A 72,089-nucleotide genomic window follows, 5' to 3' on the forward strand; every position below is an offset into this window, starting at 1 on the left:
TTTCTCCACATCCTCTCTAGCACCTGTTGTTTCCTGACTTTTTTATGATTGCCATTCTAACTGGTGTGAGATGGTATCTCAATGTGGTTTTGATTTGCATTTTTATGACGACTAGTGATGATGAGCATTTTTTCATGTGTCTGTTGGCCGCATAGATGTCTTATTTTGAGAAGTGTCTGTTCATATCCTTTGCCCACTTTTTGATGGGGTTGTTCGTTTTTTTCTTGTAAGTTTGTGTTCTTTGTAGGTTCTAGATCTTAGCCCTGTTTCAGATGAGTAGATTGCAAAAATTTTCTCCCATTCTATAGGTTGCCTGTTCACTCTGATGGTAGTTTCTTTTGCTGTGCAGAAGCTCTTTAGTTTAATTAGATCCCATTTGTCCATTTTGGCTTTTGTTGCCATTGCTTTTGGTGTTTTAGACATGAAGTCCTCACACATGCCTATGTCCTGAATGGTATTGCCTATGTTTTCTTCTAGGGTTTTTATGGCTTTAGGTGTAACATTTAAGTTTCTAATCCATCTTGAATTAATTTTTGTCTAAGGTGTAAGAAAAGGATCCAGTTTCAGCTTTCTACTTATGGCTAGCCAATTTTCCCAGCAATATTTATTAAATAGGGAATCCTTTCCCCATTTCTTGTTTTTGTCAGGTTTGTCAAACTTCAGATGGCTGTAGATGTGTGGTATTCTTTCTGAGGGCTCTGTTCTGTTCCATTGGTCTATATATCTGTTTTGGTACGAGTACCATGCTGTTTTGGTTACTGTAGCCTTGTAGTATAGTTTGAAGTCAGTTAGCATGATGCCTCCAGCTTTGTTCTTTCGGCTTAGGACTGTCGTGGCAATGCGGGCTCTTTTTTGGTTCCATATGAACTTTAAAGTAGTTTTTTCCAATTCTGTGAAGAAGGTCATTGGTAGCTTAATGGGGATGGCATTGAACCTATTTCACAATATTGATTCTTCCTATCCATGAGCATGGAATGTTCTTCCATTTGTTTGTGTCCTCTTTTATTTCATTGATCAGTGGTTTGTAGTTCTCCTTGAAGAGGTCCTTCACATCCCTTGTAAGTTGGATTCCTGGATATTTTACTCTCTTTGAAGCAATTGTGAATGGGAGTTCACTCATGATTTGGCTCTCTGTCTGTTATTGGTGTATAATAATGCTAGTGACTTTTGCACATTGATTTTGTGTCCTGAGACTTTGCTGAAGTTGCTTATCAGCTTAAGGAAATTTTGGGCTGAGACAATGGGGTTTTCTAAATATACAATCATGTCATCTGCAAACAGGGACAATTTGACTTCCTCTTTTCCTGATTGAATACCCTTTATTACTTTCTCCTGCCTGATTGCCCTGGCCAGTACTTCCAACACTATGTTGAATAGGAGTGGTGAGAGAGGGCATCCCTGTCTTGTGCCAGTTTTCAAAGGTAATTTTTCCAGTTTTTGCCCATTCAGTATGATATTGGTTGTAGGTTTGTCGTAAATAACTCTTATTATTTTGAGATGTGTTCCATTAATACCAAATTTATTGAGAGTTTTTATCATGAAGGGCTGTTGAATTTTGTCAAAGGCCTTTTCTGTGTCTGTTGAGATAATCATGTGGTTTTTGTCTTTGGTTCTGTTTATATGCTGGATTACATTTATTGATTTGCATATGTTGAACCAGCCTTGTATCCCAGGGATGAAGCCCACTTGATCATGGTGGATAAGCTTTTTGATGTGCTGCTGGATTCGGTTTGCCAGTATTTTATTGAGGATTTTTGCATCAATGTTCATCAGGGATATTGGTCTAAAATTCTCTGTTGTTGTTGTGTCTCTGCCAGGTTTTGGTATCAGGATGATGTTGGCCTCATAAAATGAGTTAGGGAGGATTCCCTCTTTTTCTATTGATTGGAATAATTTCAGAAGTAATGGTACCAGCTCGTCCTTGTACCTCTGGTAGAATTCGACTGTGAATCCGTCTGGTCCTGGACTTTTTTTGGTTGGTAGGCTGTTAATTATTGCCTCAATTTCAGAGCCTGTTAATGGTCTATTCAGATATTCAACTTCTTCCTGGTTTAGTCTTGGGAGAGTGTATGTGTCCAGGAATTTATCCATTTCTTCTAGGTTTTCTAGTTTATTTGCGTAGAGGTGTTTATAGTATTCTCTGATGGTAGTTTGCATTTCTGTGGGATGGATGGTGATATCCCTTTTATCATTTTTTATTGTGTCTATTTGATTCTTCTCTCTTTTCTTCTTCATTAGTCTTGCTAGCGGTCTATCAATTTTGTTGATCTTTTCAAAAACACAGCTCCTGGATTCATTGATTTTTTGAAGGGCTTTTTGTGTCTCTATCTCCTTCAGTTCTGCTCTAATCTTAGTTATTTCTTGCCTTCGGCTAGCTTTTGAATGTGTTTGCTCTTGCTTCTCTAGTTGTTTTAATTGTGATGTTAGGGTGTCAGTTTTAGATCTTTCCTGCTTTCTCTTGTGGGCATTTAGTGCTATAAATTTCCCTCTACATACTGCTTTAAATGTGTCCCAGAGATTCTGGAATGTTGTATCTTTGTTCTCATTGGTTTCAAAGAACATCTTTATTTCTGCTTGCATTTCGTTATGTACCCAGTAGTCATTCAGGAGCAGGTTGTTCAGTTTCCATGTAGTTGAGCAGTTTTGATTGAGTTTCTTAATCCTGAGTTTTAGTTTGATTGCACTGTGGCCTGAGAGATGGTTTGTTATAATTTCTGTTCTTTCACATTTGCTGAGGTGTGCTTTACTTCCAACTATGTGGTCAATTTTTGAATAAGTGTGATGTGGTGCTGAGAAGAATGTATATTCTGTTGATTTGGGGTGGAGAGTTCTGTAGATGTCTATTAGATCCGCTTGGTGTAGAGCTGAGTTCAATTCCTGGATATCCTTGTTAACTTTCTGTCTCATTGATCTGTCTAATGTTGACAGTGGGTTGTTAAAATCTCCCGTTATTATTGTGTGGGAGTCTAAGTCTCTTTGTAAGTCTCTAAGGACTTGCTTTATGAATCTAGGTGCTCTCCTGTATTGGGTGCATATATATTAAGGATAGTTAGCTCTTCTTGTTGAATTTATCCCCTTACCATTGTGAAATGTCCTTCTTTGTCTCTTTTGATCTTTGTTGGTTTAAAGTCTGTTTTATGACACGAGAGCTACATGACAAATGCACGAGTTTCAGTAACCGACTCGATCATCTGGAAGAAGCGGTATCAGAGATTGAAGATCAAATGAATGAAATGAAGTGAGAAGAGAAGTTTAGAGAAAAAAATAAAAAGAAATGAACATAGCCTCCAAGAAATATGGGACTATGTGAAAAGATCAAATCTATGTCTTATTGGTGTACCTGAAAGTGATGGGGAGAATGGAACCAAGTTGGAAAACACTCTGCAGGATGTTATCCAGGAGAACTTTCCCAACCTAACAAGGCAGGCCAACATTCAAATTCAGGAAATACGGAGAACGCCACAAGGATACTCCTCGAGAAGAGCAACTCCAAGACACATAATTGCCAGATTCACCAAAGTTGAAATGAAGGAAAAAATGTTAAGGGCAGCCAGAGAGAAAAGTCAGGTTACACACAAAGGGAAGCCCATCAGACTAACAGCAGATCTCTCAGCAGAAACTCTCCAAGCCAGAAGAGAGTAGGGGCCAATATTCAACATTGTTAAAGAAAAGAATTTTCAACCCAGAATTTCATATCCAGCCAAACTAAGTTTCATAAGTGAAGGAGAAATAAAATCCTTTATAGACAAGCAAATGTTGAGAGATTTTGTCACCACCAGGCCTGCCCTACAAGAGCTCCCGAAGGAAGCACTAAACATGGAAAGGAACAACTGGTACCAGCTATTGCAAAAACATGCCAAAATGTAAAGTCCATCGATGCTAGGAAGAAACTGCATCAACTAATGAGCAAAATAACCAGCTAACATCATAATGACAGGATCAAGTTCACACACAACAATATTAACTGGTTGCCTTTTTCTTCCCTCTAGTATTACTGATACTTAATAAATAATTTATAATATTATATGTGTATATACACACTCATACATATAAATCCAAGCCTGAAATTTATATATAGACACACACACATGCACATATGTGTGCTATATGTGTATACATATATATGTATATGTGATATACATGTATACCATATATCATGCTTATGTGTTATATATGTATACATGTAACATATAGTATATATGATACATGTATCTATACATGTATAACATATAATATAGTATGTATGTTATATGTGTTATGTTCATATATACACACATATACAAGTATATATATACTATATATAGTAGTACTATATATACTACTGTATATACTGCTACTATATATACTACTATATATACTATATATAGTATATATGGTGTATATACTATATATGGTGTGTATATACACTATATGGTATATATACTATATATGGTGTATGTATATACACACTATATATGTGTGTATATATACTATACACACACACACCAGGTGTCTATACAGAGATTCTTTGATTATAGAAATGAGAAAGGACCAAATGGCTAAATGACTACTACAAAGGTTCAGTGGGGAATGTTTTGTCATTTTGTTTTCAGTTGAGTTATTCTGAACCTTTGGCCTCTGATGGCAGTTCAGTAAGTTAGCCTTATGCTTGGTTTTGTTTCAGTTTTGAATTTTCTTAGTATCACTTAACTCACCTCCTTTTAAAAGCTATTTTGCAATAATATGTCACTTATATGTAAACTTATGTTTCAAAAACTATAGTACACCTGTTGTTAGATTCTAGTCTTGTCTAATGTTTTTTTATTTTTATTATTTCCTACAGTTTGGACCAAACTCTAATTTTTCTTGGCTATGAGTCTTCAAAATAATGTTTTCAATTTTTTTCTTTCTTTTTTTCCTCCATTTTTCCTAATTTGGAGTAACTGGAAACTAAGCTGTGCATTCTTAAAGCCCTGTGAACTGAAGCCAGACAACTTTAGTAGAAAATAACAGCAACCCATTTACATACACAAGCCACTTTCATACCGGCCTACTGATGTATGGACTTTGGAAGAGTGTGGCCTATATTGACTTTCCAGTATTGTTCTTTGGTTTGCTGTTGTTTTTCTCACTTCTTCCACCTGTTTCCTCTTCATAGGACATGAGACTTCATAACCTTCTAAAAATGAGTGTTACTAATAACTCAGGACCTATCTGTCTTGGCTGGAGAGGAGACCCAAGGGGAAGGGTGAAAGGGTACCTGCAGGAGCTAGGATACAGAGAAGAAATTTATAGAGTGAACAAACTACTGCAGTTTGGCCCAAAAAGCATTAGTCTAGGCCCTGTTCTGCCACCAACTTACTGTGTGATTGAGCTCAGGCCAACATTTTTCCCTGTTATGCATTGAGAATCCCTCTCAGTTTTTACCATCCATGGTTTAAGAATTCTTGCCCAAATCAAAGCAGTAACATCTGGCAAGGTTCAAGGCAAGCAAAGAGCAGACAGCCAAGAAGAGAAATAGAGAGCTCAGAGGCATAATAATCAAACATGCTAGGGCAGGTGTAGCTGCAGATTAGGTTTGTTTCCTTTTCAACATCTGTTTTAATAATGAAAACAATAGCAATAGGTGACATTTATTGTACATTAAGAGTTAGGCTATATTCTAAGTTCTTTACAGATATTATCTCATTTGATCTTTACAAACCCATGAGGAAGGGTGCTATTATGATTCCCATTTTAGAGATGAAAAAAAAAAAAACAAAACTGAGGCTCAGAAAGGTTAGTTCAAAGTCACCCTGCTAAGAGACAGTAAGGACCCCTGGAGGTCTAGCTCCAGAAAACATTAATCTTAACCAGACACTTGAGGTTAGGACTATGATGAAAAATTGTTAGAATAAACAGCATGAATGTGCAATCCAAGTGTAGAATAGGTATATCAGGTGACCAAAAAGTGAAACTTTTTAATGTGCTTATAATCCCACAATCAATAACAGGAAGATGTGGAGAAGTTTGGAACTTCTTAGAGATTTGTTGAGTGGCTTTGACCAAAATGCTGACAGTGATATGGACAATAAAGTCTCGGCTGAGGTGGTCCCACATGGAGATGAGGTACTTGTTCAGAACTGGAGCCAGGTGACTTTTGCTATGTTTTAGCAAGACAACATGAAACATAGCAAGGTGACCCTTGCTATGTTTTAGCAAAGAAACTGGTGACATTTTGCCCCTGCCCTAGAGATTTGTGGAACTTTGAACTTGAGAGAGATGATTTAGGATATCTGGTAAAATAAATTTCTAAGCACTAAAGCATTCAAGAGGAAGCAGAGCATAGAACTTTGGAAAATTCGCAGCCTGGCAATGCAATATAAAAGAAAAATCCATTTTCTGGAGAGAAATAAAAAATTTTTGCAGAAATTTCCATAAGTAACAAGGAGTCAAATGTTAATTGCCAAGGCAATAAAGAAAATGTCTCCAGGGCATGTCAGAGACCTTCCCTGCAGCTGCTTTCATCACAGGACTGTAGGCCTAGGAGGAAAAAATGGTTTCCTGGGCCGGGCCTGGGAGCCCCCTCCTGTGTGTGGCCTAGGGACCTGGTGCTCTGCATCTCAGCCACTCCAGCTGAAGCTAAAAGTGGCTAAGGCACATCTTGGGCAGTGGCTTTGAAGGGTACTAGCTCCAAGCTTTGGCAGCTTCCAAGTGGTGTTAAGCCTGTGGGCACACAGAAGTCAAGAATCGAGGTTTGGGAACCTCTGCCTAGATTTCAGAAGATATATGGAAACACCTGGATGTCCAGGCAGAAGTTTGCTACAGGGATGGAGCCCTCATGGAAAACCTCTGCTAGGGCACTGCAGAAGGAAAATGTGGGGTTGGATTCCCCAAAAAAAGTCCCCACTGGGACACTGCCTAGTGGAGCTGTGAGAAGAGGGCCACCGTCCTCCAGACCCTAGAATGGTAGATCTACATACAGCTTGCACCGTGTACCTGGTACCTGGAAAAGCTGCAGACACTCAATGCCAGCCTGTGAAAGCAGCCAGGAGGGAGGCTGCACCTTGTAAAGTCACAGGGACAGAGCTGCTGGAGTTTGTGGGAGCCCACCTCTTGCATCAGCATGACCTGGGTGTGAGACAAGGAGTTAGAGATCATTTTGGAGCTTTAAGATTTGACTGTCCCACTGGATTTTGGACTTGTGTGGGTCCTGTAGCCCCATTGTTTTCATCAATTTCTCCCATTTGGAACAGGTTTATTTACCCAATGACTGTACCCCCATTGTATCTAGGAAGTAACTAACTTGCTTTTGATTTTATAGGGTCATAGGTGGAAGGGAATTGCCTTATCTCAGATGAGACTTTGGACTGTGGACTTTTGAGTTAATGCTGAAATGAGTTAAGACTTTGGGGGACTGTTGCAAAGGCATAATTGGTTTCAAAATGTAAAAAGATGAGATTTGGGAGGGGCTATGGGTGGAATTATATGGTTTGGCTGTGTCCCCACCCAAATCTCATCTTGAATTGTAGCTCCCAGAATTCCCATGTGTCATGGGAGGGACCTGGTGGGAGGTAATTGAATAATGAGGCATTGGTCCTTCCCATGCTATTCTCGTGATAGTGAATAAGTAAGTCCCATTAAATCTGATGGTTTTATAAAGAGGAGTTCCCCTAAACAAGCTCTCTCTTACCTACCACCGTGTAAGACGTGACTTTGTTCCTCATTTGCCTTTCACCGTGATTGTGAGACCTCCCCAGCCACGTGGAACTGTGAGTCCATTAAACCTATTTACTTTATAAATTACCCAGTCTTCAGTTTGTCTTTATTAGCAGCATGAGAACAGGCTAATACAATCAGCGAGCAAGATTTGTGAGATGGGAAAGGATTTCTGTAGATACCTCAGACTCTCACCTCAGTCTACTTTCAGATGGGATCAACAAGGGAAAGTTCATGCACTCTATTCCTGTATTTTTTTGTCTTCTGGTATTCTGAAAAGAGCATCCTGGGGTCAAAGGGTAATAGTCAATTAGACAGTAGCAAAATCCAAAACCAGAAAAAATATCTACATCAGTTAGGGAGAAGTGAAGGGCTCCTGCTGGCTTTTGGCATAAAATAGAATGTGCCAGGCAGTGGGATCAAGATAAAAAGGAACTTGCCTGAATTTTCAAAACTCTGCTGAGTGAAGATTTTCATTTAACAGAGATAAGCAGCAACCACTCGCTGTAGGTAGCACTCTTCGCATCATTGTGTTTCCAAGGCAACTGGATTACCAGGGAGACCTGGGGAGTGTGTATTGCTCAGAAACTGTGTTACCAGGAGTGGCTCTGGCCCTTGCATGGCCTTTGAAACCATAAAGAATATGGAATGGGTTTGTATTTTCCTGAAGGCCTTCAACCAAGGTCTGTATTCTTCAGTGCTGTGACTCAAATGGTTGGTCAGAACTAAATCAGCCTGGATAATGTTGTCCCCTTACTTAGAGCTACAACTTGCATTGGCACAATAAGTTACTATTTTGGCTCAGGTTAATCTCCAGCACTGACACTGGATAGATAAATAAAGACTAGATGAGAAGAGATCAAATGCTCCTGGATGGACCAGGATGTCATCATTTATTGTCAGACCATCTTTTTCTTCCCCTTCTCTCCTCACCCAACTTCAGGTCAAGAATTTCTGCTGTTGGATGCTAGACTGACTGCAGTGGGGATAGAGGTTGAGAAATTCTGCCTATCTCATGCTTTGGACCTGTCTCTTCCAAAACTAGTATTCCCTCCTGAGCAGGAGAGGAAGTAGGGAGACACAGCAGGACATTAGACAGAGTGAACCAAGTATGTGAAAACACAGATTTCAGAAAAATATTCTGAAATAACAGTGTGGCAGGAGAATACAGTAGAAGCAAAGAGACAGGTGTGAAATGAAGCTGGAAAGGTAGGCATTGGAGCTAGCCATTGGAGGGCTTTATATATGGGAAGGAAATGATCTAATTTCTTTAAAAAGATGTCTTTGCTAGATGCAGAATGGATTGCATTAAGTAGAAGAGTGGAAGCTGAGAGACCAATTAGAAGTCATTTGCAGAAGTCTAGGCAGCAGATAACAGTGGCCTGGAAAGGGGTGGTGTCAGCTGGCATGGTAAGAAGTGGGTGGATCAGAGAGATGTTTAAGGGGTACAATTGATAGGACTTGGTGATATATTAGACGTAGTAAGCAAAAGAGGGGGAATAGTCTAGAATAACTGCTATCTTTCTGGTCTAAGGAACTTGGTAGAAGACAGTGCAGCTTACTGAGATGGCCAAAACTTGGTAAGGGGTTTGCTGAGTTGTTTGGTATATCAGGAATGAACTTACAACTAACCCAAATCTTTCATGTTTGTATTATCATCAACAAGAAATATGTGGTCAATGTCCATGTGAAATGACTTTCTAAAAATCCCTTTGAAACATTTCTTCTGAGTCAATTATTACTAAAAAAAGCAAACTGACCACATGCAGTGGCTCATACCCGTAATCCCAGCACTTTGGGAGGCCAAGGCGGGTGGATCATGAGGTCAGAAGATCGAGACCATCCTGGCAAACACGGTGAAACCCCATCTCTACTAAAAAATACAAAAAATTAGCCGGGCATGGTGGTGGGTGCCTGTAGTCCCAGCTACTTGGGAGGCTGAGGCAGGAGAATGGTGTGAACCCAGGAGGCGGAGCTTGCAGTGAGTGGAGATTGAGCCACTGAACTTCAGCCTGGGCGACAGAGTGAGACTCCGTAAAAAAAAAAAAAAAAAAAAAAAAAGCAAACCTATTTTCTTCAAGTGAGGCCCACCTTGCCTACATGTTCTTCCCATGTCCTTGTTCTGCAATTTTCTCTAACCCAAAGTTTATAATTCTTTCACCACTAAAACAACAAGACTCAGTACTTCTCATTCTGGAGATAAACTGACTTTGATTTATCAGCACAGTCCTTCATCCATTCAGTCAATATTTGAAAACCTGCTTTGTGTCAGGATCTCTCCTGGGCATTAGGGATATATAATGATGATATGGGCCATCATAACCATCCATCTAGCTATCCATCAGTCCATCCATTTCTTCCTTCAGTAACTCTTACTCCTCCATTCTATCATGTTCTATTTCCCAGACCCACCAAAGCAGAGAAGCTGTGGCTCAAAGGCAGAAGTGGTTAATGAATGTGGTGAGGGAAAAATTGGCGAACGGGGCAGGAGAATGGAAGATTATCAAAACAACATTAATTGCTTAGTAAAAAGCCGTAACCTAAGGGATTCATTCAACTTCAGTGAACTAATAACATCTTGTGTTTAGACCATTGTGACAGCCACCCTATGTGTACTCTCAGCCCTTCCAATCCGTTATCCCCACAGCAGCCAGAAGGATCTTTTAAATAGCTAAACCAACTTACGTTTCTCTCATGCTTAAAAGCTTCCAGTGATTTCCCATCACAGCGCAAATAAAATCCACATACCTTTTCATGGTCTTGCCAGGTCCTTATTACCTCTATGGTTCCATCTATCACCAAAATTCCCCTGGGTCACTCTGCTGAAGCCATTAGGCCTTTTTTCTACTGTAAGAAGCCAAGCTTTGCCATAGTGATGATTGTGCTGTTTTTTTTTTTTTTTTTTTTTTTTTTCTGCTTCAAATCTGTTCCTCCTGATTTTTGCAGGTCTGTCTCTTTCTCATCACTTAGGTTTCAACTCAGATGCCACCTCCCTAGGGAGACCTTCTGTGATGACATTATGCATTTGTTCATTGTCTCCTCTAACAGAAAGTCCAGCATGATATCTGTTCTTTTCACTACTGTAGTCCACATTTCTCCACAGGACCTGACCCAGAGTAGGTACTCAATACATATTTGTTAAATGAATGAAGACATGAATGAATGGATGCCACCCATCCCCACCCCTCCATAGTTCCATCTAAGAGGTAGTTGTTAGTACTACACCTCCACTTCACTGATGTAAAGCCTAAAGAAGTGAAACAACTTGCCCATAATTGGAACCTAGGTATAAAGGTAATGGCAGGCAGAAGGTCTGCTTCCCCAGTCCTTCATGTCTGAGAGAAAGGTTTTTAGTCAGGCTCCACCAAGCTCCCTTCTTTTCCCTTTCTCCAGCCAGTTCTGCCATTCCCCATGAGGCACAGAGGTTAGTAGCCAAATTCCATAGGACACTATGGACAAATTACCCAGACCCAGTAATGAATCCAGAGGGTGTTAGCCAGCATCCTCACTGTCATTTAGAATGAGAGGTTGGAATAAGCAGCTCATCACTTGCCTGCTCACTTCTGGTTTTGTAGGATGGCTGCATTATGCCCAGAGAAATTGGACAATCATGGAAAACTTAATCAAGTGAGTTATTTAGCCTCATGCAGCCAGTGGAAAAAAGGGTATTTGACTAAACGCAACTAAATTCAATAAAGTTAGTTTGTAAGTAAGGTTGAAATCTCTCATCCTGGTGGATAATTTTATTGTTGGGGTGAAACTGAATGGGAGTGACCAAATATTCAGTGCTGATGGCTGGACCATTCAGGCCAGCTCAGTCTCTCACCCATACCTCATACACTCATGATCCAGATGGTTAAATTCCCCAGAACAGGGCCTGATTATAAGCTTAAAAGGGCCTAAACTAGAAAAAGATTATGCCACTCTCCCATATGCAATTAAAATTAATGGTTTTGCTATTGTATAAACCATAAATTGAGTGTAATAATGTCGACACAGTTCTGGTTTTGCCCATGGTGATTGCTACCTACATGCTTTGTCTTTTAAATGTCTTTTCTTTATTTTATTTTAATTTTTAAATGTCATTTTTCTTTTTGTTTCCTTTCTTCTTCCTTCCCTTCCTTCTTGCCTCCATTTCTCCCTCTGTCTCTGTATCTCTCTATCTCTGTCTCTATGTATCTGTCTCTGTGTCTCTCTCTCTCTCTTTCCCCTTGCTGTCCTTACCCAGCTAAACTAGAGAAGCCTAACAGGTTTCAGTCCCCTCATTGTACTGATGGAACTTGGCTGTGCTATGATGGCAGTCAGTGGGAGACAGAGCCTGTATAAATCCTGTATAAATTTGTTAAAGGCCCAATTATATGCAGTCTTTAAAGAAAAGTAGACAATTTATTTTCATTACATAAAGCACATGGATTCTCACAGCAAATTAGACACAAAGTAGTAGCCTAGAGCCTTGATGCTGACTCTGATGCACAAATGAGCCCCATTAGTAATTAGCACATTAATTTGGTTCCAATGATGGCTGTCAAAAGGCTTTGCCCCTTTGCAGGCTCTGTCAACGCTTTCCTCCCAGGGGAGGCCTCGCCCAGTATAGGGGGCAGGAGCATTTGTGGAAGTTACTGTTATTCTGAGATATTTGTCTGCCCAGTCTACCTGCCTGACCTTTTGTTTAGCTGGTAAGTGTAAACAGGCAAAGAAGTTTGCTGACCAATTTCTTAGCTGGGTAAACAAGGTCTGTGTGACCCTTTCTCTCACTTAAAGCTTAGCTGTTGAGCCTCATCTACAGCCACTCTTCACCACTGGTCACCTGGGACTCTGGTGACATTAGTCTTACTGCCATTGCTCAAACATGCTTCACATTTCTAGGCCTTTGTACAAGCTTTTTCCTTTGCTGGAAAAGTTTCTGCATCTCTTTGCCTGGTGCCCTCTAACTCAGATTTCAAAACCCATCTCAATGTCACTTCCTCTGTGAATTCTTCTGAAAAATCTTAGGAGATTAATTTCTTCCCTGTGTTCCCCCAATCCCCTGTCTATCTTTCTTTTTCTCTTTTTCTTTTTGAGGTGGAGTCTCACTCTGTTGCCCAGGCTGGAGTGCAGTGGCATGATACCAGCTCACCGCAACCTCCTCCTCCAGTGTTCAAGCTATTCTCCTGCCTCAGCCTCCTGAGTAGCTGGGATTACAGGCATGCGCCACCATGCCCAGTTAATTTTTGTATTTTTAGTAGAGACAAAGTTTCACCATGTTGGCCAGGCTCGTCTCGAACTCCTGACCTCAGGTGATCCACCCACCTCTCTTCCCAAAGTGCTGGGATTACAGGCGTGAGTGCAGTATCATTACCTATTCTGTTCTGGGCAGGAACTGTGTCTCGTTCCTTATGTATTCTCTTTATCTTCTTTTTATCCCCCCACACCCAACCCCAGTGCCTAGCACAGTGATTGGTGCATGGGAGATTTTCAGTAAATGCCCACTGACAAGGTGAGTGAGGGAATGCTCTCTTGGGGAAAGTCCTGGTTGAGAGCCTTGCTTCTCAAAGTGTAGCCCCCAGACCATCAGCATCAGGATACTTTGCAACATCTCAGATCCCAACCCAGACCTACTGAGTCAAAATCTGCATTGAAGATCCCCAGGTGTTTCTTATGATGATTAAAATGTGAGAAGCACTGTGAGATTTGATAGAAGGAGAATAATAACTAAAAGAAAACAGTGTGTTCATGATCTTCTGTCTATTACAGGAACGAGCCTAAAGGTCAGAACAGGTTCAAATGCTCACAAATGAATGGGATACTCAGACTGTTGAGAACAGCCTAGGAGAGCAGCTGGATGACTGATTCTGCATGGTTTCTAGATCATATCTGTCCCATCAGGACCAAGCAGAGGGTGCCATGGCTGTGAGGTTTCACAGTCAGTATAAAACCAAGTGCCCTCAGAGCTGGCTCTTTGGCTGAAGTCGGCCAGTCAGTGACCTAAGCCAGCTTGTTACATCATCAAGCCAGTCAGTCCTAGCACTTTGCATCTGACTTGTTTGATCCAGCTCTGATCCAAGTCATAAAGAACACAAATCATTTCCAGTAAATCCTCAGGTTTCTGTTAATTTGGCCAATTTCTTTTCTTATTATATTCATATATTTTTAGAGAATGAAAGCAATTTCAGCTTAATTAATGCCCTTATACATATGACAAGCCACTGCCATTTCTAAGAAATTGAAAAAGTCACTATACTCCAAATCACATGCATTTCTCAGTTGGTCCAGGAGACAAAAAAGTCTACTTTCTAATTAGTCATTTGTGGTGCCTTTTCCATTTGAAAATATTATTTCCATTTAGTTCTCCTGGGTCCAAAGTATTAACACCCCTTCTCCATCTCAAAAAGAATTGGGATTTTCCAAGTCCACTCATCCACTCTCTGCTGCCAAATTTTCCTGAGGCAGGCTTCCAGGAAGCTGTCAGCCAGTGTCGATGAGCAGACAGATGCGGATGCGGAGCATTATCCAAAAGCTCAGATGCTGAAACCCCAGCTAAGTTACCCCCAACAGACCTCAGATCACATGCCCTGACCATGTGCCCCTATCCTTTCTACTAACTCCCACTGAAGTCACTTCTCTTTGACCTCAGACAGGTCTTCAGTCACTGGGTGCATCCCTTTAATCCCAGTGCAGCAGGTTCCTTCAAGCCTCTCTTTCTTTCATCCCAAGCCAGTCTCCCATACATGATGGATCAGTGGAACAACTCTGTCCCCAGAACTCTTGATCCTTGTGCAGTTATCTCTTTCTCCTGCATCGACTCAACAAAATCATATCCCTGGATGAACTAATAATCCACAATCCTATTCTTTGCTTTTAGACCTAGCTCTGAGGCTAGCGGGGGCAAATCACACAACCATGATTAGCCTCATTATAAATCAGGGTTTGTCCTCAACTGAGCAATCATTGCTGCAAGGGAATATTTTTCCATGGCCATAGTGAAAACTCTCCTCCAGTTTTCATTCAGCAGATAAGGCTGGACAGTTAGGTTGTAAATGAGTGGCAAGCTCAAAAAGTCTTGTATGACTGCAAAGAAACTGGCCAGCAAGGCTTCTTGAATGTTTACATTCACCAGTCACTAAAATAAACACTTTCTGCTTTCCTCGAGCCTCCTAAAAATTGGCGTCTTTCTTGCCTATAGAAAACAACTTTGCTCTTACTTCCTTGAAAACATGGAGGCCATAAGAAATTAAATCTCTTAACTCTTTAACTCTGCCCTCCTATCGATTTATGAGTCTTCTCTTCTCTGACCACTTCACCTCCAGCCTCAGAGGTGTCTCTCCTTCTGTTAAAGGTAAGCATCTCTCCCACACTCATACTCTCAAGTCCTTAATATGTCCCCTTCTGTCTCCTCATCGCTTTTTCCGTTTCTCTCCTGCTCCTTCATGCTCCTTTTCTCTAAGGTCTTCTCCAAACTTGAAAACACATTCAAATTGCTGCAATATAAAAGAAAAAGATTCTCATAACTATTTTTAAAAACTCATAAATCTATGGTCTATAGTTTTTCTTTTTAAATCCAGCTTTATTGATGTATAATTAGTGTACAGAAAAACTGCACGTAATTAATGCATACAATTTGGTGAGTTTGGATACGCATATACACTCGTGTTATCTCCCAACCACCATATCTTACCCCACTCCCTCCACCACTGTCAAACTCTTGGAAAGAGATATATATGCTTATTGTTTCCACCCCTTACCAACCTCCCACTTGCTTATCAGTCTACTCTACTGCTCTAGATTCTGCTCACTACTCCACAGAAAACCACTCACGTCAAGGTCAGCAGTGACATCCAGATTGCTAAATCCATTGTTAAGTCTCAGTCCCCTTTTTACTTGACCCCTTAGTAACACTGCAGACTGTTGGGCATGCCTTTCTTGACTCTACTCCTTTGACTTATGATGTCTCTCCTCATTCTCTTTGGGGTTGCCACTTCTTTAACTATCTGTCAAATGTTACACAACCCAGGGTTCCTTTCTTAAGGCTATAACTTTTTCCCTAGACAGTCTTCTCCACTATCAAGGTTCCAACCACCACCTCCAAGCTCAAGACACCCTTCCTCACAAAAACTTTTACTTGCAGCTCATAACTCTCCTGACTTCCTAATGCATATAACAAACTATCCACCCAACATCTCTAACTGCACATCCCACAGGCATTTCAAAAGCAGCAAAGCCAAACTGAACTCACCACCTCATCCTTACCCTACCCCATGCAACTTAACTCCTTCCCTGTGTTTCCTATTTCAGTGAATGATCGCATCATCCTCACAGTCACCGATGTAGTGATTTTGGGAGTTATCCAACTAATCTCCACATCCTGCTGATTTTTGTTTGATTTACATTTCTGAAGTCGATTCCTAGCTTTTCATCCGCATTGCCATTATCTTAGTCCAGGTTCTTATTATTTTTTCTCTTAACTATTGCAACTACACCACAAGAAGCAGCCTACCAAGGTATGGGTTATTGATTGTAACATACTGATTTTAGTATCAATGGCACTTTGGAGTCTGTAGGTAACTTAAAAGTAGAAAATACAACTCTGACTCACAGATTTGTTGGCCATGTTATTGATTTCACTTTCTCTGGATGAATGTCATGGGAGCTTGGGCAATTTCTCCAACCTGTCTCCAAAAGAGAAATTCTGCAAATAATCCATATAAGAAAGAAAAAACTTCCTTTCCCTATCGTAACATTTTATAGCCCTTTCCAGGTTTAGACTCATGGCAACACTGTAATAACTCACATTACATTTCTAGGAGAGAGGAGAAAAATCAACTGCTGCCAGAGTGAACTTTATCTTTACATTGCATATGTGATTCTTGGGAGGTCCCCTCTATCTTCTTGTGAATTCTCAACATTTTCTGACATTTTTAAGAAAAGCACTGAAGGTACAGAACTTTACTGTATACCTTTGCACATACGGTGTCTCTAGGTCACCCTTTCATCTCTGGCAGCACTACTAATTCAAAGTTATTAATTGATTAACATACAAAGGTCCTGCATAATCTGGCCTGTGACTACCTCCCCATTTGCATCTCTTACCATTTTCCTTGCTTTACTCCTTTCCAGTTATATTGGCCTATTTCCTGTTCTTTGAATAAGCTGCTTTCAACCTCAAGACCTTTACACTTATTGTCTCATTTTCTTAAATTACTTTCATCCAAGAACTTTGTATGGTTTCTTCCTTCACATTATTCAAGCATGAGCTCAACTTTTAACCCTGGAGAAAGTCCTTTCCTAACCATCTTATACAAATTAGCATCCCCCTACCCAAACATTATCCCATTACTGTGTTTTATTTCCTGCAAGCCATCATCATTATCTAATATTTTTGTTTATTTATTTGTTGGCTTATTTATCATCTGTCTCCCCACACTACATTTTCAATTTCATGGTGGCAGAAGCTGTATCAATCCTCTTCACCACTGGAGTACCGGAGTTCAGTAGGTTATCCATAAGTGGTTGCTGGATGGATTAGTAAACGTCCACATGACATAGACCTGATACATTAATCAAGAGAGAGGCAAAGGCAAAAGAATTATCGGTCTTCACAAGTTCAGTAAGTATTACAGTGCAGGAGTCTGAGGAAACAATGGCAAAAATAATACAAAGCAGATAAAATGTAACTCCAGATCCTCTTCTCCCCAACAGCATACACACTTAAACCATGAGCCCAGGAAAATGTTATCTAATTCTGACAGAAGCCTCCCTTAGAACACTCATTTCTAAAATGTTGTTGAGGATGTTGTTCACTAAGTCTATCCTGTCCTCTTTATGAAGATCCCTAGAAGCAATTTCTTTCTCATATATTATGTGAAATAGTTTGCTTCTATGAGTCAGTGATTGTTTTTTGTCTTTCGAACCCTGAGGATCATGTAAAGGAGGGTTTTTCTCCTAGAACTGCCTGCTAAAAAATTCCAAGCTAAGCCAAAAGTTCAGGATCCCATAGCATGCACGGTTTGTACGAACTTAGCCCTGGTTCCATCTATTTTTTCTAATTTTTATTTTCCTTGACCCCTGACATCCTGATCTTTAAAAAATCCAATTGTATCAAAGCTCTTTAAACATTTTTACAAATTCAATTTTTAAGCCAGGAGAACTAGGTAAAGAAAATATTCTCCTGAGCTTATTTGACAGGTGTACTTTGGTCATCTGTTGTTGTAACAGGAATGTCTTGTAAATGTAGCAAGTGGATGAAGCAGGAACTTCCAATTGGTTGGTCTGTATCAATCAGGGGGTCTTGAAATCTTTATTACTCACCAAGGCTATTTTTGAGAGCTCACCTTCCCTTCTTTGAGGAGGGAATCTGAAACTGAGCCTCTAGCTAAGGGAAATCCCTCACTTGCTGCCCTGGCCCGTATCTGGTAACCAAACACTGGCAGCGGTCTCCTCTCTTACCCATCCTACCATTATACTGCAAACCAAGGTAAGGACTACATCTTCTAGGCAAGATGGAGTAATATCCCTTACGATAACTTTTCGTAAAACTCTTCAAGAGCTGAGTTTTATGAAAAGTTATCGTAAGGGATATTACTCTGTCTGTGGTGTTAGGAGCAAATTAGAGAGAAATAGGACTAGAATCAGGATGATTTACTAAAAAGCTGTTACAATAAGCTAGGCTAGAAGTAATAAGGGCTATATCAGTCAGGGTTCAACCAGGGAAAGAGAAGCCCTTCCAATTTTTTTTTTAGAGGATAAATGTAATGCAGGGAACTAGCTACAGAGGAGGTGGAATTACTGATGAGCCATATTGCATAAGATAAGTCAACCCAGAGATAAGCAACAGCAGGAAATCACTACCTGCCCTTGGCTGAAGAGACAAAGAATGGAGCCAGGGTTTCCAGAATCCTGGGACAGGGCCACCTGGTGGAAACTGGAATCACGGAGTGTCTGTTGGTGGGAGATGAAGTCACAGGCGAGACGGATGCAGTTTAAGGCAGAGAGAGGAACAAAATATATACCCTCTTGGTTTCCCCCTTCCTCTCACCCTCCAATCGCCCTCCAGGAAGCACAAGAGGTTAGAAAATGCAGCCTGAAAAACAGAGTGGAGCAGAGGAAGGGTGGCGAATAGCTCCGTGGGCAAATGGACCAGCACAAAGGCCTGTATCAAGATGGTGGTAGTGCAGATGGAGATGAGAAGATGGAGTTAGAAGTTATTTAGAAGTGAAATAGGTGGATTGGTGAGCATTTATTTCCAGTTCTGATGACTGCTGGATTAATCATGGTACTCTTGTATTGGAGTGTAGGAGATGAGGCTGGTTTGGGTCTTGTTGAGGCTGAGATGCCTGTTAGGCCTCCAGGTAGAGGGACCTGGGAAACAACCATATACTCAGCTCGGAAGCTCAGGAGAGATACCAGACTGGAGAGAGAGAATGGATAATATTAGCCAGGGAGTGTATGGTGACAGAGAGGAAAAGCTGGGAGGGTTTAGGGCACAGTCCTGAGGAGCACCCACACTTAATGGTTGGACAGAGAAAACTGAGGGGGATCAGCCAGTAATGAGAAGAGAGTCAGAAGAAAGTGATCTGTGAGAAAATAGAGAAAAGGGTATTTCATGAAGGAAGGTTCTAGGTCTTCTATCTCAGTGACTTTGGACAAACCCAGTGCTCTCTTCTCCTACATTCCCTTTCTCCCTACCACCAGCCTCTGCTTGTCTCTACCCTGGCAGTGCCAGGCTTTACAAAGACTTCAGTTTAAGAACTTGCAAGCCTTGCTGCCACTATGGACAGTGTCAAACAACAAAAAACTGAGCACCTCTCCTCCTCTGTGTCAAGCAGCATGCAGTATAATGTTGGGGGCCACCAAAATGGTTCTGAAGCAGTCATAGCCTTCTGAGATCCCATCTGATGGGCTAAGTGAAGTATCCGTGTGCTGAGAGCTATTCTTACACAGAATCACATCCTGTGAGGCCAGAGCATAAGAAGACAGATATGTGAGGCCTCAGAAGGAGCTAGAGAGGGGCAGGTTTCTCCCCGTAGGTGCATCTCAGACAATGCTAAAGAAAGATGAGTCTGAGAGAGGAGAATGGAAGTGCTACAAAGAAAGTCCCAGAGGCATGGATGACAGGGAGAAATAGGGCCTGAACTGGAGCTGGAGCAAGGAATTCAAGCCAGAGCAAGCTGAAGGCCAGGAAGTAGGAGGAGATGACTAGGACTGAGAATGGGATACAAGGATCTGAAGGCAAGAGGCCAACTGGCTTGCCCTTCTTACATTACGGCCTGGTGTGCTGAGCATTTCCAGATGTGCTATTCTGCTAGAGCCACATGCCAATCTTAAGCTCCTAGCATCCTAGCTAAAGCAGCCCCCCACCCCCAGCACTTCCCACCACTTTTCCTAGTGAATCTTCTTTGTAGCACTCAGCAAGCATGGAATAATCTACTTTGGTCATTTATTTATGTATTCTAACCCTCCACCCTCAATAGACTATGAGCTCCTTGAGAATTTATGTAACTGTTCCCTAGTGCCTGGAACAATCTAGCACAAAATCTGTGTGCACTAAAGATATGTTGACTGACCGAAGTCTAGAAAGGATTTGCAAAGTAGTCCACACTATATAGCTGGGAAACCAAGGCCCAGAAAGATGAGGTGGCTGTGGCAAGGCTGCATAGGCAGCAAGGGGCCAAGCTGGAACTGGAAGCAATCCAGGTATTCTGATTCTCATTTTGTCCCATCACCATGATGCCACAATTGCTTCCTCACTCCTAGCAGGAGACTTCAGGCCACCCAGAGAGGGAGGCTCATGTGCAGTGGCAGGAGCCCAGGCTTTGAAATCCAAGTTATGGTTCCAATCCTGGTTTTACTCTTTAGTGTCCGTGTGACTTGCAGCAAGTTACTTCATTTTTCTGAGCCTCTATTCCTGAGCGTGGAAACCTGGACCTCTCAAAACTTTGGGGAAGACTCATGGAGTACACAGAAACATACTGAGAAGAGGGCCCAGCCTCCCAACTTGTGGCTTTTGGTGGTAAGGAAAGATGAGTCTGAGAGAGGAGGATGGAAGTGCTATGAATAAATCCCCAGAGGCATAGAAGGCAGGGAAAACAGGGCCTGTGCTGGAGCAAGAGTGAGGGATTCAAGCCAAGTCAGTGAGAGACCAGAGGCAGGAGAAGCGATGGGTGGGGCTCTCCATCAGGAAGACAAAGGTTGATCCTGGGACTTCTCAGGGTATTCCTCCTCCAGTCATCTTGGGATCTGTGAGACCACAAGGTCCTCTGCCTGGCCACTGAACTGTAGTAACCGGTAGCACTGACCCTGCATGGGTGAAGAGAGGCTGGCAGGACAATCCACATGGCCTATGCAGAGAGAGGGAGGGGCAATGAGGGAATAGTGACACACTCTTAGAAGCACACATAGGCAGGTGAAACCACAGGGAACAGCCACGTTTTCCCTGGATGATCCCAAGCCTGCCAGGCAATAGCAGCTCAGCGCTGCCATTTACGAATTTGCTTGTGATCTTGGACAAGACCCTGTTGTCTCTGGTCTTCAGTTTCCTCCATAGAATGAGGACCTCAAAGGTTCTTGCTGGTTCTGCCGGCTATTCTACTTGACAGTAACAGATATTCCTTGCTGTACAGTGCTCTTTGTAAAGAACACGGGATACTCACAGCTGCTCAGGAGCAGGGCTCTGGCTGGCCCAGTTGAGCCACTATGCCAGTTGTGAAAAAGGTTTCACAGGGCAGCGGAAACGTCAAAAGCCACTTACCCTGGGCAAGACACTTTACCAACTAGAACTCCAGGATTCTGATTTCCAAAAATGGAAATAAGAGCCTCCTTTTGCCTTTCTTCCAATAGTATATATTAAAGAGCTTGGGAAACCATAAGATGTTAGCTTCAATGTCTTAGTCCCTCCTTGGGGACTCAGTTTTTTAGCAGAAAAATGGGAATAGAGCAAGCCGTTAAGACTGTCATCTATAAGTGCCTCACCATATTGTGTTCCTAATCCCCATTGTGCCCAGAGAGGATCACTGTGGCTCAGCTACAATGTGGCAGAGCATGAGACTCTTGCATCTGGCAGTGGCTTTAGGGGCTGCTGGAAAAGAGAGTGACAGAGAAACTAGTGGAAAAATATCTTCCTTCACCAGCTCTTACCAAGCGTTTTGTCTGCAACACCCAAGTCCTCAGAGTGTGACTACAAGATGTCAAACAGCCTGTCACTTGTGGTTCCCATGTGGCATTTGGGTGAGGAAATATAAGGTTAGTGCCTTTGTTCTTGATGTGCCTTCCTCAGGAAATCTTTAGGACCAAAGTCCAGATGTCTGGTGTATAAAGCAGACTAGATGTTCTGCCTTAGTCAGGAAGCAGTAGTCGGGTCATGCTAAGGAAGCAGCTGAGAGTTGGGCAAGGTTGAAATTCCTGGATCATAACTGCAGAAGGAATGAGTCACTCATCTGAGCCAGGGAGGCCAGGAAGGCAGAGCCAGACGTAAAGGCAGGCAGTGCACAAGAAAGGGAGGGGCATCCTGTGACCAGGCCAGCAAGCTGGCCTTCTATGACACTACTGATCTGGTTTTCTTCCTGGATCCTGTGTGTGTGTGAGAGTAACTGCCCCTCTCTGTGCCTACCTGCCTCTGTTGTAAGGGAAAGTGTTCATGGTTGGCAGATGCTCACTTCAGCTCACCACGGGTCACTTTTACTGAAGGGTTGGTTTGGCAGCAAAATAACAGGAATAAACTTTTTAGGATGATGAATATATTTTGCACCTTCACTGTGGTTGTGGTTTCTTGGGACTATATTTTTCAAAACTCTGAATTTATTCTCAGTATTTCAGAGAAAAAGTAAGCAGAAAACCAGGAAGGATATACATGACCTGAACAGCACCATTAACTACTCTGACCTAATTAAAAATTAAAACAAAAAACAAAAAACAAAAAAACCCACATCCAATAATAGCAGTATAAGCATTCCTCTTGAGTGTGCATGAAATATTTACCAAGATATATGGTATTTTGGGCCATCAAACAAACCTTACAAATTGAAAAGAATAGAAATAATATAAAGCATCTTCTTAGACCACAATATAATTAAGCTCAAAATCAAACACCAAGATGTCTGAAAAATGCCCAAATATTGGAAATTTTAAAATATGTTCCTAAATACCCTATGAGCCAAAGAGGGAGTCTTAGGAGAATTTTAAAAATACATTAAGTCGAATGAAAATAAAACTATATGTACAGAAATCTGTGGGATTCAGCTAAAGTATTTCCTTGAGGGAAATTTATAGCATATTTTAAATGTTTATATTAGAAAATAATATCTAAAATCAATAACCAAAATTTCCACCCTAGGAAACCAAAGAAAGAAGAGCAAGTAGAATTTAAAGAAATTGAAAAGGACCCCACTCCCCTCCCTCCCCAAACTCCCACCTCTTTCCTCCTTCCTCACTCCCCACCATCAGAGAGCACACAGACCCACACATCATTTTACAACAGGTTTATTTTATTTTGATCACCATGGGGCACACCTTGTGGGGTGTAAAATGTACTCTAGACCCTTTTGGCTATTTTTCTGGGGTTAGACCTCTGGAGACCTCTCAGCTTGCCCTGAAATTACTGATTGCTCAGTGAGACACTGAAGAAGGTAGAGGTCTCCTCACTGTTTTGGTCCTGCTGTGGCTATTTTGATGGAGTTCCTCATTCAGCTGGTCACAATGGCAGGATACTGTTGGCCCACTCCCTTCCTCAGGTTTTCCTGAAGCAGTGGTCTTTTTGGGAGAGACGTTTTTCCTGGAACTTCCTTGAAGGGTTCCTTTTCCCTTCTTAGTTGTCTTGGGAATCTGGAACAACAGGGAGATCTCAGAAGGGCACTGGTTTGGGGAAAGAGGATGGAGGAGGGGTGGGAACAGGGGCTTCATGAGAAAGGCATGGGCTGAGGTGAGGGTTGTGCTAGGTGAGAACAGGGCAGGAGTCTTGGGAGAGAAGAGTCAGGGTCAAGAAAGGGAGGAGCCCAGGTGGTTCATTTATCTTGATAGGGCTTCTGGATCTAGGTTGAGAGGGGGGCTTTCCTCTTCCTTGCCACTTTGGTGATGGCAGGTAATTGTTCCAAAACTGGGCTGGAGGCTTGTCATTTCCTGGTCATCTTCGCCAGCGTCTCTCAATTGTCTACTCCAGGCTGCCTGGTTTCCCTATACATACCCCTCCCAGGACAATGACGAGCGAGACCCCTGAGCTATGATTAGTTCAGCAAGCTACTACTTAGCCAATGGTTGCCCTGTCGGGGAGAAGGGCTTAGATATCACAAACCACCTTCAGGACATTGTCGTGGGAGGGAGTGGGGAGGAGAGAGAGGAGGAGAGGAGGAAGGATGAGGAGGGGACGGAAGGATGAGGAGGAAGCCAGAGTGGTCTGGTTGAAGAAAAGAGGGGCATTTCTTTAGAACTGCTAAAGAGCTTTCCCAAACAGATAGTGCTGCTCCTTTCCTCCCATGTTCAACTGGGGTGGGTGACATGGCACGGAGAGAATTATTCCTCCAAGCTTTTCCCTCAGGTCACTCCATTTCAATGCTGCTTTCTGTTTTCTCCTGCCATTCACCACTATCCAGTTTTTAAAAAAATTATTATTATTATTATTATTTTACCAGAAATCTCTCCAAGATAATCTGGCTGTATTTAAGTCTATGTGTAGATGTGAATCACCATTCTTTCCTCCTAAAAATTTCTCTTATACATCTTGAAGACCACTCACTTGGCTACTACCAGGGAACTTTTCCATTGTACCTCCTTTTCCCAGTGTCCACAGGGGTTTCCCAGTCTCCTGGGGTTTCAGTTTTTCCCAGTCTGAAATCACTGCTTTCAGGCTGTCAAACTTCAGTGAATACACTTCCTCCACTGGATATCTTATGAATCTTGTTTCAACTGTGGGGTCATGCTTATCTCAGCAGGTGTAGTACCCAGGCTTGGATTTTAACAGTGTAGGGTGGGAGGGGCGGAGCAAGATGGCCGAATAGGAACAGCTCCAGTCTCCAACTCCCAGCGAGAGCGACACAGAAGACCGGTGATTTCTGCATTTTCAACTGAGGTACTGGGGTCATCTCACTAGGGAGTGCCGGACAATCGGTGGTGGTCAGCTGCTGAGGCCGGACCAGCGAGAGCTGAAGCAGGGTGAGGCATCGCCTCACCTGGGAAGCGCAAGGGGGAAGGGAATCCCTTTTCCTAGCCAGGGAAACTGAGACACACAACACCTGGAAAATCGGGTAACTCCCACCCCAATACTGCGCTTTAAGCAAATGGGCACAACAGGAGAATATATCCCACACCTGGCCGGGAGGGTCCCATGCCCATGGAGCCTCCCTCATTGCTAACACAGCAGTCTGCGGTGATCTAACCGCAAGGCAGCAGCGAGGCTGGGGGAGGGGCGCCTGCCATTGCTGAGGCGTAAGTAGGTAAACAAAGCCGCTGGGAAGCTCGAACTGGGTGGAGCTCACAGCAGCTCAAGGAAACCTGCCTGTCTCTGTAGACTCCACCTCTGGGGACAGGGCACAGCTAAAAAACAACAGGGGAAGCAGCAGAGGCCTGTGCAGACACGAACGAGTCTGTCTGACAGCTTTGAAGAGAGCAGAGGATCTCCCAACACGGAGGTTGAGATCTGAGAACGGACAGACTGTCTGCTCAAGTGGGTCCCTGACCCCTGAGTAGCCTAACTGGGAGACATCCCCCACTAGGGGCAGTCTGACACCCCACACCTCACAGGGTGGAGTACACCCCTGAGAGGAAGCTTCCAAAGTAAGAATCAGACAGGTACACTCGCTGTTCAGCAATATTCTATCTTCTGCAACCTCTGCTGCTGATACCCAGGCAAACAGGGTCTGGAGTGGACCTCAAGCAATCTCCAACAGACCTATAGCTGAGGGTCTTGACTATCAGAAGGAAAAGTATCAAACAGGAAGGACACCTACACCAAAACCCCATCAGTACGTCACCATCATCAAAGACCAGAGACAGATAAAAACCACAAAGATGGGGAAAAAGCAGGGCAGAAAAGCTGGAAATTCAAAAAATAAGAGCGCATCTCCCCATGCAAAGGAGCGCCGCCCATCGCCAGCAATGGATCAAAGCTGGTCAGAGAATGACTTTGACGAGATGAGAGAAGAAGGCTTCAGTCCATCAAACTTCTCAGAGCTAAAGGAGGAATTACGTACCCAGCGCAAAGAAACTAAAAGTCTTGAAAAAAGAGTGGAAAAACTGACAGCTAGACTAATTAATGCAGAGAAGGTCATAAACGAAATGACAGAGATGAAAACCATGACACGAGAAATACGTGACAAATGCACAAGCTTCAGTAACCGACTCGATCAACTGGAAGAAAGAGTATCAGTGATTGAGGATCAAATGAATGAAATGAAGCGAGAAGAGAAACCAAAAGAAAAAAGAAGAAAAAGAAATGAACAAAGCCTGCAAGAAGTATGGGATTATGTAAAAAGACCAAATCTACGTCTGATTGGGGTGCCTGAAAGTGAGGGGGAAAATGGAACCAACTTGGAAAACACTCTTCAGGATATCATCCAGGAGAACTTCCCCAACCTAGTAGGGCAGGCCAACATTCAAATTCAGGAAATACAGAGAACGCCACAAAGATACTCCTCCAGAAGAGCAACTCCAAGACACAAAATTGCCAGATTCACCAAAGTTGAAATGAAGGAAAAAATCTTAAGGGCAGCAAGAGAGAAAGGTCGGGTTACCCACAAAGGGAAGCCCATCAGACTAACAGCAGATCTCTCGGCAGAAACTCTACAAGCCAGAAGAGAGTGGGGGCCAATATTCAACATTCTTAAAGAAAAGAATTTTCAACCCAGAATTTCATATCCAGCCAAACTAAGTTTCATAAGTGAAGGAGAAATAAAATCCTTTACAGATAAGCAAATGCTTAGAGATTTTGTCACCACCAGGCCTGCCTTACAAGAGACCCTGAAGGAAGCTCTAAACATGGAAAGGAACAACCGGTACCAACCATTGCAAAAACATGCCAAAATGTAAAGACCATCGAGGCTAGGAAGAAACTGCATCAACTAACGAGCAAAATAACCAGTTAATATCATAATGGCAGGATCAAGTTCACACATAACAATATTAACCTTAAATGTTAATGGACTAAATGCTCCAATTAAAAGACACAGACGGGCAAACTGGATAAAGAGTCAAGACCCATCAGTCTGCTGTATTCAGGAGACCCATCTCACATGCAGAGACATACATAGGCTCAAAATAAAGGGATGGAGGAAGATCTACCAAGCAAATGGAGAACAAAAAAAAAGCAGTGGTTGCAATCCTAGTCTCTGATAAAACAGACTTTGAACCATCAAAGATCAAAAGAGACAAAGAAGGACATTACATAGTGGTAAAGGGATCAATTCAACAGGAAGAGCTAACTCTCCTAAATATATATGCACCCAATACAGGAGCACCCAGATTCATAAAGCAAGTCCTTAGAGACTTACAAAGAGACTTAGACTCCCATACAATAATAATGGGAGACTTCAACACTCCACTGTCAACATTAGACAGATCAACGAGACAGAAAGTTAACAAGGATATCCAGGAATTGAACTCATCTCTGCACCAAGCGGACCTAATAGACATCTATAGAACTCTCCACCCCAAATCAACAGAATATACATGCTTCTCAGCACCACATCGCACTTATTCCAAAATTGACCACATAATTGGAAGTAAAGCACTCCTCAGCAAATGTAAAAGAAAAGAAATTATAACAAACTGTCTCTCAGACCACAGTGCAATCAAACTAGAACTCAGGATTAAGAAACTCAATCAAAACCGCTCAACTACATGGAAACTGAACAACCTGCTCCTGAATGACTACTGGGTACATAACGAAATGAAAGCAGAAATAAAGATGTTCTTTGAAACCAATGAGAACAAAGATACAACATACCAGAATCTCTGGGACACATTTAAAGCAGTGTGTAGAGGGAAATTTATAGCACTAAATGCCCACAAGAGAAAGCAGGAAAGATCTAAAATTGACACTCTAACATCACAATTAAAAGAACTAGAGAGGCAAGAGCAAACACATTCAAAAGCTAGCAGAAGGCAAGAAATGACTAAGATGAAAGCAGAACTGAAGGAGATAGAGACACAAGAATCCCTCCAAAAAATCAATGAATCCAGGAGTTGGTTTTTTGAAAAGATCAACAAAATTGACAGACCGCTAGCAAGACCAATAAAGAAGAAAAGAGAGAGGAATCAAATAGATGCAATAAAAAAATGATAAAGGGGATATCACCACCGACCCCACAGAAATACAAACTACCATCAGAGAATACTATAAACACCTCTACGCAAATCAACTAGAAAATCTAGAAGAAATGGATAATTTCCTGGACACTTACACTCTCCCAAGACTAAACCAGGAAGAAGTTGAATCCCTGAATAGACCAATAGCAGGCTCTGAAATTGAGGCAACAATCAATAGCCTACCCACCAAGAAAAGTCCAGGACCAGATGGATTCACAGCTGAATTCTACCAGAGGTACAAGGAGGAGCTGGTACCATTCCTTCTGAAACTATTCCAATCAATAGAAAAAGAGGGAATCCTCCCTAACTCATTTTATGAGGCCAACATCATCCTGATACCAAAGCCTGGCAGAGACACAACAAAAAAAGAGAATTTTAGACCAATATCCCTGATGAACATCGATGCAAAAATCCTCAATAAAATACTGGCAAACCGGATTCAGCAGCACATCCAAAAGCTTATCCACCATGATCAAGTGGGCTTCATCCCTGAGATGCAAGGCTGGTTCAACATTTGCAAATCAATAAACGTAATCCAGCATATAAACAGAACCAAAGACAAGAACCACATGATTATCTCAATAGGTGCAGAAAAGGCTTTTGACAAAATTCAACAGCCCTTCATGCTAAAAACGCTCAATAAATTCGGTATTGATGGAACGTACCTCAAAATAATAAGAGCTATTTATGACAAACCCACAGCTAATACCATACTGAATAGGCAAAAACTGGAAAAATTCCCTTTGAAAACTGGCACAAGACAGGGATGCCCTCTCTCACTACTCCTATTCAACATAGTGTTGGAAGTGCTGGCTAGGGCAATCAGGCAAGAGAAAGAAATCAAGGGTATTCAGTTAGGAAAAGAAGAAGTCAAATTGTCCCTGTTTGCAGATGACATGATTGTATATTTAGAAAACCCCATCGTCTCAGCCCAGAATCTCCTGAAGCTGATAAGCAACTTCAGCAAAGTCTCAGGATACAAAATTAATGTGCAAAAATCACAAGCATTCTTATACACCAGTAACAGACAAGCAGAGAGCCAAATCATGAATGAACTTCCATTCACAATTGCTTCAAAGAGAATAAAATACCTAGGAATCCAACTTACAAGGGATGTAAAGGACCTCTTCAAGGAGAACTACAAACCACTGCTCAGTGAAATAAAAGAGGACACAAACAAATGGAAGAACATACCATGCTCATGGATAGGAAGAATCAATATCGTGAAAATGGCCATACTGCCCAAGGTTATTTATAGATTCAATGCCATCCCCATCAAGCTACCAATGAGTTTCTTCACAGAATTGAAAAAAACTGCTTTAAAGTTCATACGGAACCAAAAAAGAGCCCGCATTGCCAAGACAATCCTAAGTCAAAAGGACAAAGCTGGAGGTGTCACGATACCTGACTTCAAACTACACTACAAGGCTACAGTAACCAAAACAGCATGGTACTGGTACCAAAACAGAGATATAGACCAATGGAACAGAACAGAGTCCTCAGAAATAATACCACACCTCTACAGCCATCTGATCTTTGACACACCTGAGAAAAAAAAGAAATGGGGAAAGGATTCCCTATTCAATAAATGGTGCTGGGAAAATTGGCTAGCTATAAGTAGAAAGCTGAAACTGGCTCCTTTCCTTACTCCTTATAGGAAGATTAATTCAAGATGGATTAGAGACTTAAATGTTAGACCTAATACCATAAAAACCCTAGAAGAAAATCTAGGTAATACCATTCAGGACATGGGCATGGGCAAGGACTTCATGTCTAAAACACCAGAAGCAATGGCAGCAAAAGCCAAAATTGACAAATGGGATCTAATTAAACTAAAGAGCTTCTGCACAGCAAACGAAACTACCACCAGAGTGAACAGGCAACCTACAGAATGGGAGAACATTTTTGCAATCTACTCATCTGACAAAGGGCTAATATCCAGAATCTACAAAGAACTCAAACAAATATACAAGAAAAAAACAAACAACCCCATCAGCAAGTGGACAAAGGATATGAACAGACATTTCTCAAAAGAAGACATTCATACAGCCAACAGACACATGAAAAAATGCTCCTCATCACTGGCCATCAGAGAAATGCAAATCAAAACCACAATGAGATACCATCTCACACCAGTTAGAATGGCAATCATTAAAAAGTCAGGAAACAACAGTTGTTGGAGAGGATGTGGAGAAATAGGAACACTTTTACACTGTTGGTGGGATTGTAAAGTAGTTCAACCATTATGGAAAACCGTATGGCAATTCCTCAAGGATCTAGAACTAGATGTACCATATGACCCAGCCATCCCACTACTGGGTATATACCCAAAGGATTATAAATTATTCTACTACAAAGACACATGCACACGTATGTTTATTGCGGCACTATTCACAATAGCAAAGACTTGGAGTCAACCCAAATGTCCATCTGTGACAGACTGGATTAAGAAAATGTGGCACATATACACCATGGAATACTATGCAGCCATAAAAAAGGATGAGTTTGCGTCCTTTGTAGGGACATGGATGCAGCTGGAAACCATCATTCTTAGCAAACTATCACAAGAACAGAAAACCAAACACCGCATGTTCTCACTCATAGGTGGGAACTGAACAATGAGATCACTTGGACTCGGGAAGGGGAACATCACACACTGGGGCCTATCATGGGGAGCGGGGAGGGGGGAAGGATTGCATTGGGGAGTTATACATGATATAAATGATGAATTGATGGGTGCTGACGAGTTGATGGGTGCAGCACACCAACATGGCACAAGTATACGTATGTAACAAACCTGCACGTTATGCACATGTACCCTAGAACTTAAAGTATAATAAAATAAAAGAAAAAAAAAAAGAAAATGTGGCACATGTACACCATGGAATTCTATGCAGCCATAAAAAACGATGAGTTTGCGTCCTTTGTAGGGACATGGATGCAGCTGGAATCCATCATTCTTAGCAAACTATCACAAGAACAGAAAACCAAACACCGCATGTTCTCACTCATAGGTGGGAACTGAACAATGAGATCACTTGGACTCGGGAAGGGGAACATCACACACTGGGGCCTATCATGGGGAGGGGGGAAGGGGGAGGGATTGCATTGGGAGTTATGCCTGATATAAATGATGAATTGATGGGTGCTGATGAGTTGATGGGTGCAGCACACCAACATGGCACAAGTATACATATGTAACAAACCTGCACGTTATGCACATGTATCCTAGAACTTGAAGTATAATAAAAATAAATTAAAAAACAAAACAAAACAAAAAAACAGTGTAGGGCGAATGAGGCAGATTTTCACCTGTCAGAAATCATGCAGGATGTTTGCATTGTAGAAAAATACAACCTAAAACTGATGAGTTCATGGAACAGGTAGTGTTGAGTAGAATAGATCAACACTGTACCTGTGGTTCTGTCCAGTGTAATAAGTGTTTTTCAAAAAAGGCCTTCAGATTGGAAAAAGACAAGTAAAACTGTCTTTATTTACAGAAAATAAGAGCATATGCAGACAATTCTATCAATCTTAAAAATGCTTCTAGAACTAATAAGAGTTTAGCAATGGCACTGGATATAGGTCATTATACCTGTGTTTTTATACTAGCAATGAGCAATTGGCAATTGAGACAAAACAATGTAATTTAAAACAAATATTAAATGGATAAATATGACAGAAGATGTATAAGATCTGTCCATTGAAAACTATAAAACATTACAGTGATAAATTTAATGAGAAACTAAGTAAATAGCGATATAAACTTTATTCATTAGTCAAAAGACTGAATATTAAGAAGTCACTTTCCCCCAAGGTTTTTGAAAGATTCAGTGCAATCCAAATCCAAATTCCAGAAATGTTTAAATAGAAATTGGGAGGCTGACTCTAACATTCATACAGAAGTATAAAGGCCCTAGAATAGCTAAAGAAAACTTTAAAAAATAGAACGAAATTGGAGGGATTACCCTGCTTCATTTCAAGGCTTGTAAACTAACAATGATAAGTATAGTGTGGAACTGTCATAATTACAGCAATACATCAACAGAAAAGAATAAAGTCCAGGAATGAATCCACATGTATATGCATCTATAGATAACTAATTATTGATAAAGATGCAAATGAAGAGTAGAGGAGAGAAATTATAGTGTATTCAACAATTGGGTCTGGAACAATTGGATATCCACATGCAAAACTAAATTTCAATCCTCTATCTATCTATCTATCTATCTATCTATCTATCTATCTATCATGCAAAAAGGGAACGAGAGAAAGACAAGGATAGATATTTTAAGGAACTGTCTCAGGTGATTCTGAGGTCTGATACATCCAAAATCTGGCCTGTCGGCCAGCAGGCTAGAAACTGACATAGCATTTTTATGTTCCAATCTTGTGGTAGAATTCCTTCTCCAGGAAACCTTGGTCTTTTAAGACCTTCAACTGATTGTATGAGGCACACCCACATTATGGAGGTAAACTGCTTTACTTAAAATCAACTGATTTTAAACGCTGATCACATCTACAAAATACCTTCACAGAAACATCTAGACTAGTGTTTGACCACACAACTGAATACTATAGTCTAGACAAGTTGACCCATAATACTAACCATTGCACATGCCTTGCCCCATATAAAAGTGTAACTCAAAGTGAATCATAGCCCTAAATGTCAAAAATACTTTTTTTCTAGAAGAAAACAGAAGAAAAATTTGTTCCCTGGGGTTATGTCTTAGTTAGCTTTGACTTCCATAACAAAATGCCATGGATTGTGTAGCTGAAACAACAGAAATTTATTTATTTTTCAGTTTTGGAGACTAAAAGTCACAGATAAAGGACTGGAGGTGGTCCTGTAGACGGCCCTTTCTCATTACATCCATTCTTGGCATTTCTTCTGTGTATGTGCATGGAGAGAGGGAGGGAGGAAGGGTGAGAGAGAAAGAGAGAGAGAGAGAAAGAGAGAGAGAGAGAGAGAGAGGTCTCATGCAAGCACAACAGTGCTTTCTTGTGTCCCTTCTTATAAGCACACTAATTCTATGGGATCAAGGCCCCACCCTTACGACCTCTTTTAACATTAATTACTTCCTTAGAGGCCCCACCTCCAAATACAGACATACTGGGGCCGAAAGCTTCAAAATATGAATTTGACAGAGGACACAAGCATCAGCAAAGAATAGACACACAGATTAATAAAACAGGATAGGGCTCAGAAATAGACCTGCACACATATAGTCAGGTGATTTACAACAAAGGCAATAATGGTAAAACTATAGTTTTCCCAACAAATGGTGCCTGAACAATTGGACATCTATAGACACATAACAATAACTTAGACATATCCTTACATATTTCAAAAACATTAACTCAAAACACATCATAGACCTAATGCAAAATGCAAAATCCATACAACTTGTGTAAGAAAACATAAGAGTAAATCTATATAATTTTCAGTTTGGTGGTGAGTTTTTAAATTTATCACCAAAAGCAACATCGATGAAAGAAAAATTTGCCAAGTTGGACTTTATTAAAATAAAAATCGTATGCTGTTCAAAAGACGGTGTTAAGAGAATAAAAACAGAAGCTACAGACTAGGAGAAAACATCTGTAGTATACATATGTGGTAAAGAACTTGTCTCTACAATATACACAAATTCTTAAAACTCGACGATAGAAATAAATGAAAACAGTCAAAGATCTGAACAGACACTACACCAAAGAAGATATACAGATGGCAAATAAGTGTAACAAAAGTGCTGAACGTCCTTTGTCATTAGAAAATTGTGTACTAAAATGAGATACCACTACACACCTAATTAGAATGTCTACAATAATAATAAAAAAAGACCAATTGCTGGTGAAGATATGGAACAAAAGAAACTCTCATTCATTAATGGTGGAAATGCAAAATGGTACAGGCACTTTGGAAGACAGTTTGGCATCTCCTTACAAAACTGAACAGTCTTATGATAAGATTCAGCAATCCTACTCCTAGGTATTTACCCAACTAATTTGGAAACTTATGTCTACATAAGAAATTGTATATTAATGTATACAATAGCTTATTTGATAATCACCAGAAACAGGGGCATCCAAGATGTATTTCATTTGGTGAATGGATAAAAAAACACATAGATTAAAAAAACAGAATAGAGCCCCAAAATAGACCTGCACACATATAATCAGGTGATTTACAACAAAGGCAATAAAGGTGAAAGTATAGTTGTTCCAACAAATGGTATATGAACAACTGGGTATCTAAACAAAAATAATAATAAATAGCCTAGACAAATCCTTAGGTATTTCACAAAATTAACTCAAAATACACCATAGACCTAATGCAAAATGCAAAAACTATACAACTTCTATAAGAAATCATAAGATAAAACTTACATAACTTTGTTTGTTAAAGAGCTTTTAAATTAAACACCAAAAGCAAAAGTAGCAATGAGTACACCTAGCACCCAGAAGTAGATTTCTAGAACCACTTCCCATTGAAAGGAACCAGATATTTGGAGAAATGGCTTATTTACGACTGGGGCAGGGAATAAATCTGATGACCCTGGGGCATTTTGTAGCCCTAGAAATTAAGGGCTAAAGAATATGATAAAGGACATCACAGTGTTGCAAATCCAGACTATGGAAAACTGGAAAGAACACAAGATCTGTTTCTTTCCAACAACAACGAAGCAATGGCAAGAAAACAGATCATGTGGAGGGGACCTACAGGTGATAAAAGATTTAATTACAAAAAATCACTACGTAATACTATTTTTGGGTACTCATTCAAAGAAACAAATTTTTATAAAGTATAAGTCTTCCAGATAAGTGCATAAAACAATTGAACATTTCATAATCATTTATTTAATTTTTCAGAAATGAGAATTGTATTGGGTTTTTGTTTGTAGTGATTGTGACCCAGAGGTCACTACAATCACGGGTGCTGCAGCCACCCAGGGAACACCTCGCCTGGTACCCGCAGCCATTCTCTGCAAGGGGTATGGCTGGGTACAATGTCCTCATGTTTTAAAAATGAATATTGAATTATTTAGAGATGAAATGGTATGCTGTCTTTGATTTGCTCCACATTATTCCAGCAACTGAGATGCAGGTAGGTGAGTGTCTAACTGGAACCAGATTTGCCGTGTATTTAAAGTTGTTGATGCTGAGTGTCAGGTATGTTGGGTTCATCATGTTAGTCTCTCTATTACTCTATATGTGTGAGGCTTCCCTGATAAAACACACACACACACACACACACAAAAACAAAATAAAAACGTTTTTTCTCGTAAATATCATGCCATTAAAAATAAAATCCTAAGTGAAACTATTTTGTAGAAATAAAATCCTAAGTGAAACTATTTTGTAGAAATAAAATAAATAAATGACCAAATTGATCCAAAAAGAAAACTTGAATTAAATGACACAAACTGAAACTACAATACTGAAAGCTCAAGCCACCCTCAAACGTTCCAGGTTAGTCAGCTTTGGAGGCTGATTCCGCCTGATCGAGGAAAACTAACCATCATCTTACCTCAACTCTTCCAAAGCACGCAAAATATAGACAATTCTTCAATTCATTCTCCCAGATTAACCCTCCTGGATTCAAAAATCAGATGAGGACCACCCCCGACTCCCGATGGAAAAAACACATAAACAAGCTCTCTTACATAGCAGCAAATATGTAATTTATGTAAATTAGTAGAATATTAAATGAACAAACAAGCTCTGCCCAAGGAAAGAAAACATGATTTAACATTAGAAAAAAAAAGTCTCACTGTAATTTTTTACATACAAAATAGAGGAGAAAAAATTTGATCACATACATCAATGGGTACAGGAAAAGCTTTTGGAAGAAACTCAATATGAGTTCATGGTAAAAATATTTAGTTAACCTATATTGAAAGAGAACATTCATTTCCAAAAATCGACAGCAACCAAATGTGAAAAGTTCAAAGAATTATCATTAAAGGCCGGAACAAGAAGTAGATGTAGGCTATTATCTCTACGTTTTAAATCATCACTGAGACACAAAGTCAGAGCTATAAGTATCATAATAAATAAAGGGCGTGAATATAAGAAAAATACATAATGTTTAGTGATAATACCCTTATCATTCTTGAGAATTAAAAGAAAAAGGCATGTGGAATATCCAAGTGAATGGGTTTTCAGAACAAGGTGTACAACAGATTACTATAGCAAAATCAAACTCTCTGCCACACAATAGGAATAACTATTAGAATTAATTAATTTCCATTAATTAGAACAATTAATAGAAAATATGCCATTTGCAATAGCAACAAAATCCAAGAATTACCAAAAAAGAACCCTAAGAAAAATGTATAAGGTATTTCTAGAGGAAACTATCAAAGTATACTGATAGATTCAGGTAAAAGGAATTTGAAATAAGTAGAGGACCATAACATATTCATTGATCAGGAGCAGAACATGGTAAAAATGTCAATTCTGCTTAAATTACTTACAATTTATTGTCTTACCTGTAGCTGCCAAAATTACAGTCAAATTTAGGCTGCTGTTCTCTGCTTCCCAAATCAACTCTGGAAAATTATATTAGAGAAAAAGAAAGAAAGAAAAAACAACAATATCAGCAATAAAATCTAAGCAACAAAACACAGAAAGTCCTGGGTGAGACTGAGGACTGTACTTTGAACTGGTACTTGTGTTTGGGGTGGTGTCGATTGGAGAGGGGTGGGCTGCAGGGATGTTGGAGAAGTCTTTAGCCTGCCTAGACGTCAGATGACAGAACGAATAGGATGAACGTTTTAAAATTTCCACTTCACTGCATTGCGCAATCTGAGGCAGCACCTCAAAACACGATTCCAGCAGCCCTAGGGTAACAGCAGGACAGCAGGAAAATTGGCTTGGTTAAGGCAGTATGGTTCCAGAGATCTGCTAATTACAACCCGAAACCAACTTAGTGGGTGAGGACTGGCATTATCATCATCATCATTATTATTATTATTTTTGAGACTCTCGCCTAGGCTGGAGTGCAATGACTCGATCTTGGTTCACTGCAACCTCCGCCTACCGGGTTCAAGCGATTCTCCTGCCTCAGCCTCCAGAGTTCTGGGATTACAGGCATCCACCACCACGTCCGGCTAATTTTTTAAATTTTTAATTTTTTTTGTATTTTTAGCGAAGACGGGGTTTCACCCTGTTGGCCAGGCTGGTTTCGAAAAGAATTCTTTTAACAGAACATAAATAGTAGAATAGAAGTTGAATAGGGTATCAGAGTGAATCATGCAAACTAAGGGTAGGTATTCTTTCACAGAAATAAATATATATGTTGCCACCTACATATATCCTCGAAAGATATGTAAAATATATTTCTTTGAGGAAAAAAGGTTTGCAAAGCCCAGCTCTGGCTAAGGAGGACTCCCTGTGGGAAGGTGTGCATCTTCTCCCAGAGGTCACTACAATAACGGTTGCTGCAGCCACCCAGGGAACACCTCGCCTGGTACCCGCAGCCATTTTCTGCAAGGGGTACAGCTGGGCAAATGCTCAGAGGTGAGAGAAAGAGAGCATCTCCAACCCATCACTTAAACAAAGAGCCAGGACCCAGGAGGAGGACCCTCCTGAGTGAAGACTGAGGGTCCGCTCCCGCACAAAGAGGAGCCACAGAATCCAACTTAGTCCCTCCTGTCAGCCCTGGAAGATCCCAGCGGCCTTGTCGCCCAAGGGCACCTCTACTCCCACTGTGACCTCAGGGGACTTGGAATCAGAACCTTGGTCTGAGGGGAGCAGATACCATCCGCAGAGAACAGGGGTCCAGGCTATGCAAGGAATCAAAGTCAGAATTCTGAGGGAGGACTGAGGGGCACGCCTACATCAACCCCTACCTCCGGGACCTCTCGCCTCCTCCCCCAACCCAACTCCCACCCTGGCGGAATCAGGTTCTGCCCCTACTGTCAATCCAGGTGGCCCCGATGTGACATCACTGACTTGCGCATTGGGGATCAGAGAGACGCGAGGTGGTCAGTCTGACCAGCAGCTTGAGGTTCACGGAAGTAAGCAGGTGCAGGATCTGTGAGGAGGCAAGGTGAGGGCAGGCTGTGCCAGGCATCAAAGTCAGGACCCTAAGAGAGAGCTGAGGGTCCCCTAGGCCCATTCCTATCCCCCACCTCATTCCCATCCACACTCCTAACCCAATCCACACCCCCATTCCCTACCAGCACCCCTCTACCCCCAACCCCGATTCAAACCCCCACGCCCATCCCCTACCCCCACACCCGCACCCCCACCATCCAACATCCGGATCCCCATCCGGGCAGAATCCCCGGTTCTGCCACCGCTTTCAACCCAGGAAAGCCCCAGGTGCCCGGATGTGATGCCACTGACTTGCGCATTGGGGGTAAGAGAGAAACGAGCTTCTCTGTCTGACCGGCACCTTGGGCTTGGCGGAGGGTAACGGGCCAGGCCCTGTGAGGAGTCAAGGTGAGAGGCTGAGGGAGGACTCAGGAGTCCCCACCCCAGATAGACCACCCCAAATAATCCCACACCACTCCTGCTGCCAGCCCTGGGCCACCCGTGGCCAGACTTCTCAGTCTGGAGCGCCCACCACCCCACTGCCTCTGAAGTCACAGGGGATCTGGAGACAGAACGTGGGGTGATCAGTGCAAGACTGGTGAGGGCAGTCTCTGCCAGGCATCAATCTCAGGAACATAAGGGAGGGGTGAGCGTACCCAATCCAATTCCCATCCCCCATTCTCATTCCCATCCCCCACCCCGTTTCCATTCCCATTCCCACTCCCAAACACATCCGCACTCCCATCCCCCACCAGCACCCGTATATTCCCCAACCCCCCACCACTTTCATACCGCCATCTCCCGCACAAAAATTCCCGCCCCATCCACCAACGTCACCCCTCCCTCCCCCTCCACCAACGTCACCCCTCCTTCCCCCTCCACCAACGTCACCCTTCCTTCCCCCATCCACGTTGAATCGGGTTCCGCTTCCGCTTTCAACCCAAGAAAGCCCCAGGTGCCCGGATGTGAGGCCACTGACTTGCACACTGCGGGGTAGAGAGAAGCGAGCTTCTCTGTGTGACCGGTGGCTTGGGATTGCCGGAGGGAAACAGGGCAGGCCCTGTGAGGAGTTAAGGTGAGAGGCTGAGGGAGGACTCAGGAGTCCCCACCCCAGATAGACCACCCCAAATAATCCCACACCACTCCTGCTGCCAGCCCTGGGCCACCCGTGGCCAGACTTCTCAGTCTGGAGCGCCCACCACCCCACTGCCTCTGAAGTCACAGGGGATCTGGAGACAGAACGTGGGGTGATCAGTGCAAGACTGGTGAGGGCAGTCTCTGCCAGGCATCAATCTCAGGAACATAAGGGAGGGGTGAGCGTACCCAATCCAATTCCCATCCCCCATTCTCATTCCCATCCCCCACCCCGTTTCCATTCCCATTCGCACTCCCAAACACATCCACACTCCCATCCCCCACCAGCACCCGTATATTCCCCAACCCCCACCACTTTCATACCACAATCTCCCGCGCAAAAATTCCCGCCCCATCCACCAACGTCACCCCTCCCTCCCCCTCCACCAACGTCACCCCTCCTTCCCCCTCCACCAAAGTCACCCTTCCTTCCCCCATCCACGTTGAATCGGGTTCCGCTTCCGCTTTCAACCAAAGAAAGCCCCAGGTGCCCGGATGTGAGGCCACTGACTTGCCCACTGCGCGGTAGAGAGAAGCGAGCTTCTCTGTGTGACCGGCAGCTTGGGATTGCCGGAGGGAAACGGGCCAGGCCCTGTGAGGAGTCAAGGTGAGACGCTGAGGGAGGACTCAGGAGGCCCCCACCCCAGGTAGATGACCCCAAATAATCCCAGACCACCCCTGCTGCCAGTACTGGGCCACCCGTGGGCGGACTTCTGAGTGTGGGGCGTCCACCAACCCAATATCTCTGAAGTCGCAGGGGACTCTGGAGTCAGAGCTTGGGGTGATCAGTGCAAGACTGGTGAGGGCAGTCTCTGCCGGGCATCAACCGCAGAACCTTAAGGGGGGGGTGAGCGTACCCCAGTCCTATTCCCATCCCCCATTCTCATTCCCATCCCCCACCCCCGTTTCCATTCCCATTCGCACTCCCAAACACATCCACACTCCCATCCCCCACCAGCACCCGTATATTCCCCAACCACCCACCACTTTCATACCGTCATCTCCCGCACAAAAATTCCCACCACCGTCACCCCTCCCTCCCCCCACCGTCACCCCTCCCTCCCCCCACCGTCACCCCTCCCTCCCCCCACCGTCACCCCCTCCCTCCCCCCACCGTCACCCCTCCCTCCCCCCCCCGTCCCCCCTCCCTCCCCCATCCAGGTTGAATCGGGTTCCGCTTCCGCTTTCAACCCAAGAAAGCCCCAGGTGCCCGGATGTGAGGCCACTGACTTGCCCACTGCGGGGTAGAGAGAAGCGAGCTTCTCTGTGTGACCGGCAGTTTGGGATTGCTGGAGGGAAACGGGCCAGGCCCTGTGTGGAGTCAAGGTGAGACGCTGAGGGAGGACTCAGGAGGCCCCCACCCCAGGTAGACGACCCCAAATAATCCCGGACCACCCCTGCTGCCAGTCCTGGGCCACCCGTGGGCGGACTTCTGAGTGTGGGGCACCCACCACCCCAGTGCTTCTGAAGTCGCAGGGGATTCTGGAGTCAGAGCTTGGGGTGATCAGTGCAAGACTGGTGAGGGCAGTCTCTGCCGGGCATCAAAATCAGGACCTTAAGGGTGGGGTGAGCGTACCCCACTTCTTTTCCCATCCCCCATTCTCATTCCCATCCCCCACCCCGTTTCCATTCCCATTCGCACTCCCAAACACATCCGCACTCCCATCCCCCACCAGCACCCGTATATTCCCCAACCCCCCACCACTTTCATACCGCCATCTCCCGCACAAAAATTCCCGCCCCCTCCACCAACGTCACCCCTCCCTCCCCCACCGTCACCCCTCCTTCCCCCATCCACGTTGAATCGGGTTCCGCTTCCGCTTTCAACCCAAGAAAGCCCCAGGTGCCCGGATGTGAGGCCACTGACTTGCGCACTGCGGGTTAAAGAGAAGCGAGCTTCTCTGTGTGACCGGCAGCTTGGGATTGCCGGAGGGAAACGGGCCAGGCCCTGTGAGGAGTCAAGGTGAGACGCTGAGGGAGGACTCAGGAGGCCCCCACCCCAGGTAGACGACCCCAAATAACCCCGGACCACCCCTGCTGCCAGTCCTGGGCCACCCGTGGGCGGACTTCTGAGTGTGGGGCACCCAGCACCCCAGTGCTTCTGAAGTCGCAGGGGATTCTGGAGTCAGAGCTTGGGGTGATCAGTGCAAGACTGGTGAGGGCAGTCTCTGCCGGGCATCAACCTCAGGACCTTAAGAGTGGGGTGAGCGTACCCCACTTCTATTCCCAACCCCCATTCTCATTCCCATCCGCACTCCCAAACACATCCGCACTCCCATCCCCCACCAGCACCCGTATATTCCCCAACCCCCCACCACTTTCATACCGCCATCTCCCGCACAAAAATTCCCGCCCCCTCCACCAACGTCACCCCTCCCTCCCCCACCGTCACCCCTCCTTCCCCCACCGTCACCCCTCCTTCCCCCACCGTCACCCCTCCTTCCCCCATCCACGTTGAATCGGGTTCCGCTTCCGCTTTCAACCCAAGAAAGCCCCAGGTGCCCGGATGTGAGGCCACTGACTTGCGCACTGCGGGTTAGAGAGAAGCGAGCTTCTCTGTGTGACCCGCAGCTTGGGATTGCCGGAGGGAAACGGGCCAGGCCCTGTGAGGAGTCAAGGTGAGACGCTGAGGGAGGACTCAGGAGGCCCCCACCCCAGGTAGACGACCCCAAATAATCCCGGACCACCCCTGCTGCCAGTCCTGGGCCACCCGTGGGCGGACTTCTGAGTGTGGGGCACCCACCACCCCAGTGCTTCTGAAGTCGCAGGGGATTCTGGAGTCAGAGCTTGGGGTGATCAGTGCAAGACTGGTGAGGGCAGTCTCTGCCGGGCATCAACCTCAGGACCTTAAGGGTGGGGTGAGCGTACCCCACTTCTATTCCCATCCCCCATTCTCATTCCCATCCCCCACCCCGTTTCCATTCCCATTCGCACTCCCAAACACATCCGCACTCCCATCCCCCACCAGCACCCGTATATTCCCCAACCCCCCACCACTTTCATACCGCCATCTCCCGCACAAAAATTCCCGCCCCCCTCCACCAACGTCACCCCTCCCTCCCCCACCGTCACCCCTCCTTCCCCCATCCACGTTGAATCGGGTTCCGCTTCCGCTTTCAACTCAAGAAAGCCCCAGGTGCCCGGATGTGAGGCCACTGACTTGGGCACTGCGGGTTAGAGAGAAGCGAGCTTCTCTGTGTGACCGGCAGTTTGGGATTGCCGGAGGGAAACGGGCCAGGCCCTGTGAGGAGTCAAGGTGAGACGCTGAGGGAGGACTCAGGAGGCCCCCACCCCAGGTAGACGACCCCAAATAACCCCGGACCACCCCTGCTGCCAGTTCTGGGCCACCCGTGGGCGGACTTCTGAGTGTGGGGCACCCACCACCCCAGTGCTTCTGAAGTCGCAGGGGATTCTGGAGTCAGAGCTTGGGGTGATCAGTGCAAGACTGGTGAGGGCAGTCTCTGCCGGGCATCAACCTCAGGACCTTAAGGGTGGGGTGAGCGTACCCCACTTCTTTTCCCATCCCCCATTCTCATTCCCATCCCCCACCCCGTTTGCATTCCCATTCACACTCCCAAACACATCCGCACTCATCCCCCACCAGCACCCGTATATTCCCCAACCCCCCACCACTTTCATACCGCCATCTCCCGCACAAAAATTCCCGCCCCCTCCACCAACGTCACCCCTCCCTCCCCCACCGTCACCCCTCCTTCCCCCATCCACGTTGAATCGGGTTCCGCTTCCGCTTTCAACCCAAGAAAGCCCCAGGTGCCCGGATGTGAGGCCACTGACTTGCGCACTGCGGGTTAGAGAGAAGCGAGCTTCTCTGTGTGACCGGCAGCTTGGGATTGCCGGAGGGAAACGGGCCAGGCCCTGTGAGGAGTCAAGGTGAGACGCTGAGGGAGGACTCAGGAGGCCCCCACCCCAGGTAGACGACCCCAAATAACCCCGGACCACCCCTGCTGCCAGTCCTGGGCCACCCGTGGGCGGACTTCTGAGTGTGGGGCACCCAGCACCCCAGTGCTTCTGAAGTCGCAGGGGATTCTGGAGTCAGAGCTTGGGGTGATCAGTGCAAGACTGGTGAGGGCAGTCTCTGCCGGGCATCAACCTCAGGACCTTAAGAGTGGGGTGAGCATACCTCACTTCTATTCCCATCCCCCATTCTCATTCCCATCCGCACTCCCAAACACGTCCGCACTCCCATCCCCCACCAGCACCCGTATATTCCCCAACCCCCCACCACTTTCATACCGCCATCTCCCGCACAAAAATTCCCGCCCCCTCCACCAACGTCACCCCTCCCTCCCCCACCGTCACCCCTCCTTCCCCCATCCACGTTGAATCGGGTTCCGCTTCCGCTTTCAACCCAAGAAAGCCCCAGGTGCCCGGATGTGAGGCCACTGACTTGCGCACTGCGGGTTAGAGAGAAGCGAGCTTCTCTGTGTGACCGGCAGCTTGGGATTGCCGGAGGGAAACGGGCCAGGCCCTGTGAGGAGTCAAGGTGAGACGCTGAGGGAGGACTCAGGAGGCCCCCACCCCAGGTAGACGACCCCAAATAATCCCGGACCACCCCTGCTGCCAGTCCTGGGCCACCCGTGGGCGGACTTCTGAGTGTGGGGCACCCACCACCCCAGTGCTTCTGAAGTCGCAGGGGATTCTGGAGTCAGAGCTTGGGGTGATCAGTGCAAGACTGGTGAGGGCAGTCTCTGCCGGGCATCAACCTCAGGACCTTAAGGGTGGGGTGAGCGTACCCCACTTCTTTTCCCATCCCCCATTCTCATTCCCATCCCCCACCCCGTTTCCATTTCCATTCGTACTCCCAAACACATCCGCACTCCCATCCCCCACCAGCACCCGTATATTCCCCAACCCCCCACCACTTTCATACCGCCATCTCCCGCACAAAAATTCCCGCCCCCTCCACCAACGTCACCCCTCCCTCCCCCACCGTCACCCCTCCTTCCCCCATCCACGTTGAATCGGGTTCCGCTTCCGCTTTCAACCCAAGAAAGCCCCAGGTGCCCGGATGTGAGGCCACTGACTTGCGCACTGCGGGTTAGAGAGAAGCGAGCTTCTCTGTGTGACCGGCAGCTTGGGATTGCCGGAGGGAAACGGGCCAGGCCCTGTGAGGAGTCAAGGTGAGACGCTGAGGGAGGACTCAGGAGGCCCCCACCCCAGGTAGACGACCCCAAATAACCCCGGACCACCCCTGCTGCCAGTCCTGGGCCACCCGTGGGCGGACTTCTGAGTGTGGGGCACCCACCACCCCAGTGCTTCTGAAGTCGCAGGGGATTCTGGAGTCAGAGCTTGGGGTGATCAGTGCAAGACTGGTGAGGGCAGTCTCTGCCGGGCATCAACCTCAGGACCTTAAGGGTGGGGTGAGCGTATCCCACTTCTATTCCCATCCCCCATTCTCATTCCCATCCCCCACCCCGTTTCCATTCCCATTCGCACTCCCAAACACATCCGCACTCCCATCCTCCACCAGCACCCGTATATTCCCCAACCCCCCACCACTTTCATACCGCCATCTCCCGCACAAAAATTCCCGCCCCCTCCACCAACGTCACCCCTCCCTCCCCCACCGTCACCCCTCCTTCCCCCATCCACGTTGAATCGGGTTCCGCTTCCGCTTTCAACCCAAGAAAGCCCCAGGTGCCCGGATGTGAGGCCACTGACTTGCGCACTGCGGGTTAGAGAGAAGCGAGCTTCTCTGTGTGACCGGCAGTTTGGGATTGCCGGAGGGAAACGGGCCAGGCCCTGTGAGGAGTCAAGGTGAGACGCTGAGGGAGGACTCAGGAGGCCCCCACCCCAGGTAGACGACCCCAAATAATCCCGGACCACCCCTGCTGCCAGTCCTGGGCCACCCGTGGGCGGACTTCTGAGTGTGGGGCGTCCACCAACCCAATACCTCTGAAGTCGCAGGGGACTCTGGAGTCAGAGCTTGGGGTGATCACTGTAAGACTGGTGAGGGCAGTCTCTGCCAGGCATCAACCTCAGGACCTTAAGGGTGGGGTGAGCGTACCCCACTCCTATACCCATCCCCCATTCTCATTCCCATCCCCCACCCCGTTTCCATTCCCATTCCCACTCCCAAACCCATCCACACTCCCATCCCCTCCAGCACCCGTGTATTCCCCAACCCGCCGCCACCACCTTCATACCGCCATCTCCTGCACAAAAATTCCCGCTCCCTCCACCAACCTCTCCCCTCCCACCCCCATCCACGCTGAATCAGGCTTCGCTTCCGCTTTCAACCCAAGGAAGTTCTAGGTGCCCAGATGTGATACCACTGACTTCCACATTGGGAGTTAGAGAGAAGCGAGCTTCTCTGACGGGCACCTTGGGTTTGGCAGAGGGAAGTGGACCAGGCCCTGTGAGGAGTGAAGGTGAGACGCTGAGGCAGGACTCAGGAGTCCCCACCCCAGATAGACGACCCGAAATAATCCTGCACCACTCCTGGTGCCAGCCCTGGGTTACCCATGGTGGATTTCTGAGTCTGGGTCACCCATCACCCCGACTGCCTCTGAAGTCTCCGGGGACTATGGAGTCAAGAGTATGTAGTGATCAGTGCAAGACTCGGGGGGCATGGTCGGCCAGGCATCAACCTCACGACCAAAAGAGAGGGCTGAATGTACCCCAATCCTATTCTCCTTCCCCACCCCGATTCCCATCCTCCACCCCATTCGCATTCCCAAACCCATTCACACCCCCATCCCCCACCAACACCCCTATCCTCCCCAACCACCAAACACACTCATACCGCCATCTCATACCCAAAAATACCTGCCCCCTCCATCAACCTCACCCCTCCCACCCCCATCCAGATTGAATCAGGCTCTGCTTCCGCTTCCATCCCAAGAAAGCCCCAGGTGCCCGGACATGATGCCACTGACTTGTGCATTGGGGGTTAAAGAGAAGTGAGCTTCTCTGTCTCACCGGCACCTTGGGATTGCCGGAGGGAAACGGGCCAGGCCCTGTGAGGAGTCAAGGTGAGACGCTGAGGGAGGACTCAGGAGGCCCCCACCCCAGGTAGATGACCCCAAATAATCCCAGACCACCCCTGCTGCCAGTACTGGGCCACCCGTGGGCGGACTTCTGAGTGTGGGGCGTCCACCAACCCAATATCTCTGAAGTCGCAGGGGACTCTGGAGTCAGAGCTTGGGGTGATCAGTGCAAGACTGGTGAGGGCAGTCTCTGCCGGGCATCAACCGCAGAACCTTAAGGGGGGGGTGAGCGTACCCCAGTCCTATTCCCATCCCCCATTCTCATTCCCATCCCCCACCCCGTTTCCATTCCCATTCGCACTCCCAAACACATCCACACTCCCATCCCCCACCAGCACCCGTATATTCCCCAACCACCCACCACTTTCATACCGTCATCTCCCGCACAAAAATTCCCACCACCGTCACCCCTCCCTCCCCCCACCGTCACCCCTCCCTCCCCCCCCCCGTCACCCCTCCCTCCCCCCACCGTCACCCCTCCCTCCCCCCACCGTCACCCCTCCCTCCCCCCACCGTCACCCCTCCCTCCCCCATCCAGGTTGAATCGGGTTCCGCTTCCGCTTTCAACCCAAGAAAGCCCCAGGTGCCCGGATGTGAGGCCACTGACTTGCCCACTGCGGGGTAGAGAGAAGCGAGCTTCTCTGTGTGACCGGCAGTTTGGGATTGCTGGAGGGAAACGGGCCAGGCCCTGTGTGGAGTCAAGGTGAGACGCTGAGGGAGGACTCAGGAGGCCCCCACCCCAGGTAGACGACCCCAAATAATCCCGGACCACCCCTGCTGCCAGTCCTGGGCCACCCGTGGGCGGACTTCTGAGTGTGGGGCACCCACCACCCCAGTGCTTCTGAAGTCGCAGGGGATTCTGGAGTCAGAGCTTGGGGTGATCAGTGCAAGACTGGTGAGGGCAGTCTCTGCCGGGCATCAAAATCAGGACCTTAAGGGTGGGGTGAGCGTACCCCACTTCTTTTCCCATCCCCCATTCTCATTCCCATCCCCCACCCCGTTTCCATTCCCATTCGCACTCCCAAACACATCCGCACTCCCATCCCCCACCAGCACCCGTATATTCCCCAACCCCCCACCACTTTCATACCGCCATCTCCCGCACAAAAATTCCCGCCCCCTCCACCAACGTCACCCCTCCCTCCCCCACCGTCACCCCTCCTTCCCCCATCCACGTTGAATCGGGTTCCGCTTCCGCTTTCAACCCAAGAAAGCCCCAGGTGCCCGGATGTGAGGCCACTGACTTGCGCACTGCGGGTTAAAGAGAAGCGAGCTTCTCTGTGTGACCGGCAGCTTGGGATTGCCGGAGGGAAACGGGCCAGGCCCTGTGAGGAGTCAAGGTGAGACGCTGAGGGAGGACTCAGGAGGCCCCCACCCCAGGTAGACGACCCCAAATAACCCCGGACCACCCCTGCTGCCAGTCCTGGGCCACCCGTGGGCGGACTTCTGAGTGTGGGGCACCCAGCACCCCAGTGCTTCTGAAGTCGCAGGGGATTCTGGAGTCAGAGCTTGGGGTGATCAGTGCAAGACTGGTGAGGGCAGTCTCTGCCGGGCATCAACCTCAGGACCTTAAGAGTGGGGTGAGCGTACCCCACTTCTATTCCCAACCCCCATTCTCATTCCCATCCGCACTCCCAAACACATCCGCACTCCCATCCCCCACCAGCACCCGTATATTCCCCAACCCCCCACCACTTTCATACCGCCATCTCCCGCACAAAAATTCCCGCCCCCTCCACCAACGTCACCCCTCCCTCCCCCACCGTCACCCCTCCTTCCCCCACCGTCACCCCTCCTTCCCCCACCGTCACCCCTCCTTCCCCCATCCACGTTGAATCGGGTTCCGCTTCCGCTTTCAACCCAAGAAAGCCCCAGGTGCCCGGATGTGAGGCCACTGACTTGCGCACTGCGGGTTAGAGAGAAGCGAGCTTCTCTGTGTGACCCGCAGCTTGGGATTGCCGGAGGGAAACGGGCCAGGCCCTGTGAGGAGTCAAGGTGAGACGCTGAGGGAGGACTCAGGAGGCCCCCACCCCAGGTAGACGACCCCAAATAATCCCGGACCACCCCTGCTGCCAGTCCTGGGCCACCCGTGGGCGGACTTCTGAGTGTGGGGCACCCACCACCCCAGTGCTTCTGAAGTCGCAGGGGATTCTGGAGTCAGAGCTTGGGGTGATCAGTGCAAGACTGGTGAGGGCAGTCTCTGCCGGGCATCAACCTCAGGACCTTAAGGGTGGGGTGAGCGTACCCCACTTCTATTCCCATCCCCCATTCTCATTCCCATCCCCCACCCCGTTTCCATTCCCATTCGCACTCCCAAACACATCCGCACTCCCATCCCCCACCAGCACCCGTATATTCCCCAACCCCCCACCACTTTCATACCGCCATCTCCCGCACAAAAATTCCCGCCCCCTCCACCAACGTCACCCCTCCCTCCCCCACCGTCACCCCTCCTTCCCCCATCCACGTTGAATCGGGTTCCGCTTCCGCTTTCAACTCAAGAAAGCCCCAGGTGCCCGGATGTGAGGCCACTGACTTGGGCACTGCGGGTTAGAGAGAAGCGAGCTTCTCTGTGTGACCGGCAGTTTGGGATTGCCGGAGGGAAACGGGCCAGGCCCTGTGAGGAGTCAAGGTGAGACGCTGAGGGAGGACTCAGGAGGCCCCCACCCCAGGTAGACGACCCCAAATAACCCCGGACCACCCCTGCTGCCAGTTCTGGGCCACCCGTGGGCGGACTTCTGAGTGTGGGGCACCCACCACCCCAGTGCTTCTGAAGTCGCAGGGGATTCTGGAGTCAGAGCTTGGGGTGATCAGTGCAAGACTGGTGAGGGCAGTCTCTGCCGGGCATCAACCTCAGGACCTTAAGGGTGGGGTGAGCGTACCCCACTTCTTTTCCCATCCCCCATTCTCATTCCCATCCCCCACCCCGTTTGCATTCCCATTCACACTCCCAAACACATCCGCACTCATCCCCCACCAGCACCCGTATATTCCCCAACCCCCCACCACTTTCATACCGCCATCTCCCGCACAAAAATTCCCGCCCCCTCCACCAACGTCACCCCTCCCTCCCCCACCGTCACCCCTCCTTCCCCCATCCACGTTGAATCGGGTTCCGCTTCCGCTTTCAACCCAAGAAAGCCCCAGGTGCCCGGATGTGAGGCCACTGACTTGCGCACTGCGGGTTAGAGAGAAGCGAGCTTCTCTGTGTGACCGGCAGCTTGGGATTGCCGGAGGGAAACGGGCCAGGCCCTGTGAGGAGTCAAGGGTGAGACGCTGAGGGAGGACTCAGGAGGCCCCCACCCCAGGTAGACGACCCCAAATAACCCCGGACCACCCCTGCTGCCAGTCCTGGGCCACCCGTGGGCGGACTTCTGAGTGTGGGGCACCCAGCACCCCAGTGCTTCTGAAGTCGCAGGGGATTCTGGAGTCAGAGCTTGGGGTGATCAGTGCAAGACTGGTGAGGGCAGTCTCTGCCGGGCATCAACCTCAGGACCTTAAGAGTGGGGTGAGCATACCTCACTTCTATTCCCATCCCCCATTCTCATTCCCATCCGCACTCCCAAACACGTCCGCACTCCCATCCCCCACCAGCACCCGTATATTCCCCAACCCCCCACCACTTTCATACCGCCATCTCCCGCACAAAAATTCCCGCCCCCTCCACCAACGTCACCCCTCCCTCCCCCACCGTCACCCCTCCTTCCCCCATCCACGTTGAATCGGGTTCCGCTTCCGCTTTCAACCCAAGAAAGCCCCAGGTGCCCGGATGTGAGGCCACTGACTTGCGCACTGCGGGTTAGAGAGAAGCGAGCTTCTCTGTGTGACCGGCAGCTTGGGATTGCCGGAGGGAAACGGGCCAGGCCCTGTGAGGAGTCAAGGTGAGACGCTGAGGGAGGACTCAGGAGGCCCCCACCCCAGGTAGACGACCCCAAATAATCCCGGACCACCCCTGCTGCCAGTCCTGGGCCACCCGTGGGCGGACTTCTGAGTGTGGGGCACCCACCACCCCAGTGCTTCTGAAGTCGCAGGGGATTCTGGAGTCAGAGCTTGGGGTGATCAGTGCAAGACTGGTGAGGGCAGTCTCTGCCGGGCATCAACCTCAGGACCTTAAGGGTGGGGTGAGCGTACCCCACTTCTTTTCCCATCCCCCATTCTCATTCCCATCCCCCACCCCGTTTCCATTTCCATTCGTACTCCCAAACACATCCGCACTCCCATCCCCCACCAGCACCCGTATATTCCCCAACCCCCCACCACTTTCATACCGCCATCTCCCGCACAAAAATTCCCGCCCCCTCCACCAACGTCACCCCTCCCTCCCCCACCGTCACCCCTCCTTCCCCCATCCACGTTGAATCGGGTTCCGCTTCCGCTTTCAACCCAAGAAAGCCCCAGGTGCCCGGATGTGAGGCCACTGACTTGCGCACTGCGGGTTAGAGAGAAGCGAGCTTCTCTGTGTGACCGGCAGCTTGGGATTGCCGGAGGGAAACGGGCCAGGCCCTGTGAGGAGTCAAGGTGAGACGCTGAGGGAGGACTCAGGAGGCCCCCACCCCAGGTAGACGACCCCAAATAACCCCGGACCACCCCTGCTGCCAGTCCTGGGCCACCCGTGGGCGGACTTCTGAGTGTGGGGCACCCACCACCCCAGTGCTTCTGAAGTCGCAGGGGATTCTGGAGTCAGAGCTTGGGGTGATCAGTGCAAGACTGGTGAGGGCAGTCTCTGCCGGGCATCAACCTCAGGACCTTAAGGGTGGGGTGAGCGTATCCCACTTCTATTCCCATCCCCCATTCTCATTCCCATCCCCCACCCCGTTTCCATTCCCATTCGCACTCCCAAACACATCCGCACTCCCATCCTCCACCAGCACCCGTATATTCCCCAACCCCCCACCACTTTCATACCGCCATCTCCCGCACAAAAATTCCCGCCCCCTCCACCAACGTCACCCCTCCCTCCCCCACCGTCACCCCTCCTTCCCCCATCCACGTTGAATCGGGTTCCGCTTCCGCTTTCAACCCAAGAAAGCCCCAGGTGCCCGGATGTGAGGCCACTGACTTGCGCACTGCGGGTTAGAGAGAAGCGAGCTTCTCTGTGTGACCGGCAGTTTGGGATTGCCGGAGGGAAACGGGCCAGGCCCTGTGAGGAGTCAAGGTGAGACGCTGAGGGAGGACTCAGGAGGCCCCCACCCCAGGTAGACGACCCCAAATAATCCCGGACCACCCCTGCTGCCAGTCCTGGGCCACCCGTGGGCGGACTTCTGAGTGTGGGGCGTCCACCAACCCAATACCTCTGAAGTCGCAGGGGACTCTGGAGTCAGAGCTTGGGGTGATCACTGTAAGACTGGTGAGGGCAGTCTCTGCCAGGCATCAACCTCAGGACCTTAAGGGTGGGGTGAGCGTACCCCACTCCTATACCCATCCCCCATTCTCATTCCCATCCCCCACCCCGTTTCCATTCCCATTCCCACTCCCAAACCCATCCACACTCCCATCCCCTCCAGCACCCGTGTATTCCCCAACCCGCCGCCACCACCTTCATACCGCCATCTCCTGCACAAAAATTCCCGCTCCCTCCACCAACCTCTCCCCTCCCACCCCCATCCACGCTGAATCAGGCTTCGCTTCCGCTTTCAACCCAAGGAAGTTCTAGGTGCCCAGATGTGATACCACTGACTTCCACATTGGGAGTTAGAGAGAAGCGAGCTTCTCTGACGGGCACCTTGGGTTTGGCAGAGGGAAGTGGACCAGGCCCTGTGAGGAGTGAAGGTGAGACGCTGAGGCAGGACTCAGGAGTCCCCACCCCAGATAGACGACCCGAAATAATCCTGCACCACTCCTGGTGCCAGCCCTGGGTTACCCATGGTGGATTTCTGAGTCTGGGTCACCCATCACCCCGACTGCCTCTGAAGTCTCCGGGGACTATGGAGTCAAGAGTATGTAGTGATCAGTGCAAGACTCGGGGGGCATGGTCGGCCAGGCATCAACCTCACGACCAAAAGAGAGGGCTGAATGTACCCCAATCCTATTCTCCTTCCCCACCCCGATTCCCATCCTCCACCCCATTCGCATTCCCAAACCCATTCACACCCCCATCCCCCACCAACACCCCTATCCTCCCCAACCACCAAACACACTCATACCGCCATCTCATACCCAAAAATACCTGCCCCCTCCATCAACCTCACCCCTCCCACCCCCATCCAGATTGAATCAGGCTCTGCTTCCGCTTCCATCCCAAGAAAGCCCCAGGTGCCCGGACATGATGCCACTGACTTGTGCATTGGGGGTTAAAGAGAAGTGAGCTTCTCTGTCTCACCGGCACCTTGGGATTGACAGAGGGAAGCGGGCCAGGCCCTGTGAGGAGTCAAGGTGTGACCATGCGGGAGGACTCCGGAGGCCCCCATCCCAGATAGACGACCCCAAATAATCCCGGACCACTCCTGCTGTCAGCCCTGGGCCACCCGTGGGCAGACTTCTGAGTCTGGGGCACCCACCACCCCACTGCCTCTGAAGTCGCTGGGGACTCTGGAGTCACAGCTTGGGGTGATCAGTGCAAGACTGGTGAGGGCAGGCTCTGCTGGGCATCAACCTCAGGACCGTAAGAGAGGGCTGAGCTTACCCCACCCTTATTCCTATCCCCTACCCCCTTCCCATCCCCACCCCGTTCCCATTCCCACTCCCAAACCCATCCACACTCCCATTCCTCTGTAGCACCCCTATCCATCCTCCCCAATCCACCACCATCCTCATACCGCCGTCTCCCACCCCAAAAAACCTGCCCCCTCCACCATCCTCATCCCTCGCACTGCCATCCATGCTGAATCGGGTTCTGCTTCGGCTTTCAACCCCAGGACGCCCCAGGTGCCCGGATATGAGCCAATGACTTGCGCGTTGGGGTTAGAGAGAAGCAAGCTTCTCTGTCTGACCCGGAGCTTGGGATTGGCAGAGGGAAGCGGGCCAGGCCCTTTGAGGAGTGAAGGTGAGATCCTGAGGGAGGACTTAGGAGGCCCCTACCGCAGATAAACGACCCCAAATAATCCTGCACCATTCCTGCTGCCAGCCCTGGGCCACCCTTGGGCAGACTTCTGAGTCTGGGTCCCCCAGCACTCCACTGCCTCTGAAGTCACAGGGGACTCTCGAGTCAGAGCTTGGGGGGATCAGTGCAAGACTGGTGAGGGCAGGCTCTGCCAGGCGTCAGTCTCAGGACTGTAAGAGAGGGCTGAGGGTCCCCCACTCCCATCCCCCACCCCGTTCCCATTTTCATCCACACTCCCAACCCCATCTACACCCCCATCCCCCACCAGTACCCCTATCCTCCCCAAACTCCCACCGCCCTCATATCCCCACCCCAAAACCTCTACCCCCATCCAGGCTGAATCACCGCCCTCATATCCCCACCCCAAAATCTCTACCCCCATCCAGGCTGAATCAGTTTCCACTTCCAGTTTCAACCCAGGGAAGCCCCAGGTGCCCGGATGCGATGCCAGTGACTTGCGCATTGGGGTTTAGAGAGAAGCTAGCTTCTTGGTCTGACAGGCAGCTTGGGCTTGGCAGAGGGAAGCCGGCCCAGGCTCTGTGAGGTGGCAAGGTGAGAAGCCGAGGGAGGACTCGGGAGACCCTCCCCACTGCAGGTCGATGACCCCAAATAATCTAGCACCACTCCTGCTTTCAGCCCTGGGTCACTCGTGGATGGACATCTGAGTCTGGGGCTCACCACCCCACTGCCGCTTAAGCCGCAGGGGACTGTTCAGTCAGAGCTTGGTGTAATCAGTGCAAGACTGGTGGGGGCAGGCTCTGCTAGCCGTCAATGTCAGGACCCTAGGAGAGGGTGGAGCGTCCCCCACCCCATTCCTATCCCTTGCCCTGTTCCCATTCCCATCCGCACTCCCAACCCCATCTGTACCCACATCCCCCACCTGTGCCCCTATGCTCCCCAACACCCCCCACCAGCCTCATGCCCCCCTACCTTCATCCCCATCCGTGCAGAATCTGGTTACACCCCTGATTTCAATCCAGGCAACCCCTGGGTGGCCGGATGTGATGCCACTGACTTGTGCATTGGGTATTAGAGGGAAGCGAGGTTCTGGTTCTGAGGGGCGGCTTGAGATTGTCAGAGGGAAGGGGGCCCAGGCTTTGTGAGCAGGCAGTCAGACTCTGAGGGAGGATTCAGGACACCCATATCCCTAATAGAGGGTCCCAGCCCTGGACCACTCCACGGAGGCTGACTTCTCAGGCTGGGCCGCCTCTTCCAGCTTCCCACCCCACCACCACCTGTCCCCACACCCCGTCCCCACAGGAGACTCTGGAGTCAGAGCGTGGTGTGACCATGGAAGGGATGCTTAGGAAAGGGCACCGTCTGGGCTCTGCCAGGCATCAAGGTCAGGAATCTCAGGGAGGGCTGAGGGCCACCAAGAGTCCACTGCAATCCCCACTCCCATGACCCAACCCCCCCCTTCATTGCCATTCCCACCCCATCCACCACCCTTACACCTCAACCCAGATCTCCATCCGCTCTGCCTTTCTACCCACACCCCTCCCACCGGAACCCCCACCCTGGCAGAATACAGTTCAGCCCCTGCTGTCAATCCAGGAAAGTCCCTGGTACCCGAATGTGACACCACTGACTTGCTCATTGGGAGTTAGAAGCGAGGTTCTCCTTAGGGGGAGCTTGACATCAGCAATGAGAAGTGAGCCCAGGCTCTGAGGAGGCAAGGTGAGAGGCTGAGGGAGGTCTCAGAAGGCTCCCCCGCCCAGATAGAGGGCCCCAAGTAATCCAGCACCACCCCTACTGCCAGCCCTGGACCACCCAGGAAGCCGACTTCTCAGGCTGGGCTGCTCCCCACCACCACCCCTGTCGCAACCCGTTTGTTTAAGCCACAGGGGACTCTGGAGTCAGAGGTTGGTGTGATCAGGGCAGGGCTGGTTAGGAGAGGGCATGGCCCAGGATCTGCCAGGAATCAAAGTCAGAAACCTGAGAGGGAACTGAGGTCTCCCAAGATCCCACTCTAACCCCCATTCCCACAAATCCGCTACCACTTCGCTGCCCCATTTCCCATTCCTTGCCCTCCAACCTCACCAGGCAGAATCCAGTTCCCCTTCTGCTATCAATCCAGGGAAACCCCAGACTTGATGCTGGGATGTTTTGGGGGTCAGAGAGAATCGAGGGCATGGTCCTGAGGGGATAATTGAAATTGGCTGAGGGGAGCAGGCCCAAGCTCTGTGACGAGGCAAGGTGAGACTGATGAAGGACTGAGGAGGCCCCCACTCCAGACAGAGGACCCCAAACAATCCAGCTCAGCCCCTGCTGCCAGCCCTGGACCACCCGGGGGAAGACTCAGGCTATGCCGTCCCAGCTCCCACTGCCCTAAAGCCACGGGGGACTCGAGTCAGAGCTTGGTGTGTCCAAGGCAGGGCCCAGGCTCTGCCTGGCATCAGGATCAGGACCCTGAGAGGGAACTGAGGGCTCTACATTCCCACCCCTTCCGCATTCCAACATCCCCCCACCATCCAGATCCTCAACCCCATCCCCAATTCCGTTTTGCAGAATCCATATTTTCCCCTGCAGTCAACCCACGGAAGACTTGGGAATGGTCAGGCACTTGGATCTTGACATCCACATCCAGGGCTGAAGGAGGGAAGGGGCTTGGTATCATGACCAGAGCCTCAGGGTAGCAGAGGGAGGACCCTGGCCCTCCTGGGAGATGAGGAAGGCCTCAGGAGACCCAGCACCCCAAGGCAGGGAGCCCACCCCACCCCGTCTGAGAATAGGTGCCGCCTCTTTTAGCCTCGGGAATCCAAGGGATGGTGACTCAGGTCAGCAGAGGGGTGGGTTCCAGCCCTTCCAGGGTCAAGGAAAGGAAGACGAGGGAGGACTCGGGGGGCCTTGCATTCCAGATCAGTGGAGAGCTGGGCCCTGGGAGGTCCTGAACAAGGTAGCCACATGTACCTCATGTTTCCTGCACCTTCGAGGTCACAGAGAGGAGAGGGCTATGGTCTGAGGATACCTGTGGCTCAGAAAGATGGGACCCCACAGAGTCTGGCTGTCCCCTGTTCTTAGCTCAGGGGGGACCAGAGCAGGGATGGCCTTATGTGCCAGTCTTACTTGTACCATAGGCAGGAAGTTGGAGAACCTTCAGGGAGATGAGGTCTTGGAGTAAAGGGGCAATGTCTGCTCATTTCAGGGGGTTGGGGGTTGAGGAAGGGCAGGCCCCATTGGGAGCAAACATGAGTGACCCACAGGAGGCCATCAGAACCCTCACCCCAGGACCAAAGGGGTCAGCTGTGGGCACCCCACACAGGGGTGACAGGATGTGCCTCCTCATTTCGGATTCCAGATCTCAGTGAGGTTAGGACCTTGTTCTCAGAGGATTACTCAGGTCAACACAGGGACCCCCATCTGGTCGACGGACACAGTGGTCTCAGGATCTGCCAAGAGTCCTGGTGAGGAATGTGAGGGAAGATTGAGGATACCACAGGGCCAGAACGCAGACGATGACCCCACAGAAATCATCCTTGCTCCTGTTGTCACCCCAGAGAGCATGGGCTTGGCTGTCTGCTGAGGTCCCTCTCTTGTCCTGGGATCACTGATGTCATGGAGGGGGAGGCCTTGGTCTGAGGGGGCTGTACCCAGGTCAGTAGAGGGAGGGTCCCAGGCTCTGCCAGGAGTTGAGGTGAGGACCAAGCAGGCTCCTCACCGAGGACACATGGGTTCCAATGAATTTCGACATCTCTTGCTGTCGTTCTTCAGAGGACCTAGGCACATGTGGCCAGATGTGGGGCCCCTCATGTCCTGTTTCCTCTCAGGCATGTGAGCTCTTGATCTGAATTTCTCAGGCCAGCAAAAGGGCGGGATCCAGGCCCTGCCTGGAGAAATGTGAGGGCCCTGAGTGACCACAGAGTGGACCATCCACTATGAGAGTGGGGACCTCACAGAGTCCAGCCTGCCCTCTTGATAGCACTGAGGGACTGGGACTGTGCTTATAGTCTGCACCCTAAGGGCCCATGGATTCATCTCCTAGGAGCTCCAGGAACAAGGCAATGAGGGCTTGATCTGAGACTTGTGTCTTCAAGTCACAGAGCAGAGGATGCACAGGCTGTACCAGCAGTGAATGTTTGCCCTGAATGCACACCAAGGGCCCCACCTGCCACAGGACACGTGGAACTCCAGAGAGTCTGGCCTCACCTCCCTGTTAGTCCTGTAGAATAGACCTCTACTGGCTGGCTATATCCTGAGATGCTCTCTCACTTCCTCCTTTAGGTTCTCGGGATAGGCCAACCCAGAGGACAGGATTCCCTGGAGGCCACAGAGGAGCACCAAGGAGAAGATCTGTAAGTAAACCTTTGTTAGAGCCTCCAAGATTCGGTTCTCAGCTGAGGCCTCTCACATGCTCCTTCTCTCCCCAGGCCTGTGGGTCCCCATTGCCCAGCTTTTGCCTGCACTCCCGCCTGCTGCCCTGACCAGAATCATCATGTCTCTTGAGCAGAAGAGTCAGCACTGCAAGCCTGAGGAAGGCGTTGAGGCCCAAGAAGAGGCCCTGGGCCTGGTGGGTGCCCAGGCTCCTGCTACTGAGGAGCAGGAGGCTGCTGCCTCCTCCTCCTCTCCTCTGGTCCCTGGCACCCTGGAGGAAGTGCCTGCTGCTGGGTCAACAGGTCCTCCCCAGAGTCCTCAGGGAGCCTCCGCCTTACCCACTACCGCCAACTTCACTTGCTGGAGGCAACCCAATGAGGGTTCCAGCAGCCAAGAAGAGGAGGGGCCAAGCACCTCGCCTGATCCAGAGTCCTTGTTCCGAGAAGCACTCAGTAAGAAGGTGGATGAGTTGGTTCATTTTCTGCTCCTCAAGTATCGAGCCAAGGAGCTGGTCACAAAGGCAGAAATGCTGGAGAGAGTCATCAAAAATTACAAGCACTGCTTTCCTGTGATCTTCGGCAAAGCCTCCGAGTCCCTGAAGATGATCTTTGGCATTGATGTGAAGGAAGTGGACTCCGCCAGCAACACCTACACCCTTGTCACCTGCCTGGGCCTCTCCTACGATGGCCTGCTGGGTGGTAATCGTATCTTTCCTAAGACAGGCCTCCTGATAATCATCCTGGGCACTATCGCAATGGAGGGCGACTCCGCATCTGAGGAGGAAATCTGGGAGGAGCTGAGTGTGATGGATGTGTATGATGGGAGGGAGCACAGTGTCTATGGGGAGCCCAGGAAACTGCTCACCCAAGAGTGGGTGCAGGAGAACTACCTGGAGTACCGGAAGGTACCCGGCAGTGATCCTGCACGCTACGAGTTCCTTTGGGGTCCAAGGGCCCTGGCTGAAACCAGCTATGTGAAAGTCTTGGAGCATGTGGTCAGGGTCAATGCAAGAGTTCGCATTTCCTACCCATCCCTGCGTGAAGCAGCTTTGAGAGAGGAGGAAGAGGGAGTCTGAGCATGAGTTGCAGCCAGGGCCGGGGGGGTGGGGTGGGGGCTGGGCTGGGCCAGTCATCTGACGGCTCTGTGCAGCAGCTTCCCCTGCGTTCTGTAGCTTGAGGCCCATTCTTCACTGTTTGAAGAGAGTAGTCAACATTCTTAGTAGTGGGTTTCTGTTTTATTGGGTTACTTGGAGATTTATCTCTGTTTCCTTTTAGAATTGTTCAAATGTTCCTTTTAATGGATGGTTGAATGAACTTCAGCATCCAAGTTTATGAGTCGTAGTCACATATATTGCTGTTTATATAGTTTAGGTGTAAGAGTCTTTAGATTGTATTCAGATTGGGAAATCCATTCTATTTTGTGAATTGGGACATAATAACAGCAGTGGAGTATTTAGAAATGTGAATTCACCGTAAGATATGTGAGATAAAGAAATTAAAAGATACTTAATTCCTGCCTTTTACATACTCAGTCTACTCTGTAAAATTTAAAAAATATATATGCATACTTGGATTTCCTTGGCTTCTTCGTGAATGTAAGAAAAATTAAATCTGAATAAATAAATCTCTCTGTTCACTGGCTCATTTTTTCTCTATGCACTGAGCATCTGCTCTGTGGAAGACCCAGGATTAGTAGTGGAGATACTAGGGTAAGCCAGACACACACTTACCTGTAGGGTATTAGAGTCTAGGAGCTGCAGTCATAATTAAGGTGGCAAGATGTCCTCTAAGATGTAGAGGAAAAAGAGGAGTGTGGGTATGGGGCTCCAGGTGAGAGTGGTCAAGTGTAAATTCCCTGTGTGGGGCCTTTTGGGCTTTGGGAAACTGCACTTTCTTCTGAAGGATCTGATTGTAATGAAGCCTGGTGGGTCAAGGACCAGATCCTCAGAGAGAGAGGGAAAAGCCCAGATTGGAAAAATGCTCTGAGCAGTTCCTTTTTGACAGTGGATGAACAGAGAAACCTCTACCTGGGGCAAGAATGGAAGGTGTCTTGTGAACACAGTGCATGAGCTAGGTGATGGACACCCATTATTTGCAAGGGTTTCCTGTGAAATAAGCTTGTGTCTCCCCAAAAGGGAGACCCAGAAGCTACTGGCCAGGTGCTTTTCTACCTGGCTGGGAGAACCAGAACTGACATGCCTAATTAGGCATTCTAATTAGGTTATCTCAAGTGCAATTTGACCAATTGTAAGCAGGGACTAGATTTTGGGTGGTAACAATGAAAATAGTGGTATGGATGGAAAAGCAGCTGGGAGCGAGGGAAGGAGTTGGTCTTTGACTCAAATTCTAGGAGCTTTGAGCTGCATCTGGCTGGGGAAATCTCCCACACACCCAAAGTTTGAGGCACATTCTCTAAGTGGTAATTCTTACTGAATTTTATGGATGAAACTTCCTTATTTGGCTAATGATTCCATGCCGTATTGAGTTGGATATTCTCTGATCAGTCCTGAAGAACAATGACAACAAAATCCCAGAATGCTAGGGTCTGAGGTCAAATAATATCAGAAATAACAGCCATCTGCCATTACTTAAACTTCTAATTTAATTCCAGGCCCTGAGCCAGGTGCTTCAACTACATTGCACACACTCCAATAGCCCTACTAGACAGGACTTACCACATCTGCTTAAAGAGAAGGCTCACAGGGCTTGTGAATTGGGACATAATAACAGAGTATTTCCTGGGTATCCCCAGGATCATGTGGCTAGTAAGGAACAGGGCTGGAACAAGACCCCTGCTCTGAATGTCTTGAGAGTCCATGCTGTCCCCATTCCCCCCAGCCTGAGGGTGACCTCCCGACTGGTATTCATTTCTCAGCACTGCACCATGTCTCTCAGGTGACAAAAATAAGGACCTTGAGGCCAACATTACTAAAAGCAGGCTTGGCAATGAGAATCAAACACCATTTATGGGGCTGGTTTGTGCTGGGTTCCTTGAGAGCTGAGTCTGCCCAGGTGTGGGCATTTCTGTCCAGTCCCAGCAGTTTCTGAAACTACAGCGCATTTCCTCTGGTCACTTCCATGTGTCCTATCTGACTCTGGAACCTGACCTGCTGACCACCTTGCCACTGGTCCCCACAGAACAACCCAAATCACCTGTTCACCTCTTGACATTCCTTCTCCCTGTAGAAGTCCTCTGGCTGTTCCGTCTCTCACCCAGGAAGCCATGTGATACAAGCAATCTTTTTAATATAAAATTCACATAGGGACAGTGACTTTTAGACAACTGGGTGTCACTCTGGTTACCTTCAACACAGTCTCCAAGTGTTTTCCAAATGGGTTGAGTAGAGTCTGATTTGCCATATTATCCATCATTTTTTGGCATGTCACCCTGAAGTTAAAGGGGGTTTGGAACCACCTTGATACTTGAAATTGGACTTTAACAGGGGGTTTTATTTGGAATCCAGCTCTGAACACATACACAGATGAATGCTTTAAAACCAAAGCCTCCCTCATGAGTATTAGGTGGCGAAAAACTTTGAAAATCCCAGTGGAGCAACCATGTACATACTGAGGCTGAATTCCTATATCTCTATAGTCTCCCAGGAGGTGAAAAATGATTCCTTGGAATACATGTCAGCTCTGATGAAAAAGGAATAATTGAGCAACCTTATACTGCCTCTTGTATGCTTACCTGCCCCATGGAAAAATACTGACTTTCAGTGTGCCTAGAGGCACTGACGGGTGTTCAGGTATGTGGAGGGTAGCAGAGTCTCACAGGTTAAGATTTTAACCAGGAATCAAATGGAAAAAAATATTCTCGGCCTACTTAGAGGGAGCTAAATGAGAAGAACTTAGGAACACAAAGAAGGAAATAACAGACACAGAAGTCTACTTGAGGCAGGGAGGGTGGTAGGAGGGAGAGGATCAGAAAAGATACCTATTGGATACTGGGCTTAATACCTGGATGATGAAATAATATATACAACAAACTCCTGTGACTCTTGTTTATGTACGTGACAAACTTTCACATGTACCCCCAAACCTAAAATAAAAGTTAAAAAAAAAAAAAAGGTATTGCAAAGGAAAGCCTTTCTGCTGAGACTTTCAAGATTCTTGTACAGTTGTGATCCTACATTTGAAAACATCAGTCACATATTAGCCACTTGAACAAGCCGGAGAACTTCAAGGCAAATTTGACCTTCTCAGAAACTCCTAGAAATGAGATGGATTGTGTAACACCAAATTATAATATTAATAGTTGCCTTTTATTGAGCACTTACTATGTAACAGTTTATGGGGGAGACTATAGTACTCACCCACACCTTGTCTTCCTCTCTTTCTTTGACACATAGGCACAGTTCACTTGCAGTTAGGAAGAGTAGTGTGACAACCTATTACCACTGAAACAAGAGCAGAAGCATTGTTTGTCACATCCAGGCACGTGACAGCCAATGTGCCATTTCCATGCTTTCTCCCTCCTTTCAATGGCAAACATGGCAGCTTCAGCTTGAGATGATGGAATCACAAGGTGGAAGTAACATGGATCCCCAAGTCATGTGGGAGTGGAGAGTCTCTGCCAAACCAAGTCAGAACTTAGGTGTGCATAAAATAAACTTCTGTTGTGTCAAGCCATTGAAATTTCACGGTTTGTTGCATCAGCTAGCAGTTACTTTAACTGACACAGGTGCTACTTCTGTGTTAGATGTAAATATTTTTTATTTAAAAGGTAGTAGTTCGTATATTCTTATTGCAAAAATTATAGGAATGTAGATAATTTACAATTTTAAACTTTGCAAAGCTCTTCCACGGTTTAGCCCCCTCCTCAGAGGTCCCACAATTAACCATCTGGTGTGTATTATTTTAAAGCTGACTCTAGGCTCTTCACTGACACATAAGCTATAACAATATATTATTTTTATTTAATATAAGAGAATAATGATGTACATATTGACCTGCCATTTGTATTTGTCCCTTCATAAAATGGATATGGGATCTTTCCACAACAGTACATATATACATCTATCTCTCTTGAAACTACTTTCTATAATTCTAAAGTAGGCATGCACCATAATTAATTAAACTCTTTCTTCCTAATAAACACATACATTATTTACCATTTGCTGTATGATAAACTGAATAAAATATATATCTTTGAATATGAATTATTGAGCAAACATGAATGTTTTCTTATAAGAAATGTATTAACATGGGTATTGGGTTAAAATGAAAAAGTTGTTAATAGTTTAACATTTTATAAACATTTTAAAATTTCATTACAAAAAATGCTGTACCAATTCACATTCTAATAAAAATCACAGATTATTTAATATTCTGAAATATGGACAGGACATTTCTACTTTGCTTTGAGAAGGATTTGGTCAGACTCAACAGGAGCCAGGGACGTGGAGCAGAGAGGACACCCTCAGGCCGTGAGGGTCATTGGGAGGATCCAGGGGAGAGCAATTGCCAGAGTATATGAGAGAGACTACATGTGAAACCAGGTCCACGAGCCCCAGGCAGGCTGGTACTCAGCGCTCTGAATCCAGAGTTCAGCCCAGTGGGGTCAGGAACCTGAGGAAGAAAAGTGGGAAGGGAAGAGGGGGAACAGGACAACAAACAGAAATAGATTTGGGAAATTGGGCACCATCATCACCAATTGGACTGGACCCTGTGATCTGAATGCACAGGCCTATTGGCTGAACGCATCGGCCGTGTGCAGGACACCACACCCTCCCTCAGAATTTCCTTCCCTCTGTCAGGAAGCGCATGGCTGACTTCCTGCATCTTTCTGGGCAAGCTGCCTCTCTTGACAATTCCAGTGGTCCTGTGCAATGTCTCCAGCATTCCAGGGCTGGGAGCTGTCTTCATGCCTACTGGGGGCTGGTTTTTAATCCCCTGGCGACCCTTCACCAAAGCTGGGCTATATGAATGGGTTGGTGACTGATGACAGAAAGCCAAGATGGACCAGGAATGCACTTGAAGGTGGCAGTGTGGCTGCATGGAGGGAAAATTGGAGGAAGAGTGCCCCAGGACTAATCAGCTCAGACTCTGCACATGAAGCACTGTGTGTGGACGTGCAGTAAAAGTGATCCAGGTGGTGAACATGTCTCAGATGGCTTCCTGTGTCTTCTGAGCCCTTGGACCACAAGGGGTGGGTGTCCTGAAGCTGTGACTGCTTGCCTATTTTGCCTCCAGACACTGTGTGGAGGGCTGGCCCAAGGTGTGGACATGGGCAGGTTGGATGGAAACCCAGTAGAGATAGCACAATTCCTTGCTAAACTGACAGGGATGTACAGGGTCCAATGCATGAAGCATCACGCACTGTCCTGTTGGGAGCATCCTCATCTCCATGATGGTGTTTGGGCCTGGAGAGGAGGCATCCACAGTGACACTCTCAGTGGTAGTTTCCATGGAAATTTTGAACTCAAGTGATCATAGGTGAGGGAAGTGTAGGTTTCTTCATGGAAGCAGGAGGCCTAGGTGGGGGCAGGCTCTGAAATTTATATCAGTGATTTCATTGATGCCTTGCCTGGTAATTTCATTCGTTCATTCATTTGTTCATCCAGCAAACATTTATTGAACACATGCTGAGGACACACCAAGTCAACAATACAAAAGAAAGTAGCAAGCCCCTTAATTCATTCTGTGAGTGGTATGGAGAAGATGGTGAGATGGAAATATATGTGAGCGTTTTAGGAAGCGAGGGACTGTGAACTGATGGAGAGAACTGCCGTTGATCTGACTTCCGAGGTTGTGCCTAGGTGATGCTGTTCCTTTAGTTCAGAGTAAGGTGAAGGAGGAAGAGTTGGTGGTGATTTGGTGAGGAAGAGTGTGGAGATGAGGTCCAGTGTGCACTATGTAGTCAGGGAGGTGCTGTAGCCTGTCCAGGTGGTGCTGTTGACTAGGCAGTAGGGAAAGGGGTCTTTCTATCTGGTTGGGGCCAAGACTGGATATTAGGCTGGCTGCATCATGAGAAGTAATTTGAGGATGTAGGCTTAGGTAAAATCAAGTTATTATTGTGTAGATACTGGCTTACATGCTACATGATGCCATTCCGTTTCTTGCAAACACATTTATTTGGTAACCAAAGTTACACAAAGTTTAATAAAGGAAGGAAGCGTACAGGAGGCTTGAAAGGGAGAGAGAACACTTCCAGAAATCCAAATAGAGAATGTTTCCTATATATGTGTGTATACATTTGTGTATACACATATTTGTGCATATATACATATATACAAAGATAATATATGTATATCTTCATGTATACATGTGTGTATATGTACAAATATGTATGTTTATATACACACATATAAACATGTATATATGTATATTTGTTATATATACGTATATAACAAATATACATATATAACAAATATACATATATGTATATGTATATATGTGTATATATAAACATATAAACATGTGCGTATAAACATGTATATTTGTACATATATAAATGTATATATTTGTACATATATAAACATGTATGTTTGTATAAAACATGTATATTTGCATAAAAATACATATGTGTATGTGCATTTGTGTGAATATATAGTTGCATATACACATGTGTATATACACATATGCAACCATATATGTGTATACACACATATGTATATGTGTATATGCATTTGTGTGGATGTATAGTTGTATATATATTTCAGCTGTCTCATGTTGCCTGTAGATTTATATGTCATCCTTTTTTTTTTTTTTTTTTGAGACACAGTTTCTCTTGCCCAGGCTCAATGACATGATCTCAGCGCACTGCAACCTCCTCCTCCCAGGTTCAAGAGATTCTCATACCTCAGCCTCCTGAGTAGCTGGGATTACAGGTATGTGCCACCATGCCCAGCTAATTTTTGTATTTTTAGTAGAGATGGGGTTTTGCCATGTTGGCCAGGCTGGTTTCAAACTCCCAACCTCAGGTGATCTGCCCACCTTGGCCTCCCAAAACGCCTGGATTATAGGCATGAGTCACTGTGCCTGGCCAGATTTCTATATCATCCATTTTCAATGTCATATATGCTATATCATGTTACTTTTAGTGCTCTTGGCATCTGTTGTCCAAGATTAAGTGTATAATTACTAATACCCAGACACTTATCTCCTCTAACGTAGTGTGCTGTTTTTGGCCACTGGCAGGTGTACCATAACTAAAGGTTATCATGACAAACAGAACAAGGGGCAAGAAGCAATCTGGGGTCGAAGTACCTGGGGGTCAGTACTTCACGATGTATTTTGTATTTAGTTGGTGGAAAGTGGTTGTCAAAATTTTAGATGTGGAAACTCTTATTCCAACAGAAGCCTTCCACAGAACTCCAGTCCATGAACATGTGGAAGACAGAGCAGTGTGGATGAAGTGAGGACTCATCCCATAGTCCTGTCTACCCAGCACCATTTTTTCCCTCAGAGCATTGGGCCCTGGCACCCCTGAGCACTACTGGGGCAGCTCTGTGCAAAAGGCCTTTCCCAGACATGGATTTTCTCATGCCCTCACACAGGCATCTACCTGTATGGATGCCATTCTATCTACCACACAGAATCTCAACTTTGTTGCCTGGCATTGCCAAAAACTTGTGACCTCCCGAACTCTCCATTCTCTGTATATGCTACAATTCAGTTTCTGGTTTCCCAGGCTCCTCATTGTGTCCCCCACCCCATCCCCTGACCTAAACCCACATAGACACACACTATCCTGCTCACTCATGTATTTTTTATTATCAGCATGGGACTCACTCCCCTCCCTCCAACCCACCATTCCCCTTTGGAATTTACATCGGCTCCTCCTTCCTGTTGACCTCAATCTCTATCTTCACCTTCATTCCTAGCCCTGCTTCAAACTCTCTGGGAAGGGGGCTCCTAGTACTGCACCAAATAACATAAATAACATGATGGGCATTTTCATTTTTTTTTTGTTTTGGGACGGAGTCTTGCTCTGTTGCCCAGGCTGGAGTGCAGTGGCGTGATCTTGGCTCACTGCAAGCTCCGCCTCCAGGCTCACGCCACTCTCCTGCCTCAACCTCCTGAGCAGCTGGGACTACAGGTGCCCGCCACCACACCCGGCTAATTTGTGCATGTGTGTGTGTGTGTGTTTAGTAGAGACGGTGTTTCACCGTGTTAGCCAGGATGGTCTTGATCTTCTGACCTCATGATCTGCCCGTCTCGGCCTCCCAAAGTGCTAGGATTACAGGCGTGAGCCACCGCACCTGGCCCGGCATTTTTACTTTCTTTTGAAAGTATTCTCGGATCACATTCAACCATCCTAAACAAGAACAAAGAGCTTGGTACATTTTACTTATGTATGTTGCCTCTGCTCCCCCAACACAGCACGTAATCACCTTTACTGATATGCAGATTGCCTAATGTCAACTAAAGTCTATTAAAGATGTATAGCTTAATTCCCTTTAAGAATACAAGGTGAAATGATTCCTATGAGCTCCTTATTCAACAGAGAAGAGTAATTTGGGTGTGGAGTTCATAGATTCCCTCCAGTGACACTGTGTTCACACTTTAAATGATGAGTGGTATCTAAATGCCTGACATATGTAGGCCCACCTGGTTACCGTGCTACAGCCTTGGGTACAAAAAGGAAGCGAGCTGGCCGTTGGAACTCAGAATACTCAAACACATGAAAACCAACAATTTACTTCCATTTCTCCCTTCTTAGCTTTTCATCTATTGTTGAGACACATTTTCTTCCTACATGTGTTGTTTGCTTCACAATACAGTACTTTACTTTTGCTTTAAACAGTCATTTTAAAGACATTTGCATAATAGAGAAATTATATTTATCCATGAAGTTGCAAATTTTGATGCTCTTCATTCCTTTGTGTTAGTCCAGATTTCTATCGGTATCATTTTCTGCCTACCTGGAGGACTTTCTTTAACATTTCCTGTACTGCGCTTCTGTTGGTGATTGATTCTGAAAAATACTTTATTTCACCTTTGATTTGAAACGTATTTTCACTGGGCTGCCAGTGAATGTCAGACATTGTGAATTTTAGATTCACTATTTTTCTTTCAGTGCTTTAAGGATATTGTTCTGCTCTTCTCTAGTTTTCATTGCTTTTGACAAGAAATATGCTGTTGTCTTTATCTTCATCCATATGTAGGTAAAATACCATTTTTGCTTCTTTCTACTTTTAAGATTTTCCCTTTATCACTGGTTTTAAGCAATTTTATTATGAAGTGCTGTATAGTTTTCTTCATATTTCCTGTTCTTGGGATTCTTTTATTTTGTTGGATCTGAAGATTTATGGTTTTCATCAAATTTGGATAATTTTCATTATTTCTTCAAATGATTTTTATCATCCATATTTCCTCTCCTTTGGGAGGTCTCCCAATGCATCCATATTAGGCCATTTGAAGTTGCCTCATAGCTCACTGCTGGTCTACTCATTATTTCCAGTGTTTTTCTTTCTGTTTATATTCTAGAGAGTTTCTATCACTATATCTTCAACTTCACTAATCTTTTCTTCTTTTATGACTCGTCTCCTATTAATCCAAACTGTTATATTTTTTCAACTCAAACATTATAGTGTTCGTATATCAAAGATCATTTCTTTTTAAAAATATTGTCTATGTCTCTATTTTACCTGTTTAATTTTTCCTGTAGTTTCTTGAACATACATAATTCAGTTTTAATAAGTGTTTTTGTTGTCCTTATCTACCATGTTATCTGTCTCATTTGTATGTTAGTATTATCAATTGACATCCAAAAAAAAGGACAGTATCATTCATCTTACTGTCCTTTTTTTTGGATGCCTGGTAATTCTGATTGGATGCTAGACATAGTGAACTTTACCTTGCTGTGTGCTGGTTATTTTTGTATGTCTATAAATAAATATTATTGAGATTTGTTCTGGGCCATAGTTAAGTTTCTTAGAAATAGTATGGGTCTTTTGGTTCATGCTTTAATTCTATTATGTGAGATCAGAGCAGTGCTTTGTCTATGGTCGGTATTTCTTCATTACTAAGACAAAACCATTCTGAGTGTTCTAACCAATGCTCTATCAATTGTGAGATGCTGTACTTTACCTGTTGGGAATGGGAATTATGTAAGCTTTCTGTGAGTTCAGGAGATATCCCTGTGTACCTTTCTCTTTTCCAATATTTTTCACTGAAACCTCCAGCTACTTTGGCCTTTCTGGACTGCTTGCACCAGATCCTCAGCTCAAGGATACAATCAGGCTCCTGCTCTGTGCACTGCCATTTGCAGTCTCTCTTCAGGCAATACTCTGGGTACAATTGTAGGACTTTCCTTCTTTGTTTTTCATCTATCAGAAATAACTGTCCTTTGTTGCTTATGCCCAATAAATTGAAAAGTGTTGTTTCATATATTTTGTCTGGGTTCTAGTTTGTTGTAGGTATATGTGTAATTTTGGTCCTTATTACTTAATCTTGGCCAGAAGCAGATGCTCTGTGCTCCAAATTTAAAACCTATCTATGCATGACAGAAATGTCAACATTTCAAACTTACTTAAATTACAAAGCAGGATTGGAAGACTGTGGGACACTCATATGTGTTCTTATAGACTTACGTGGAACTGGGAGGATATATAGCAAAATAGCAACAATGTTCTTTTCTTGCTAGGGGAAATGTGGTTGATTGATTTATTTTCTTATTTATGCTTTCAAAATTTTCCAACACATCTGAAACACATGAATTACCTTGACAACTGTAAATTATTATAAATATTTGAAAATGTGATTTAGACTACCAAAAGTAAACATATTCTTTAGTTGGCTTGTTTCCAATATTGATTAACCTCTTGCTTGATTCTTTTATTCAGCCTCTAGTGTGCTTACCATTTTTGTAACCAGAAAGAAACAAATACTTTGAAATAAAATTAGTAGGCTATGTGTTGTCACCCAGTTTCTTTCACACTTTCAAATACAATGGTAAAGAGATAAGAATCTACCTTGTTTTTAAAGTCCTCCCTCTAGAAAAATTATTAACTTATATTTTAAAGGAAAATTATATTTATATTTAAACCATATTCTACATGGCATGATTTAATCCAATATTTATATAAAGGACTGTGTATAGGCAATCTTGGCAGAAAGAATTATTATGGTTATATTCATTATATGAATGTTATTCATGTCTCTTCCTGAAGCTCATAATAAACAAATTATGTTTTTTAAAAAGTGCTTCAGTCATTATTGTCACTAATTCCAAGCAATGTCTGAAAATGCACTTTTCTTTAAACATTTCTTTATTTTAATAAGAATCATGCAAGATTTTCATAATAATGATCAACAATTGTCTTCACAGATGATTATACATCATGGCTTCTTCAGTTAATACATGATTGTCTTTCACAAAGTCAATACCATGTAAAAATAACTGTAATTTATCATTTTATTAATATTTCTTCTGTTCTGGAAGTGTTATGTGCTCATCTCACATATTTATTTTCTGTAGTCACAGTTTCTCCATTTTAATGTTTTCATGCCCACACTGTCCTAACCAAGCCATTAGTGGTCTCTCACACTGATATGATTCTGTGTTGTTTTTGGGCCTTGTCCCGTCCAGCGGGATCGTTAACACAGACCTTGGAGGAGGGGGTGGGAATTTAGAGAGACAAGAGACACAAGAAATGAAGACAAGACAGTATCCTGATCAAGTCTCGTTCAATGGCGGCGGTGCAATGCCTTATATAGGCTGGCAGGGAAGAGGAAGGGCGGCAGAGCAGGCGGGGAGGAGAATAATGAGAGACGTCACCAGGCGCATGCTCGGTAGATTTAGTCTTTCCCGGGCGCGGGAAGTTATCTACGCCCGCGGGAAAAGTTCGCGCGGCGGGAAAAGTTGATGATGAAGAACCAGGAAGTGCGCCATCTTGTCTCCACAATGCGGAGCTTAAGCAACAGAGGCCGCGGCAATTTCCGGGCCTCACGGCTCCGGACAGGGCCTCAGAATTTTCTCACCACCATATTGTTTGTTCCTTGTTTTCCCTTTTAGAAGAAATACACACCCTTTTTCTTCCTGTGAGTACTTCCTTTACTTTCTGTTCCATAGCTTTTTTCCTAAAACTCATAAATCTCTGAAATTTACCAAATTGTTTTGATTCAAATGTATGTCTATAGATTTTCAGATATAAAACATACGCACATAATTTATTTCTTTGCAATGGGATAATCTCATAGTATTTTCATTTTTTCTTCTTTTAAAATATGGGTTCACATTCTCAAAAAAAAAAAATGAAATGAGTAAACACTAATATCTTTGCCAATACCTTTTCTTGCCAACACCATTTTATATTCAGCCAGTATTTTTCCCCTTGCAATATAAAAATGGTTTCTTATTTTTCCATGTTCTCACCTTGTTTTCTTTATATGCCTTTGCTGTATATTTAAATGATTTGTGGGCTACTCAACACTTTTAAACAATTAAACATTGCTACTAGATCATAAGAGATTTATTAATTTTATGGTTATGTGTTCTGTCATTTTTGCCCTTTCTTAAAACTCTTGCATCATATACCCCTCACTCTATATGTAGAGTTTCCTAGACTTTTAGCTGTGCTCTTTAGCCATGGCTTCTCAACAATCCTGTTTGAAATATTTATCATTCTGACATTGGGTATTTCAGCTTCTCTGGTCTTTTCAAAGAGCCAGAATTTGGTTACATTGATATTAGTCATTGTTTTTTTTTTTCCTTTTCTTTTTTTTTTATTATTATTATACTTTAAGTTCTAGGGTACATGTGCATAACGTGCAGGTTTGTTACATATGTATACTTGTGCCATGTTGGTGTGCTGCACCCATCAACTCGTCAGCACCCATCAACTCATCATTTACATCAGGTATAACTCCCAATGCAGTCCCTGCCCCTTCCCCACTCCCCATGATAGGCCCCGGTGTGTGATGTTCCCCTTCCCGAGTCCAAGTGATCTCATTGTTCAGTTCCCACCTATGAGTGAGAACATGCGGTGTTTGGTTTTCTGTTCTTGCAATAGTTTGCTAAGAATGATGGTTTCCAGCTGCATCCATGTCCCTACAAAGGACACAAACTCATCCTTTTTTATGGCTGCATAGTATTCCATGGTGTATATGTGCCACATTTTCTTAATCCAGTCTGTCACTGATGGACATCTGGGCTGATTCCAAGTCTTTGCTATTGTGAATAGTGCCGCAATAAACATATGTGTGCATGTGTCTTTATAGCAGCATGATTTATAATCCTTTGGGTATATACCCAGTAATGGGATGGCTGGGTCATATGGTACTTCTAGTTCTAGATCCTTGAGGAATCGCCATACTGTTTTCCATAATGGTTGAACTAGTTTACAATCCCACCAACAGTGTAAAAGTATTCCTATTTCTCCACATCCTCTCCAGCACCTGTTGTTGCCTGACTTTTTAATGATTGCCATTCTAACTGGTGTGAGATGGTATCTCATTGTGGTTTTGATTTGCATTTCTCTGATGGCCAGTGATGATGAGCATTTTTTCATGTGTCTGTTGGCTGTATGAATGTCTTCTTTTGAGAAATGTCTGTTCATATCCTTTGTCCACTTGCTGATGGGGTTGTTTGTTTTTTTCTTGTAAATTTGTTTGAGTTCTTTGTAGATTCTGGATATTAGCCCTTTGTCAGATGAGTAGATTGCA

The 72,089-nt window shown here is 46.3% G+C and overlaps 1 protein-coding gene and 1 long non-coding RNA gene across 10 annotated transcripts; one reads left to right on the forward strand and one right to left on the reverse strand.

Annotated features, from left to right (window-relative positions):
- Positions 1 to 23,111: 23,111 nt before the first annotated feature.
- LOC115898763 lies at positions 23,112 to 36,865 on the reverse strand. Its single transcript, XR_004058441.1, has 2 exons — positions 36,435 to 36,865; positions 23,112 to 23,469 (listed from the first exon to the last, which is right to left on the reverse strand). It is a non-coding gene; the product is annotated as an uncharacterized LOC115898763 (long non-coding RNA).
- Positions 36,866 to 39,632: 2,767 nt separating this feature from the next.
- MAGEA4 (MAGE family member A4) lies at positions 39,633 to 59,110 on the forward strand. 9 transcript variants are annotated; one of them, XM_030934063.1, is made up of 4 exons: positions 48,038 to 48,071; positions 53,667 to 53,718; positions 57,388 to 57,458; positions 57,534 to 59,110. In XM_030934063.1, exon 4 carries the CDS (start codon positions 57,599 to 57,601, stop codon positions 58,550 to 58,552), a length of 954 nt encoding a protein of 317 aa, XP_030789923.1. In that variant the 5' UTR covers positions 48,038 to 48,071; positions 53,667 to 53,718; positions 57,388 to 57,458; positions 57,534 to 57,598; the 3' UTR covers positions 58,553 to 59,110. The 9 variants fall into 9 exon arrangements, with proteins under 9 accessions (XP_030789922.1, XP_030789923.1, XP_030789924.1 ...); XM_030934062.1 differs by lacking the exons at positions 48,038 to 48,071; positions 53,667 to 53,718 and adding an exon at positions 39,633 to 39,724; XM_030934064.1 differs by lacking the exon at positions 53,667 to 53,718 and having other exon boundaries at positions 48,038 to 48,122.
- Positions 59,111 to 72,089: the final 12,979 nt, after the last annotated feature.

This window comes from Rhinopithecus roxellana, chromosome 7, assembly GCF_007565055.1.
Source record: "Rhinopithecus roxellana isolate Shanxi Qingling chromosome 7, ASM756505v1, whole genome shotgun sequence".
NCBI lineage: Eukaryota > Metazoa > Chordata > Mammalia > Primates > Cercopithecidae > Rhinopithecus > Rhinopithecus roxellana.

What these genes read in the sequence shown, in the direction of transcription:
- MAGEA4 (XM_030934060.1), top strand. Translation starts at nt 57,515, where the DNA reads ATGCTCCTTCTCTCCCCAGGCCTGTGGGTCCCCATTGCCCAGCTTTTG.